This window comes from Benincasa hispida, unplaced genomic scaffold (assembly GCF_009727055.1).
Source record: "Benincasa hispida cultivar B227 unplaced genomic scaffold, ASM972705v1 Contig245, whole genome shotgun sequence".
Taxonomy (NCBI): Eukaryota; Viridiplantae; Streptophyta; class Magnoliopsida; order Cucurbitales; family Cucurbitaceae; genus Benincasa; species Benincasa hispida.
The window spans coordinates 1,356,338-1,417,323 of record NW_024064773.1 but is presented as its reverse complement, the minus strand read 5'-3'; the positions used below and the strand labels follow the sequence as shown (position 1 = coordinate 1,417,323).

At 32.8% G+C, this 60,986-nt stretch overlaps 2 protein-coding genes and 1 pseudogene across 2 annotated transcripts; 2 read left to right on the top strand and 1 right to left on the bottom strand.

Annotated features, from left to right (window-relative positions):
* The first annotated feature begins 9,279 nt into the window (after positions 1–9,279).
* On the top strand, positions 9,280–16,690 carry LOC120069145 (potassium transporter 5-like). Its single transcript, XM_039020827.1, has 8 exons — positions 9,280–9,438; positions 9,518–9,761; positions 9,913–10,161; positions 12,486–12,536; positions 13,883–14,143; positions 14,711–14,878; positions 14,991–15,245; positions 15,480–16,690. The coding sequence occupies exons 1-8, from the start codon at positions 9,280–9,282 to the stop codon at positions 16,364–16,366; spliced, it is 2,274 nt and encodes a 757-aa protein (XP_038876755.1). The 3' UTR covers positions 16,367–16,690.
* A 169-nt stretch (positions 16,691–16,859) lies between these two features.
* On the top strand, positions 16,860–32,015 carry LOC120069140 (annotated as a pseudogene).
* A 27,425-nt stretch (positions 32,016–59,440) lies between these two features.
* LOC120069146 (nuclear transcription factor Y subunit B-1-like) lies at positions 59,441–60,246 on the bottom strand. Its single transcript, XM_039020828.1, has one exon. The coding sequence runs from the start codon at positions 60,244–60,246 to the stop codon at positions 59,776–59,778; it is 471 nt and encodes a 156-aa protein (XP_038876756.1). The 3' UTR covers positions 59,441–59,775.
* Positions 60,247–60,986: the final 740 nt, after the last annotated feature.

Below are 60,986 nucleotides of genomic sequence, written 5' to 3'. Positions count from 1 at the left end.
ATATATATTAAACTACATGTTATATCAAATATAACTTATAACTTATAGTTTTAATTTTGTATCCCATACAATATAACCTATAGTTCGTTTTCTCTCTCATATGACATTTAATATAAATTATATTTATATTAAATTTAACAATTATGAATCCAATTCATATAATTAATATTTAAATCTTATTCAAATATTTATTTCCTCTCTCAAATGCTAAAATGTATCAAATACATTACAATAATTATATCATATATAATTAAAATAACTTAATTATATCATATATAATTAAAATAACTTAATTATATCATATATAATTAAATCCCTCAATTAATTTGAATAATTCAAATTAATCCAAAAATTTATTCTCATTTAATCATATCAAGCTACCAAGGGGACCTTATGGACCTGTAGTTTGAAGCTCCAACGGTACATGAATAATTAATCAAACTCTTTAATTAAATTATTCACCGTCTGTTAACTGTCGAGCACTCAACTAAAGATCGACAACTGCACTCTTCGCACCACATATATATTTCTGTGTCCATTGGATATAACCAATAAACAATACGATGACCCTTCACAAATTGCTCATAAGTACAGCTGGGCCAAAATTATCGTTTTGCCCCTATAGTTACATCTAACTTCTTAATTTCTATTGATCCCTCTAATGAACAATAGATCATAGTCCAACTATGACTAAACCCTTTTCAGGTCAGAAGAGGGTGTGACGCCACATTGTTCAAGCCCCAGAATCAGCCCTAAGGGAGTATTTATCTACTTACCCTGACCTCGGGGAAGGAGTGAATTCCTTCTTGTGTAGTTGTATTCCCAATTCCTCAATCAGACGAATCCCCAATCTGGTAAGCTTATTGAGCTGGCGATCTGGCCACCCTCACCCATACAAATCAAAGGACTGTCCTCATAGGCAGGAGTTCACAACTCATTCAAGATTCAGGTCATATTACTTATTGTCTAGTGAAATGTAAGTCTCTATTATGAACAACGTCATATAATGAGACTAAACATTTCATGGTCCAGTCCTATACAAACTTCTTTGTATAGAATATCCTCACTCACACGTCTATACATGAATGATCAGGATCAGATCATTTGTAATACTTTACTACAAAGCAAGCCATACTCGTAGTGTCACAAGGATAAAGTACCCAGTCTTATCCATCTACTACAGACCATTTAGGTTATCACTTAAACATGACCCACCCATATGTCTCTACATACATGTTTAAGTTACAAGTTAACCTTGGATGTTAGTTTATTGGTTTGTAGTTAATGTAATAAAATATTATATATTTTATTTTAAAAAAACAATGAGTTTGTATAAATCATTTACAAACTATAGGATCTTATGAGATTTAGGGCATCAACCCCAACACATCCATTATACAAATCTAATGCATCCACCTTAAATTCTGATTTTAACATTCGAAAATGAAACTAAGAATGGGAGAGAGTAATCTTTTGAGAAGCAAATTTTTTACTGTAAAAACTTGGGATCCAAGAGAGAGTGAAAAAAAAAAAAAAACACATTTTGAGAGAAGAAGAAGTAGAAACTTCCAATTCCCATCCCATGTCAAAAATCATTAGAGAGATTTGTAGAGGGAGTTACATAACTCCTTGCCTATTTTAATAAAAATATATTTATATAAAAAAATATATATTAACAATTAATATATACATAACTAATCTTATATTATATCAAAATATAACATATATAACCTAAAGATTATATAGTATCACATATAAAATAATCTATAATTTATTGTCTCTCAGTAATTACATTATTTAATATAAATCAAATTTATATAAAAAAATTAATTATATGAATCCAATTCATATAATTAATATTTGAATCATATTCAAATAATTATTTTTTCTCAAATAAACTTTATATTATAATGTATCAAATACAATATATTAATTATATCATATATAATAAAATTTAAATCAATTATATCATATATAATTAATTCCTTTAATTAATTTGAACAATTCAAATTAACCCAAAATTAATTTGATTCTCAATGATCCCAATTGAGCTACCAAAGAGATCTTATGGACCTATAGATTGAAGTTCCAATGGTACTTGATCAATTATTTAAACCCCTTTAATTATATTGATCAACTTCCATTAACTGTCAGTCTTTACTAAAGATGGACAACTGCACCCTTTGAACGATATATTTCTGTGTCCATTGGATATAACCAGTCAATAGTACAATGACCCTTTGCACTAAAATTACCGTTTTGCCAATGTAGTTACATCTAACTCCTTAAGTACCACTGATCCCTCTAATGAACAATAAATCATAGTTCAACTATGACCACACCCTTCTTAGGCCAAGAGAGAGTGTAGCGCTATAATGTTCAAGCTCCAGAATTAACTCTTAAGGGAGCAATTCATCTATCTACCCCGACATTAGAGAATAAGTGAATTCCATCTTGTGTAGCTGTGTTTCCAGCTCCCCAGTCAGACGAATCCCTAAAATGGTAGGCATATTGAGTTGGCGATCTGACAATTCTCACCCATGCAAATCAAAAGGATCGCCTTCATAGGCTCGTTCATAACTTACTCAAGGTTTTAGATCATGTCACCTATGGTTATCTTGGTGAAATGTAAGTCTCTATTATTAAGGGCGTTATATAATGAGACTATTCATTTCGTAGTTCGATCTTATACAAACCCTTTTGTATAGAACACCCACTACAAGAAAATTGAGCTATTTCGACAATCTTTTATCGGAGGATATAAAAACCCTTTGAGAAAGATATACATTTATTGAAGGTATTGGAAAAACCTTTGAGAAATATGTACTTTTTATTGAAGGTTAATAAAAACCTTTGAAAAAGATATATATTTATTGGAGGTTTTGAAAAAACCTTTGAGAAATATGTAGTTTTTATCAAAGGGTAATAAAAACCTTTGAGAAAGACATACATTTATCGGAGGCTTTGATAAGTCCTTTGAAAAATATGCACCTTTTATTGAAAGTTAATAAAAATCTTTGAGAAAGATATACATTTATTGAATAGAAAAACCTTTGAGAAATATGTACTTTTTATTGAAGATTAATAAAAACCGTTGAAAAAAATATATATTTATTGGAGGTTTTGAAAAAACCTTTGAGAAATATGTAGTTTTTATCGAAAAATAATAAAAATCTTTGAGAAAGACATACATTTATCGGAGGCTTTGATAAGTCTTTTGAAAAATGTGCACCTTTTATTGAAGGTTAATAAAAATATACATTTATTGAAGGTATTGGAAAAACCTTTGAGAAATATATGATTTTTATCAAAGGTTAATAAAAACCTTTGAAAAAGATATATATTTATTGAAGGTTTTGAAAAAACCTTTGAGAAATATGTAGTTTTCATCGAAAGGTAATAAAAACCTTTGAGAAAGACATACATTTATCGAAGGCTTTGATAAGTCCTTTGAAAAATATGCATCTTTTATTGAAGGTTAATAAAAACCTTTGAGAAAGATATACATTTATTGAAGGTATTGGAAAAACCTTTGAGAAATATGTACTTTTTATTGAAGGTTAATAAAAACACTTTGAGAAATATAACAATGTTATCAAATTTATCAAAGGATTTCAGAAAACCTTTGAAAAAATTTATTCTTAATAAAATTATTAAAGATGAGATTTATTTTAATAAAAAAAAATATTAACATTTATCAAAGGTCGTTAAAATACTTTTGGAAATACTTACTTTTATCAAAGGTTAGTAGAAACCTTTGAGAAAAATATGCATTTGTAATAAGTAGACGCGCTGCGCTAAACGATGAGCAAACATGCTACACGATAGGTGGAATACTAAGCGATGGGTGTTGGGCGATAGATGCAGACGCTGGGTGATGACATTAAGCGATAGACGGATGCGTTAGACGACCGTGAAGATGCGCATGACGTTAAACGATGAGGAATGACGCGCTAGACAATCGGACTACACGATAGGCAAAGTATTGCACGATTAGTGAAATCGCTAGATGATAAGCGTAGAAGCTGGACGATAGCGCTAGAGGATAGTTGTGCTGCGCTAAAAGATGAGCAGACGCGCTACACGATAGGCGAAATACTAATCCATGGGCGTTGGGCGATAGACGCAGGCGCTGGACGATGACGTAAAGCGATAGGCGGATGCATTAGACGATCGTGAAGATGCGTGCGGCGTTAAAAGATGAGGAGTGACGCACTAGACGATCGGACTATATGATAGGTAAAGTACTGCACAATCAGTGAAAGCGCTGGACGATAAGCGTAGAAGTTGGACGATAGAGCTAGACGATAGCCACGCTGCACTAAACGATAAGTAGACGTGCTACACGATAGGCGAAATACTAAGTGATGGGCGTTGGGCGATAGACGCAGGCATTGGGCGATGACGTTAAAATACCTTTGGAAATACTTACTTTTATCAAAGGTTAGTAGAAGCCTTTGAGAAAAATATGCATTTGTAATAATTTAGAAAAGAAAACAAAACAAAAAAAAAAGCCTCTAGGGTTTTTATTTCATGGTTCTTCTTCATCTTGCTTGTCGCCATTCAGATCCGTACTTCATCTTGCTGTTTTGATTTCGTGGTTCTTCTTCATTTTGTGTTTACAGTTCTGCTTCATTGTGTTTTCTTATTTCGTTTCGTTCATCTTCGCGCTGTTTTGATTTCGTTTTTGTTTCGTTTTGCTCATCTTGTTGTTTTGATTTCGTGGTTCTTCTTCATCTTATGTTTACAGTTATGCTTCATTGTTTTTGTTTCGTTCATCTTCACACTATTTTGATTTCATTTTCGTTTCGTTTCATTCATCTTGCTGTTTTGATTTCGTTTTCGTTTCGTTTCGTTCATCTTTCTGTTTTGATTTCGTGTTTCTTCTTCATCTTCACGCTGTTCATTTCGCTACTAAGCTTCGTTTCGTTTACTCTGTTCCAGCTCCGCCGAGCCATTCCATCATTTTCAGGTTCGCAAGCAGCTCTTACATTATTAACCATTCTTAGTTTTATTCATGTCTAAATCACATCTAGTTTATGAAAGGTTTATATTCTCAAATACAAATGCTTAGACGTTTGAAATCTCATGTTTAGTTTATGAGATTTTTATTTTAGTAGACGTAATGTTGGATGCATGTGTTTTTAAGGTGAGAAGGCAACCATAAGATGTGAAGGCAACTATGCGTTTGTAAGATTGGACGCATGATTGGTCGAAGTATTGGCAAGAGGTGGTTCCAAGAGTTGCTCATGCGTTGGGTATGCGTGAGCAAGAGCAGAGAGAGAAATGTTGAGCGCAAGACGCTAGGCAGACGATCGTGTAAAAATGAGCAGAGCTACACGATGAGGTAGACGATCGTCTAGTAAGTGAACGACGCAACACGATGAGGTAGGCGATCGTGTTGGCGAGCGCTGGATGATTGATAGGCAAAGTACTGCACGATCAGTGAAAGCGCTAGACGATAAGCGTAGAAGTTGGATGATAGTGCTAGACGATAGCCGTGCTGCGCTAAACGATGAGCAGACGCGCTACACGATAGGCGGAATACTAAGCGATGGGCATTGGGCGATAGACGCAGGCGCTGGGCGATGACGTTAAGCGATAGGCGAATGCGTTAGACAATAAGGCGTCAGCGCCAAACGATGCGCGGTAGCTAAAACGATTAAGGCTATCGCGAGATCGTTAAGAGCGAAATCGTTTACTAAAAGATTAAGCTACACGATGGGCCGCTGGAGTTAAGTGATAGATGCAGGAACTAAATGATGGGGCGGGGTGTGACATTTTAGGATTGTGAAACCAATGGCTATCATCTTTTTGTTTCTTGATGGAAGTAAAATCTGAATGAATGCTTTCTCCTTTGACCATTTCTTTTCACAATTTTTTGTCTGAACTCTTATTCTATTTTGCAGGCGGCTTAATGATAACCGATTAAATGGACCAATCTCGAGAGAACTTACTGGAGTTACAAGTCTTAAACTTGTGTAAGTCTTTGTATAATTTCATCGTTGTGTATTAATTCATTTAGGTGATATACATCCTTGATTGAAGTTTTGTTCCATGTCATGTGATTGGTTTATGATGGATTGTGTCTCCTTTGTTTCAAGGATGTCTCAAACAATGACTTGTGTGAAACAATAACCAGTGAACCATTGAGCACATACCTTTAAACAAGTAGATTTCCGATGCAATTTGGATCAATAAAAGGAAAGAAATGAAAATGGAATTCCTAGAGTTTGGTGAATCTGAAAATGGGTTTCAAAGACATGTGTTTATTTGTTGTATAGATTTCAATCTATCAAATATTATGGTTCCAACAAAGACATGTGTTTGTTTGTTGTAAACATTTGAATTTATATGTGTTAGTTTTGAATTATAATATGTGAATTTGTATTTGTAGTCGAAACTTAAATCATATGCTTCTCAAGTGATTGATGGTACACTTGACATGAACGAGGATGAGATTTTCATACGAGTATTTGGATTGGAGAAACACGGACGTGTTCGTGGTTATGGAGTAGGTCTTACTCCTTCTGAGTTGTTTGGATCATCATCTACTATACGTGATCTTGAGTGTCGTCTTAATGAGTTCGAACAATGACTTTAAGAATCTGAATGACAAAGAAAAGAATTTGAACAACAAAGAGAGGTTGAGGTAGAATCACTTAGGCATCAGATAAGCGAATTTGAAAATCGTTTTGAGGATAGATTTCAAAAAATGATGGCCGAGATGCGTAAAAAATTTGTTTCTAGTTGATCAATTGTAGTTTGTTGTTATAGAATTTTGATAGTCTTTTGGTGTACTTTTATGACATATAAGTTTACTTCCATCCATGTCATTGTCTATTTTTTCTATTCTATTCTTATACTTTGTAATTCAGGATACTACATGTAGATGAATTAGTAAAAACAACCTTCCGAGATTTGTCAATAAATGTGCTAAAAGGTTTTGTAAGAGAATTTTCGAAAGATATACAATTGTTGATAAATAAGTTTTTATGAAGGTTTTAAAATTTTTGAAAATAACATGATAAGCCTTTAAAAATAATGAAAACCTTCGAAAAAGACTATTTAATAATAGATAATTATCGATAAATAATTTGACAATTATCGAAGATATATAACATTTGAAAAATAATATTTTTCGAAGGTTAGTAAACATTTGAAAAATTTTTTTCGACGGGATATATTTCGACACTTTTCAAAAGTTGAGATAACCTTTGAAAAAAGATGTATCGAAGGTCTATTAAATGTTTTTTTTCTAAGGTTTTGACCTTCGAAAAAGGTCAATTTTCTTGTAGTGACCTATGCTCACATGTCTCTACATGAATTATCAGGATCATATTATTTGTAGAATTTTACGACAATTGTAACATTTACCAAGCGGGCCGTATTCGTAGTGTCATCAGGGTAATTAAGATACCCAGTTTTTTTCGATATTTTTCGATCGTCTCCGAATACAAATTAATATATTCAATTTTATAAAAAAAAAAAAAACCGATTCAAAGTAGTATATCGGTTTGATTGATCATTTTGACTTTTGATTGCACAAACCCCTAATTAGTCCATAGATGTCTTTTTATATGTCTAAGCTGTTTTTTTCATAAAGCACGCCCACGCGGCTCCAAGAAGTCAGCTAACGGCGGAATTTTAAGTGCTTTCAAGTTTCAATTATTTTCTATTTTCTACGACTCCATATCTTTGGGAGATTCATATTGGCATTACAAATAATTTTTTTTCTAAAAAATGTTTAAATATTATTTTGATCTCTATATTTTTTTTGTTTTAATTTATTTTGGTCTCTTTACTTTTATAAGATTTATTTTAGTCCATATACTTTCAATTTTGGTATTTCAGTTCCTATAGTTTAAAATATTCATTTTGATCTTTGTATTTTCAATTTTGGTTCATTTTGATCTTTAAACTTTCAAAAAGTGATCATTTTTTTCTTTTAAAAACGAAATGAAAACGAAAATAAAAGGAACTTGTCACTTTTTAAACTTACAAGAACCCAAATGAACCAAAGTTGAAAGTATAAGAACCAAAATGAACATTTTGAAAGAACATGGACTATAATAAACAAAAATTGAAATAATAGGGACCAAAATGAACCAAAACCTAAAGTACAAGGGCCAAAGTAGTATTTAAACCTAAAAAAAATCTCTATGTTACCCGAAATGTCATCAAAATCAATGTATTTGCTCTCAAATAAAAACAAACAAATAACAAAGTCAATGCTAAATTCAAGAGAAAATTGCGAGTTTAGTTTATGAACTTTTAATCGGGTGTCATTATCTCGTCTTTAACATTCAATTTCGTTTGATCAGGTCTTTGAATGTTAAAAAAGTGTATAATAAATCTTTAACATTTTTTTAAAATTTTTTATGTCTAATATGTCTTTGATTTTCTTTTTGTCTATAAGAACCTTGAATTATTCTATATCTTTTAAAATTTATGGACTTATTAGACATAAATTTGAACGTTTAAGTTCCATTTAGACATAAGATACAAGTTTATTTTATATGTAATAAATTAATTAAATTTTATTATTGTAGTATATCAAATACCAGCAGAACATTTTAAAGTTCGAAGACATATTAAACATACATACTTGAAAAATCTTAGAGAATTATACACATTTTTAAAAGTTGTAGAATTTTTTTTAGATATACACTTAAAATTTGTATAACTTGTAATTTAATTATTTTACTATTATTTTAATGCAAAATGAATACATCTTTCTACATATTTAAAATGACTTTTTAAAATAATAAATGATTAAAAAAACGTTATTATTTTGAAACATATCATTATAAATTTAAAGGATAAAGATGTTTTAAATCTGGTTAATTATTATAAAAGTTTTATCTAGTAAAATATGTGAAACATCTGAATATACATGAAGGATATATAAATGAATCGAAACTATAAAAATACCGTTAAAAAAGTTTAAACAAAATTGATAGTTCAGAGCGTATCTTCCTATCCGATAGCTATTATATATATATAAAAAAAAACTCTAAAATACAATGTATTTAGCTTTACTTTCATTTTTTATTTTTTCATATATTTACCAAGAAAAAGTGAACTAATTTAAAGAAATTAAGAGGGGGAAAAAAAAAGTGGGGTAGAGTGGGGTCCACCCATCTAAAATATCTTCATCTTCCACTCCAAAATTCCCTATAAATACTCTGTTCCATCTTCCAAACTTTCTCAGGTCAATCCATAAACAAAAACTCTATTTTTTCTCTCTCAAATTCTCTCTTTATTCGAGATTAAACAATGGAACTCGATCGGACGGCCGACAACGATCACTTTCCCGATTTCCAGGAGAGCTCCGACGACTCGAGCCGCAACTTACCGGAAAGGAAGCTCCGAAGAAATGATTCATTGGACGTCGAATCCCGCACCGTCCCCGGCGCCGGCGCCCATGGCCACAAGGTTTATTTTGCTTTTTTCTTTCTACAATATTTTAAAGGCTTTTAGTATGTTTATTGATTTGGGTTTGGTGTCTGGCAAGGCGGCGGGGGCGGCGGCGACGGCGAGCTGGGGAGTGATTTTACATCTGGCTTTTCAGAGCGTGGGAGTTGTGTACGGCGATATCGGAACGTCGCCGTTGTATGTGTATGCAAGCACATTTACGGAGGGAATCAAGCATAACGACGACGTTTTGGGGGTCCTGTCTTTGATTCTCTACACCCTCACTTTGATCCCTTTGCTGAAGTATGTCTTCTTCGTCTTGCAAGCCAATGACAACGGCGAAGGTAAACATAATTATTTCACGATCAATACTGGACTATATTCCCTTCGCAAATTGAATATTTAATTGTGTATAAACAATGATAGTGATAAAATGAAAAAAAGATGTAATAAAATATGTAAAAATGAAAGAACGTGTATTTTCCATGAATGAAGGTGGGACATTTGCATTATACTCATTGCTGTGCCGATACGCAAAAATCGGGCTGATACCAAATGAACAAGTGGAAGATCAAGAAGTATCGAATTTTCAGGTGGAGCTTCCCACTAACCGCCTTAAAATGGCTTCTTCCCTTAAATCTAAACTTGAAAACAGCCGCCCCGCCAAGATTTTCTTGCTCTTCGCCACCATGCTCGGCACTTCCATGGTCATTGGCGACGGCGTTCTCACTCCTTCTATCTCCGGTAACTCTTCTCTTTTCTTCTCTTCCCTTTTTAGGTCAAATATTTTAAAATGTTATGTTCGGTAACGACAAATTTTTTCTTTTGGTATCTACTTTTTATTATTGATTTAAAAAATCAAACTAGATTTTGAAACTAAAATAATATCTTTTAAAAACTTGTTTTTGTTTTTAAAATTTAGCTAAAAATTTAACCATGGTAACTAAGGAAGATGCAAACTGAAATAAGGAGAAAATAAGATTAGTTTTTTTTTTTTTTTAAAAAGCAAAAAACGAAATAGTTACCCGATAGATCCTATACTTTTAGTCTTTTAAGTTTTGAGTTTTATTTCAATTTAATTCATGAATTTCAAATTGTTTCAATTTTACTTTTGATGTCTGAGTTTTGTTTTAATTTAGTCCTTTAGATTTCAAAGTCTATTAATTAATTTAAAAGAACTATAATAAATCAAAATTTTCATCACTATTAAAATTAAAATTTAAAATTTTATTTAATTAATAGACATTAGCATCAAAGATGAAAAATAAGTATTCAGTTAAAAAAAAAAAACGAGGTTTGAAATGCAAATCTTAAACTTAGGAACCCAAATTGAAACAAAAATCAAATCTCAAAAATAAAAATGTAACATTTTAAAATTTGTAGGACTAAATTAAAATTAAATTCAAAACATAAGAACTAAAAGGATAATACTTTAAAATTTAGGGACGACTGTCTAAAAAAAAAAAAAAAAAAAGAAAGAAGGAAAAAGGAGATCCAAAACTAGGGTGCAACCTCATCGAGATTCTTTGATGGTTCAACAAAAATGTATTTTTCTTTTTCTTTTTTCAATCCCACTCCCTATACTTTTCCTTATTTACAACCTTCGTGTCTTTACTTTTTCTTTATTAGCAAATTATCCCACTTGTATATTATTTGTATGTATCTACATTCTTTTAATATATTTTGCGTGTAAGAACAAAATTATGACTTTTTGACTCTTAAGTTTTTAACGGATGGAACAAACATGCGTTTCCTTGGAATGTAGTGCAAGTTGAATGGTACAATAAATAAAAAAATATGGAGGAGTCCTAGAAATTGATGTAGGAAAAATACACCATATTAGTCAATATAAGCGTAGTTCAACTGATATAGTGTTTGTCCTATCGACTTTGAGGTTAGAGATTCGATTCCCTCCACCCACGGTTTAGTTACAATACCTTTGTAAAAGAGAAAAAAATACACTCTATTAGACGTTAGGTTTCACATGTTTTATTTGATAATTAATTGATTTTTAATTTTTGATTTTTGAAAGTTATGTATGAAGAAACGTTTTTTTTTTGTTATCAATTAGTACACTCTATGAAATTAAAAAAAATGTAGCTTTTAAAAAAAAGTGAAAAATTACCGTATGAAGAAACGTAGGAAAAAATAAACATAAATTTCAAAATAGAAAACTAAAAACAAATTTATTATCAATGGGGCTTAAATAAATAGATAGATAAGAATAGTTTTTTTTTTCAATCCGACAACGTGTGGAAGCAAGGTATAAAATGCCGATGTCGACAAAAATATCAAGATCTTAATTTTATAGAAATGTCGATAAAAATATAGATAAAACGTTGATGTTGATGGATATTTTTGAACAAATTATAAAAATAAAAAATTCAAAAAATAAAGTTTAATTAGGAATAAACATTGTTTGATTTTTAAACAAGTTTACGTATCGATGTTAATACATTAGTAACATTTTCTTACTTATTTTTGAAGTTTCGTAGATTTTTATACAATATAATGAAAATATCGATTCATCTTTTATATTGATATCTAATCCATGAAAACATAGAAATATGGATGAAAATATCGACATATTGACAAACATTTAATACTATTAGAAGTAGTTAAGGATCTAGTTGGTGTAAAGGCTGATGTTGACAAGTAAGAATAAATGTACATTCTGAAATTCCCATGTTCATCTTAAAAGAAAAATTTCTATGTTCACATCTTAATTTTTTTTCTCTCTTGAAAATCTAAATTCGACAATTATTTCATTTTGTTTTGGGGAAAGTAAAAAACAAAAATAAAAAAAGTGTTCTAGAGAAAAATAAAGAAAATTTTTACAAATAGAAAAAATATCAAATTATTTATAGAAATAGCAAAGAAAATAGTGATAGTAAGTTTCTATCACGGATATATTGATAGATTTTTTATTAATCTCTATCAATCTTTATAAAAAAAAGATTAAAATTTTATTGTTCTTCGTAAATAATTCTTTTTTTATTTTTCTATTTTTGAAAATATGCCAAAAAAAAAAAAATGAAGTGATAAAAGAAATTCAATTTTGGTGGCAGTTTTGTCGGCTGTTGGAGGAATTAAGAATGCTACCTCGACTATGACACAAGGTAATTTTATTTTCCATAATGTTTTGTAATATAAAAAATAAAATTTTTAATTATTTTTGTCGAGATTAATGATGTGTATTACAACTTTGTGATAAAGTTTAATGTTTTTTGTGATAAAGTTTAGTTGGTTTATTGTACAATCCTGGTAAATTATTCTCTCACAATTAATATATTGATGTATAACTTGTTTTTGTTGATAATTGTTGTCCTTTTCTCTTTAATTTTGAATTTAGTCATTCTTTATTTCTTTGTTTTATAATTTTTATTATACTAACTATTTCATTTCTTTTTCCCAATTTTTTTAATAATAATTTGCATCTTTTTTTAAATACAATAATTGAATTCTTAGCTAAATTTTAAAAACAAAAAACTACTTTTTTTTAGTTTTCAAAATTTGGCTTAGTTTTTAAACCATGAGTAAAAAATAGATAACAAATGAACAAATTTGAAGGTGGAAGTAGTGTTTATAGGCTTAATTTTTTTTTTTAAAAAAAATAAAAAATCAAATGGTTACCAAACATGCCATAAAAGAGTGGTTTAAAAAAAGTTTTGAAATTTAGCTTATTTTTCAAAGGAAAAAATGAACATGGTTTCAATGCTTGTTATGCCCTCAACCAACAAATTCTTCCATACCACTTAATATTGAACTCAATAAATGATAAACAAATAAATGACACTATTTTTATAAGTAAAAATTCTAGAAGAAAATATAAGAAGACTAAGAATCACTTTTAGTCTCTAAACTTTCATAGAAGTAGAACTGATCCTCTTCTGGTACCCTTCATAGTTTGTAATAATTTAGACTTTAAACCTTAGCATGTAATAATTTAATCTCTATACATTTAAATTTGTATAATTTAGTCCATATTGTGAAAAATCTCGCCACATCTTTATTTTTCACTATAACAAATAAGTTGTTATAAATTAATTGTAAAGTACAAGAACTTAATTAAATTGATACTTATTAAAGTTTAAAGATTAAATACTTATAAATTAGGCGAAGTACGAAAACTAAATTATTACAAACTAAAGTTAATAAATTACTCCATGAAAATTTAGGGATAAAATTGATTTAACGAAATAAGAAATATTAAACTTTGAGATGTTTCACATCTTCTTTTTCTCGAAAGAAATGTCATTGATGGTGATTTTTAGGTAGAATTCCTTTGAATGTTTCTAGCCATCTAGATTAAGAAAGAAGAACAAATACATTATTTTTGAAAAAAAAAAGATATTTTTTACAAATAATAATAATATTATTTTTTTTGGTTGAAGAACAATTCCTTAATTTGTTATTCATAGTCCTTTTTCTAATGTTTGTTTATTTGTTTTGTTTTATTTGACAGACAAAATAGTTTGGATATCAGCAGCAATATTGGTTTGCCTATTCATTGTACAAAGATTTGGAACCCATAAAGTTGGATATTCCTTTGCTCCAATTATTTGCATTTGGTTTGCACTTATTGGTGGCATTGGCTTCTACAACTTTTTGAAATTTGACCCTGCTGTTATCAAAGCTGTTAATCCAAAATACATTTTTGACTATTTCAAAAGAAACAAAAAGGATGCTTGGATCTCTCTTGGCGGTGTCGTTCTTGCCATTACAGGTCAATTTTCAATACTACGATAGTATAGATATAATAATTTTAAACACTTTGCTATTTAACTATTATTATTATTATTTTGTAATGTTCGGATGCCTTGAATTCTTTATTTGGCTCTTCAAGTGATTAGGTAGGGGTCTTACTGAACAGTCAATGAGTCAAGGTCTAGGGCGATACCCCTGGTGAGGACTCGGGGCCAATGCCTCTGAAATCTAAATCCTATATGCATTATATGTTACTTACAATTTTGAGGTTAGGATTTTAAAGGAGTGCTACATATATAAACCCTCTAATCCTATTGGTGCCTCTTCATCTGTATTATTTGATATTCTCCTATAATAATAAAACTGCTTTCTCCCTCAATATGTGGACATAGCACACTGTTAATGAACCACGTCAATCTCTGTGTCGATTTCTTCTTGTTCTTACTTTTTGCTTTTTGATTTTGTTTCGGTCATAACATGTAATCTAGCTAAAAATTGAATTATTTTTATCAACATTTTGAAAATGAGAACGTGTTTTTTGAAAGTTGTTAATTCTTTGAAGTTTCTAATGTTTATAAAAAAACAGGGACTGAAGCTCTATTTGCGGACGTGGGGCACTTCACTGTGATGTCCATAAGACTAAGCATGTGTTGCGTGGCCTACCCTGCCCTTGTCTCTGCCTACGTCGGCCAAGCCGCCTTTCTTCGTAAGCACATAGATCTCGTCTCCGACACCTTCTTTAGCTCCATTCCAGGTATTCAAAAGCTTAATTTAATAAGTCGTTATAGTTTATTAATTTTAATCATTTATTCATATTCTCAACCTACGCTCTGGTTATAATTGAGACTTGTAATTTGGTTGTATAGGTCCCCTCTACTGGCCAACGTTCGTGGTGGCGGTGCTCGCCTCCATCGTTGCCAGCCAAGCCATGATCTCTGGCACCTTCTCCATCATCCAACAGTCCCTCTCCTATGGCTGTTTCCCTAGAGTTAAAGTTGTTCATACTTCTTCCAAGTATGAGGGCCAAGTTTACATCCCTGAAGTTAACTATCTTCTTATGTTGGCTTGTCTTGGAGTAACTCTTGGGTTTAAAGATACAACGCGAATTGGGAACGCTTACGGTAATGGTTATAAGTTTGGTCTTTAAACTTTTATGTTTGTGTCTAATAGGTTCATAAACTTTCAATTTTGTTCCTAATAGATCATTAAAGTTAAAACTACATTTTTTTTAAGTGCTTTTTGAATCTAATAGTATTCAAAGATGGAATTAGAACCTTTGGAAGAATTCAATCTTTTTTCATGTACATTACTTCATTCTAATAAATCCACAACACTTGTTTTTGTTTTGAACACAGGCATTGCAGTGGTATTTGTAATGGCACTCACATCAAGTTTCCTAGTGCTCATCATGATTATGATATGGAAATCTCACGTACTTGTCATAATCTCCTATGTTCTCACCATTGGTTTATTAGAGCTTTTCTATCTAAGTTCAGTCCTTTACAAGTTTGATCAAGGTGGCTATCTTCCTTTAGCTTTTTCTGCCTTTTTAATGACAATAATGTACATTTGGAATGATGTTCATAGAAGAAAATACTACTATGAACTTGAACATAAGATTTCTCCTCAAAAACTCAAGGACATTGCTTCTCTCACAACTCTCAATCGTGTCCCTGGCCTTGCCTTGTTCTACTCTGAGCTTGTCCAAGGCATTCCACCAATCTTCAAACATTATCTAGCCAATATTCCCACTCTTCAAAGGGTCCTCATTTTCGTCTCGTTCAAGTCCCTCCCGATAAGTAAAGTCCCGATGGAAGAGCGGTTCCTGTTTCGACGAGTCGAGCCTAATGACCTTAACGTGTTTCGATGCGTGGTGAGATACGGTTACAGAGATATCATCCATGAACAAGAGTCGTTCGAGAGAGTGCTAGTGGAGAGATTGAAAATGTTAATAGAAGAGGAGTCGTGGAAGCTACAAAACGACGATGACGACGATAGAGCTGAGGAGAGAAGGAAGAGAATAGGAGAGGAGATAGAGGTGGTTGATAGAGCTTGGAGAGATGGAATAGTTCACTTGATTGGACAAAATGAAGTTGTGGCAAGTAAAGGGTCAGGGTTAGCAAAAAGGGTTTTGATCAATTATGCTTATAATGCATTGAGGAGAAATTTGAGACAAAGTGAAGAGGTCTTTTACATCCCTAGAAAACGTATGCTCAAAGTGGGAATGACTTATGAGCTTTAGGGGTTTTGTTTATTGGAGACCAAAAATCTATCAATGACTCCCTAGTTTGCTTACTAGAGCTTTTCTCATTCGTATAGAAATGATCAGGTGAAGTTCTAAAAGATAATGAAGTCGACCTATTAATTGAACCTCTACGCTAGCAAATCGTCTGAGTTTAGAAACATCTTTTCAAATTCTTCTTTGCAAGAGACATCCCATTGAGGTTTAATGATGTCTATGGAAAGCTTTATATAAAAAGTTTGTATGTATTTGTGTGTTTTTGAGATGTATATTTCTCAAATATCATTGTAATGAAATTAGTGCAAAATGTGTTTCCCTTCCTAATTGTGAGTGAACTTTGTAGTGATATTTGAGTCTACGAATGGAATATATATATAAATTGTAAGTGAAATTTGAAGGATGAGATTAATTTAAATTCCATTCATAACAAAAGAAAAAGTTGTTAAAATGTACTCTTATGATAGGAACAAGATTAACTATAAACTTTAATTTAATAAAGGTTAATATATCATATTATTTCTTAATACTTTGGGTCTCAATCCATGCGAATGTCCAAATTTAGTTTATATATTTTTAATAAAATCTTAAAATTAAACTCCTTTGGTAGTTTATTCTTATCATTTTTTTAAAGAAAGTTGTTATGGGTAGATTTGGATTAGGTCATAGCATAATTCACTTTACAAAGGTTGCAAACTATACAATAATAAACAGGCGAAACAGAGCCAAAAAACCACCCCTTAAGATCTAATTTAGCATGGGATGAGAAGAGTTTGAGCTAAACCTAAATTGACCTGCTTAGTCTTGACCTCATCCAAAGATGAGGTCGAGGCCAATCCTTCCTATTTGATAAATAAGACATGCTTTGTCCCATTTGGGCCTCATGAAGAGGAGAGATTGGGTCAAAAGCCTAAATTAATCTCTTCAGCCTTAGTCTAGTTGAGCCTTTCCATTTAATGAATGGGCCATGCAAAATGCTTGTCCTGATCCATTTGACTTGAAAATTAATCTAATATGACTTGGAAACTCAAATCTACACATTCTAGGTTATAGTTTTTCTATAAATACATTGTGAGTTCAGAAGAAAGTGAGTTCATTCTCATCCCTAAATGCTACAAAACAAAAATCCAAATGGTGAATATATATATATATATTAAGGATCATACGTGATATCTCAAAGTATATATATACAAGTTGGACCAGCAAATGGATGTAAATTAGAAAAGAAAAAAAAAAAAAGAAAAAAAACATTCACACTATTTTTTTTCTAAAATAAGAGTTGAATTTAAAAAAATATAAACATATTAATTTCTATTTAATTTTAAGTTTACCAATTCCCCCCTCTTCTTTGGTTCTTCACCTTCTCCTCACTTCACTCCCTTATTTTCTCACACTCATTATAACATTTGATCTAAATATAGACCAATCCATTACCATAATTATGGACACCAGGGATGGAGATTAGATTAGAAAGATGAAGTGAAAGCTTAGATTACACACACACCAAAAAAAAGAAAAATAAATAAATAAATAAATAAAATAAAAAAGAAAATAAAGGGAAAAAAAAAGGAAAAATGAAAAGAAAAGAGAAAATATTTTAGTAAATTTTCAGACCCACGGCCGGCGACGATCTACACCACGGTGACGCTACCAGTCCGGCGAACCCACAGTCGGTGATACCTGCAAAATTATATATAAAAAAAAAAAATGGTAAAGAGGAAGAGGTTGAAGAAGAAGAAAAAGGAAGGAAAAATCGTGGAGAAGATAAACTAGTGTTCCCATTATTTCGAATAAGAACTATTTTTATTAAAATGAATTGAATAACAAAAATAGAATGTTTTTCATACCTAAGCCACCTCCGAACTTAACTTTAATAAAGGACTGACTCTAAATCTTTCTCCCCGAAAGAGACCTTCGTTACGACAACTTTGTTCAATCACCCAAACTATCTCGAGTTAACCGAAAAACTTATTTTCTTCTCTCTTTCTTCCCAAATAAAACCATGGAAGCCGATCGGACGGACGACAATGATCACTTTGTTGATCTTCAAAAGAGCTCAGACAACTCAAACTCCAACTTGCCGGAAAGGAAACTCCAACGATTCGATTCATTGGATGTCGAATCAAACACCGTTCCTGGCGGCCACACCCATGGCCACAAGGTTTATTTTACTTTCTTTCTCCTTATATTTTTTTAATCTCTTATTATATATTTTAACAACAGATAAAGCCGTCGCTTAGGATGGCCACAAGGTTGATTCGGGTTTGGTGTCCGGCAAGGCGACGGAAACAGCGAGCTGGAGAGTGATTTTACATCTAGCGTTTCAAAGCATGGGAATTGTGTACGGCGATATCGGAACGTCGCCGTTGTATGTGTATGCAAGCACATTTACGGAGGGAATCAAGCATAACGACGACGTTTTGGGGGTTCTGTCTTTGATTCTCTACACCCTCACTTCGATCCCTTTGCTGAAGTATGTCTTCTTCGTCTTGCAAGCCGACGACAATGGCGAAGGTATATACAAAATGATTTTATAGTACACGATCTAAATTGTAATTAGACAACTCAATGGGACCGTAAAAAAAACGAAGTGTTGTCCAAATTGTATTTTTCTTATTTTACCATCAATATTTTTAAAGAGTCATTACTCAATGGATAGTTTTAAATATGGACGAATAATAATAATGAAGGTGGGACACTTGCTTTATACTCATTACTATGCCGATACCCAAAAATTGGGCTAATACCAAGCCAGCAAGCAGAAGATCAAGAGGTATCAGATTTTCAGGTGGAACTTCCTTCCAGCCGCCTTAAAATGGCGTATAGTTTTGGAAGGGGACACACGTATCCGTATTAGGGAAAAAAAGCCAAAATTAAATATTAGATACATATCTAAGAAGTATACGAGAGTATTGATATTCTTGAAATATATGTGTTTCATAGCTTTTTATTATTTACGATCTACAACACTTTTCTTTATTTATTTCTAGTTTTTCCTCTTTGTTTGTATTATAAACAAACTTTTTTTTTCATTAATTATTATCTATTTTCAACAATATTTTTAGAAATCAACCAAAAATTTAAATTTTGTTGATTTGTTTTAAAAAATTGACTATTTGATTAAGAATTCAAGTATCTTTTCAAAAATCGTGAACTCCCAACAGTGGTCTTTATTAGATAAATGATATGCATAAGTGTTAGTGGTAGATCGATATACAATGATATTTTATTATATTTAAAAATATTTCTAAGAATGGACAACTATTTTTTTTTTGGTGAAAATTTAAAAAAAGAAAAAAGAAAAAACGGTTGAAGAGAAAAATAAAGTTATGAAAGAAACACAATTTTGGTGGCAGTTTTGTCGGCTGTTGGAGGAATCAAGAATGCTACCTCGACTATGACACAAGGTAATTTTTCCTTTTGCATAATGTTTTGTAATATATATAAAAATTTAATTAATTTTATCGAGATTAATGATATATTATATTACGTATTTAGTTTCTAAACTTGCACTTTCATAATTTATAATAAGTTAGTTTTGATATTTTCAAATTTATAATAATTTAGTCTATATTTTAATTCCGACTCTTTTTAATGGATATTTTTTTATTTGCAGATAAAATAGTTTGGATATCAGCAGTAATTTTGGTTCTTCTATTTATGGTGCAAAGATTTGGAACCCATAAAGTTGGATATTCCTTTGCTCCTATTATTTGCATTTGGTTTGTACTTATTGGTGGAATTGGGTTCTACAATTTTTTGAAATTTGATCCTGCTGTCATCAAAGCTGTTAATCCAAAATACATTTTTGACTATTTCAAGAGAAACAAAAAGGATGCTTCGATCTCTCTCGGTGGTATCGTTTTTTCCATTACAGGTAAATTCAGTACTACGATACTATATTAACCACATCGCTATTTAATTATTACTAGGTCAGGTCTATAACACGTGTGATGCACGTAAAATTTATAATTTAAATATATTGTTTACATTATTTGACTCGAATAGCTATTATTTGACAATAAAAGAAATAAAAAATAGGAATTTAGTAAAATTTTAAAAGGTCCACACGGTTGGATCATAATTTTTTCTCCACCATTAGATCATGATTTTCCATATCTATGGTCTACATCACACCTATATATGAATAAATATCACTTCAACACGAATAATTATGATTGGAAAAAGTCATGACTACTGTTCGTTCATATATATTTTGAACTATTAGATAATGATGTTTTATATTGACGGTTAGAACCGTGACATGAATACATAAAAAGAACACATCAATTTGCATGTAACCACCTCGTTTTGAATAGTTGTGACGAAAGACGAAATAGAAATTATGGAAAGCCATCATCCGTCAGGGCAAAATGGAGATGTAAGGATTCTCCTCTCATAGTCACTTATATATATATATATATATAGTACAGTATAGTATAGATTATTTTGTAATCTATGCTAAAAGTTAAATTATTTAGGTCTCATTTGGCATTTTATTTTTGTTTTTGAAAATTCTACTTCTACCTCTAAATTTCTTCATTTGTTATCTACTTTTCACCAATGGTTTAAAAAACCAAGTCAAATTATGAGAACTAAAAAAAGTAGCTTTCAAAAAGTTGTTTTTGTTTTTGAAATTTGGTTAAGAATTCAACTATTATACTTAAGAAAAATGCAAATCATTGTAGAAAATGTGGATGAAATAGGCTTAGTTTCAAAAAACGAAAAAAAAAAAATCAAATGCTTACCAAAAGGGGCCTTAATCTTTAGCAAAATTTCGAGAAACAAAACATGAATTTTTTGGAAGTTAATTCTTTGAAGTTTTTGTTAGTAAATCAAAAGTGCAAATTAGTTTTTGAGATGGTATAGTCAATTCCTAGTTTCTAGGAAATAGTTGAAGTTATTTTTAGTTGTAGTCAAGTCTAAGTTCCTATTCTTGTGGAGTTAGTGGGATTAGTTGCTAACATTGTGGAATCTATTTTTAGATTCACGATATGTATTTATATGGAGTTTTCTAGAATGAAATACACACTTTCCATTTTTCTCGTTTCCCTCTCATTAGTTAGAACAACAGTCGTATAAGAGCCCTCAATTCTTAAGGGATCTGTGAGTAAGAATCAGTGAAATATCTCTGAGAGAAACTGAGTGATACACCTATGAGAGTTGTTAGAGATGGAATTAGGATCAAACAGTCTTTCTTCATTGGCTCCACCTGTGTTTGATGGTGAAAACTACCAGGCATAGGCTATCAGAATGCAAGCCTACATGGAGGGTTGTGATTATTGGGAAGCAGTTGAGCAAGACTATGAGATTGATCCACTTCCTGATAACCCAACAATACATCAGATCAAGACTCACAAGAAGAGGGTCACTAGGAAGGTAAAAGCTCGAGCTTGCCTATATGCAGTTGTGTCTCCCGCCATATTCAACAAAATTATGGCCTTGAAGTCGACAAAGGAGATCTGGGAGTTCCTCAAAAGTGAGTATGAAGGTGATAAGAGGATTAAAGGCATGAAAGTGTTGAACTTGGTGCGAGAATTCAAGAGAATGCAAATGAAGGATTCTTAGTCCATTAAAGAGTACTCAGATAAGTTGATTGGGATTGCTAACAAGGCAAGAGCATTAGGAACCAATTTATTTGACAATAGATTGGTTCAAAAGATTCTAGTTTCAGTACCTGAGAGATATGAAACAACCATTGCTTCCTTAGAAAATACTAAAGACCTCTCAAAACTCAAGGTGATAGAAGTGGTTAGTGCTTTGCAAGCATAAAAGCAGAGGAGGTTGATAAGACAAGAAGGAAGCATTGAGGGGGCATTGAAAGCTAGAGTGCAGCAGTGAAAAGGTGGAAGAGAGAAGAAGAGAAGTGGCAGCAGTAGCTCAGAGTCTGCTGCAAAGGATGCTGGTAGTACATGCAAGCATTATAGGAAGTAGAATCAACCACATTTCAGATGCTGGAGAAGGCCAGATGTGAAGTGTAGAAGATATCATTTATTGGGGCACATTGAACGATTCTGTAAGGAAGCAAAAACTCAACAGCAAGGAGGAACACATGTTGTAGTACAACAAGAAGAAGATAAACTCTTTGTGGCTACTTGTTTCTCATCAGTCACTCAATGTGATGATTGATTGGTTGATATTGGGTGTACCAATCACATGACAAGTGACAAAGAGTTGTTCAAGGACCTTGACAAGTCATTCAAGTCAAGGGTGAAGATAGGAAACGGTGAGTATCTAGAAGTAAAGGGGAAAGGCATAATGTCAATAGAGGGCTGTGCTGGAACCGGTGATTACTGAAGTGTTGTTTGTCCCTAAAATTGATCAAAACTTGTTAAACGTTGGTCAATTAGTAGAGAAGGGATTCAAAGTATTGTTTGAAGAATGAAAGTGCCTCATTTTTTATTCCAATGGGAATGAGTTGTTCAAAATAAAGATGCACCACAAGAGCTTATCATTGGATCCAATCGAGAAGGAGCAGATAGCTTTCAAGTGTCAAGTAAATGACACTGAGTTATGACACAAGAGGTTGGGGCATTTTCATCAAAAAGGGTATGTACAAGTCTGGGGAATTTATTTTTTTGAGATTTTTATACCAGTTGCAAGAATGGACACAATCAGGTTGCTACTGACTGTGTCAGCCCTGTTAGGGTTGATGTCCTAAAGTCTCGTGTCCTGTAGTTTGTAAACAGTTTGTACGAACGCTTGTATTGTATAATATATGATATTTTGCTTCACATCTTGATTTTGCTCAGTTGTATGTTTTATTTGCTTTACCACAAACCAATAAACATAAAATTTTTGGTTATCTTATATAACTGATGACTAAAATTAGAGGGACGCAATTATGTGATGCATGTATTAAGGTATGCGTTGATACTCATGCGTTGGAATGAAACTATGCGTTAACGAATGTATGCGATGACCTTGCGTTCCTGTCACAAGTTTTCTTGCGCTCACGCCAAGTATAACGCGAATGCAAGTTTCTCGGGTGATCCGAGGTTGAACTCAAGGACTTGTAACTAAATGCTATGCGGTAATGTGTTTGCAGCGGTTGAATAAAAGAACGATGGAGGTTTTAAGCTACAACCTACTCCTACTCCTAACTAACAGAAAAAGCAATTAGAATATGAATGAGAGGTAGAGACACGACAACCGTTGACGCGTAGTAAATGCATGGAAAATAGATAAATTGTGAGGATATCTTCATCGCAATTCTAAGCTTGACCGCAAGGGCAACCTCAGCCAACGCAAGCTATGCGATCATGCTACACACACTTGAGCCTAATTCTAGGACGCATGCGATGTATATGCTATAGTGCCGAGAAACCAATACCTAAACTTCCATACCCCGCTCAGTGCTCTTGTTGCATGAGCGTGATAGCGGTATACCATTGTATCCTACTTTTAGACGTATGAAATATCCTATCCATAGGGTGCATACCCTGTGTAATAGCAAACGGAGCTTATCTCTAAGTTCCCCATTCTTGCTTATGCGTTCCAATCCGCTCTCTTGAGTCTTAGATTTGGTTTTTAGACTACTCTCTCAAGTATGCCTAAATGATGAATGATGCACTCAAGGTAACCGTATAAACTTGGCTGACGTAAGATTATTCCTATCTCTAGTGAATACTTGCTTACATTGCTTAATGCGACCAACCACTTACCCTTCGGGACAGTTAGTTGTTGCTGACTTTACTCATAAACAAAGCATTGCGTCCGCCTATAGACAGGCGTTGCTACAACTTCACACTAAGCAAATAAGATTTTCTCACAATACTCTCGCAACGTACACCTCCCGGTGGTTTGTTACATGCTTCATATTCCTATGTCGCATGATTAAGTATGCGATACTCTAACAGTCTCACTAAGTGATGCAATGAATGTTAAAGGTGCTAAGCAAAGAAAGATGGAGATGGAATCGAAGGAAACATAGAAATGCATTGAACACACAATGTATTAATTTCTTAATCCAAAATGTAATACAATACAATACAAGAAAAGAAGACAAAATGAAATGACCAGCTGGAAGCAATGTCTTGCTTCCAGCAGATGTGTGTCAAGGCTGCCGGTGGTGCCATGGAAGGGCGGTGGAGCTAACTTTCTCGAGATCTAACTCCAGCGAAGGCTCCGGTCGTCACTCTGAATGGTCTGTCTCTTATACACATCTAGATGTGTATAAGAGACAGCCGCAATCGTGCAGTGGCCGTATTCGCTTAATACCGCAACTTCTACACGATGACCGCAATTGCTTAACGATCGCAACTCCTATGCGATGGACGCATGCGGTTGATTACCACAACACCCATGCATCTGTCTCTTATACACATCTAGATGTGTATAAGAGACAGTGTTATCATGTAGCCACAATCGTGCAATGACCGCATTCGCTTGATACCACAACTTCTACACGATGACCGCAATTGCTTAACGATCGCAACTCCTAGGCGATGGACGCATGCGGTTGATTACCACAACAACCATGCATTGAACGTATGCGTTCATGTTTGCGATGGAGAATTTCTCCGCATGCGGTCGTCAATGCGATAGCTCGGCTTCTGTGTCTGCGTCTGATTCCTACGTTAGCTACAAAGATAGACAATTGAACGCATAATAACACATAATAGTGGGTTAGCTGAGATTCTTGATGTTGAACGACACAAACTCATTTTCTCATGAATTCCTAACATAATTGCCGCATATTATGCTTAACAGCCCTCTTAATTCTAAATAAAAGGCCTAAGATGACGTGCATTTCTGCATGTCATCAGTAACTTAAGCATGTATGTGGTGACATACAAATGGATCATGTCTTAAGTGATAACCAAAATGGTCTGTAGAATATGGAAGTAGGAGGGAAACCTTATCCTGGTAATGCTACGGATGCGACCCGTTTTGTGGAATGATCACAAGAGTTATGACTTATCACAGATGGCCTGTTCCTGATCATTCGTGTAGGGGACATGCGAGCAGGGGCGTCCTATACAAAGAGTTTGTATAATACCTGACCACGAAGTGTTAACGTCTCAATATATAACACTGTTCATGACAGAGAATTCGCTTCACTAGGATGACCATAGGTAACATGACCTTAGTCCTTAGTGAGTTATGAACTCCTTCCATTGAGGGCGGTGCTTTGATTTGTATGGGTGCGAGTGGCCAGGTCGCCTATTCAAACCTATCATTTTGGAGATTCGTCTGATTTTGGAGCTGGGAACTTAACTACACAAGATGGAATTTACTCCTTTTCCGAGGTAGGGGTAAGTAGATAGATGGCTCCCTTAAGGGCTGGTTCCGAGGCTTGAACGAGGTGGCACCACACACTTTCTCTTGGGCAAAAGGTGTTCACACATAGTTGGACTATGTTGTATTGTTCATTAGAGGAATCAGTGGTACTTAAGGAGTGAGATGTAACTACAGGGACAAAATGGTGGCCCAATTGTACTTACGAGCATCTGTGAAGGGTCATCGTACTCATGATTGGTTATATCTGATGGACACAGAAATATATATGTGGTAAGAAGAGTTCAGCTGTTGGTTTTTAGTGTAATGCCGGCAGTTAATAGATGGTGGATCTCGTGGCTAAAGAGTTTAGTCAGCTATTCACGTACCGTTGGAGCTTCAAGCCACAGGTCCATTAGGTCCCCTAGGTAGCTTGGATAAAGTCGAGAATCAGTGTTTGGGTCAGTTTGAAATGTTCAAATTGACAAGAGAGAGTTCGATTATATATGATATAATTGAACTAGTTAATTATGTCACACCCCGTCCCAGACCACCTTCTGATCCTGAAGAAGGGCATGACTGCAGCAGTTATCAACCCTTTCGTTGACACTTACTACCAAATAACTCTTGTGGAAATAACTCTGATACCAATGTACAAATTGAATAATCAATTGATTAAGTAGGCCCATTTTATTTTACAACAATGTAACGTTTATACAAATTCAAGACTTAACTACAAATTTATAACATCAACTGTAAAACCCTCCGGAAGTGTAACTGTGGCTTGTGGCAGACCTTGACCTTAGCAGCACCCTAGAACTCCTCACCTTTCGCTACCTGGGGGGAGGGTGTAAAACATAAAGCATGGAAAACATGAGCTATAAAGCCCAGTGAGTGGTGCCTTTAGATAAACAAATAACTTCGTCAACAGAAATATACTTTTGGGAAAGCAATACATAGTCAACAAGAACATTACCATAAGTTCATTATTATTTTTCAGCCAATCTGCTGGACAATCCCCAGCTTGACTGCTGGTTAAAACAATCAACCCCAGCTTGACCGCTGGTTATCATATAATAAAACATCCCAGTACTTTCACACGTATACTAAGACAACAACATTTCCTGTGGAAACTTTCCCTGTACCCTAATATACACATCGATTATTTTCCCGCTAGCTATGCTTAGGTAACTTGACTTATTTCCCGCTAGTCGTCACTGACTATCATTTCCTGCCGACCGAAGCCGACTATATTTTCCCACCAAGTACCCTTTTCATGCATGCTAACTATGTATCCCGGGTACAATTTCAGTTTCCAAAACAAACATACAAGCAATATCTTAACAAACATATATCCTTGATCATGCCAATTTAATATTATCTCCTATATATATTTACCTATATATAGAAATTATATCAACAATACAACACACAATAACCACTCACCTTGGCTGGTTAGGAACTTTCCTTTCCGAAGTTCCTTAGGTTTCCTTGGTTTCCCTTTTTGAACCCTAAATTCCAGATTCAAATATCAGCCTAGATTACTCATAGTTCCAGATCTTATTTTAAGACACTTCCTTCTGTAAACATGTTCTAAAATGTCTCAAGAAGCTTACCATAAAATCTTAGCTTATAAATCTTTGTGGTTTGACCGGAATCATCAAAACATCAATACTGGCCCAGCTTACCCGACAGCCTGACCCTTCTGCATTTTTCTCAGCTTCTAGCCCGATTCCTTGGAGCTTCTTCTCCGGAAACCCCACCATGAAAAATAGACTCTTTTATCTTTCAGATGGCTTTAGAATTACTCTAAATTCACGAGTATTTTGAGAGAACGTCTCGTGCTAAATTGATGCTACTTCCTGTCTTTTCGTCCCGATAGCATCTCCCCTCTTGGAACTTCTTGACCAACGCATGGTCTTGCTACCAATGCATGATCTTCTCCCACTTAGTCCTCAAACACTCTTCTTTATATCCTTTGAAGATAATTTGAGTTCTCATCTGAAGTCCTTGGCCTTATTTATAGGCGTCCAAGATTGCTCCATGGCCTACTTGGCCGCATGACCAAGTGTCTCTTCCTTACACCATCAACGCAATCTTGCATCAGCATAAGCCAATGTGTCCTCTTCTCCTTTCACCAACGCATAGCCCTCATCCTTTACATGTCTTCTTATGCCTCCACCAAATTTGCTTAAGGTTCAAGAATTCCTCCTAACAAGCCACATGTCCGGATGACATCCTCCATGAGTTCATCCTTCTTATGCGTCCATCAACCCTTGGATGTTCAACACATATTAGGCCATCAACGCATAGTCCATACTCAATGCATATCCTATAGTCAACGCATAGCAAGCCAATTCACTACCATTGCAAGAGCTAGCCATCTACAACGCATAGGATGGTCGCTCATCCTCGACGCATGGTTCACTAGGTAGCATCGCACGACTTGCTTGGCACGTACAAAGCCTGTCTCTTATACACATCTAGATGTGTATAAGAGACAGGCATCCATCATCCAACGCATCCAACGCATCCAACACATCCATCATCCAATGCATCCAACGCATCCATCATCCAACGCATCCAATGCATCCAACGCATCCAACCAGCCTAATGCGTTGGTCTAACCTCCAAGGCATTCACCATTCCCACTTTAAATTCTCCCTTTTCCCAAGTAATCTTTCCAAGATCTTATGACCAATGCATAGTACTGCCTAGTCCAACATTTAGTCAATTTTTCATCAATTAAAACTTAACTCAAACTACTCAAGGAAAATCTATTCAACACCTAGAAATTTTCTTCACTTCAACATAGGATTTAACTCTTACTTAGTTAATTTCCTTAACCACCTGCTTAAGTAGGAATAATGAAAATTCGGGTTTCATAAATTATATATGATATAATTGGCTAAATGTATGAGATACATTATTTTTGATGAAATTAGATATAAATATAACTTATATTAAGTGGAGGAGAAATTACTATACTAGATATGTGATATCAAACTATAAGATAAGAACATTATATGATTATATTCATTTATTATTAAATTGGTTAATTATGAGAAAATTGGCCGAATTACTCTCCTCAATCGTTCGTTAGTGGGAGAATCTCATTCGGTTATTGTAACCGAAGAATAAAATGAAAATTTGTTTCATTTTGCAAATGTTCGAAGATAACACAATTAGTGTGAAAACGTAAACGATCGCTTAATTAAGAGCCTATATGATAGTGTCTCATTGTCTAAACGATCACACACTCGGGTCTAAACGATCACACGCCTTTCTCTAAATGATCGCTTAGCTTTCCTAAACGACTGCCTAGCGTGCCATGTTTTCTAAACGATCGTATACCTTTTACTAGGTGATCGCTTAGTAAAACCTACACGATCGTGTAGCTTTGTCTAAATGATAAGCACTCTGCTATACGATAGCTTTCTCTGCCACTTGCTTATCGTCTATACAATCAGCCTTTCCTTCTACCTTTACCAAATTCACCAAAGACCACACTTTGGATTGTCATTGCGAGAATACCAAGGGCTCTAATTTGTGGTGTCGCCCCCGCTTCTTACTTGTTCGTGCTTTTTCGTATTGCTGCCGTTCGTGTAGACGATCGTGCTGCCGTAGCCGACTAATTTGCTGGGCGATAGAGTTCGTAGATGTTCTTCTGCTGCATTTGAGTTCGAGTTTGAAGAGAGTTTTTAACTGGTATGAGAACTCATTCCCTTGTATTTTATTATCAAAGCATGCCGTTAATTAGTGTTTATTAGCATAACTATCTGTTAGAATGTATGTGTTGTATTTCGGTCATAATGAAATCGGAAAGATCCGAATGCGCTCATGGATGCTTTTCGTTAAGACTTCCTTCAAGCCCAGCATGGATGGAAGGTGTATCAGCTAGATGTGAAGTCAGCATTCCTAAATGGAGTGTTAGAAGAAGAGATCTATATTGAGCAACCAGATGGATTCATCATACCAAGACAAGAGCAGAAGGTTTATTTGTTGAAGAAAGCTCTCTATGGGTTGAAGCAAGCTCTTAGGGCATGGTACAACAAGATGGATGATCACTTGCTGAACTTGGGTTTTGTTTGAGTCGTTTTCAAGCTCTTAGGAGCAAGTTAGGCGTTTGTAGTATTTGAGTTACGAGGATAATGTTCAAAACTGCAAATTAGTTTTTGAGTTGGTCTAGTCAATTCCTAGTTTCTAGGAAATAGTTGAAGTTATTTTTAGTTGTAGTCAAGTATAAGTTCCTATTCTTGTAGAGTTAGTGGGATTAGTTGCTAAAATTGTGGAATCTATTTTTAGATTCAAGATATGTATTTATATGGAATTTTCTAGAATGAAATACACACCTCCCATTTTTTTTCATTTCCTTCTCATTCTTTAGAACAACAGTTTTTAATGTCATGGAATTAAACAGGGACTGAAGCTCTCTTTGCGAACGTGGGGCATTTCACTGTGATGTCCATAAGACTGAGCATGTGTTGCATGGCCTACCCCACCCTCGTCTGCACCTACGTCGGCCAAGCCTCCTTCCTTCGTAAGCATGTTGATCTCGTCTCCAACACCTTCTATAGCTCTATTCCAGGTATCCTAAAGTTGAAGTTAATGAGTCGTTATAGTATATTAATTAATTAACCATCTATTTATATTCTCAACGTTTGACCTCCTATGTTTAAGCTCTTGTTATAATGACTTGTAATTGTAGGTCCTCTCTACTGACCGACGTTTGTGGTAGCCGTGCTCACGTCCATTGTTGCCAGCCAAGCCATGATTTCTGGCACCTTCTCCATCATCCAACAGTCCCTCTCCTATGGCTGTTTCCCTAGAGTGAAAGTTGTTCATACTTCTTCCAAGTATGAGGGCCAAGTTTACATCCCTGAAGTTAACTATTTTCTTATGTTGGCTTGTCTTGGAGTCACTCTAGGGTTCAAAGATACAGTGAAAATCGGGAACGCTTATGGTAATTTTTTCTTTTGATTCTTATATTTTTTTTTCTTTTTAGTTATAAGTTTGATCTCTAAAATTTTCATGTTCGTGTCTTATAAGTTCACAAACTTTCAATTTTGTTCCTAATAGATCATTACGTTTTCAATTTTGTGTCAAATCTAAATTTGTGTGATTTAAAAAAAAAAAAACAGTAATGACCAACTAATAATATTTAACCAGAAATTAAAGTTCAAAAACTTATTAGATATTAAGGAATTCAACACTCAGGTTTTAAACATAAAGTATCTATCAGACACAAAATTGAAAGTTTAAGACATTATTTTGACATTTTTTAAGATTCGTGGACCCGTTTGATGGTAAACTTGTAATTTAACATCTTTTCCCTATATATCAATATATACTAAGAGGAAATGAAATGAAACGACAAGAAATCAAATCAAGTTAAAACAACATACTTTTGGAAGGGCTTTGAATCTAACAGTAATCCTTATGAAGAATTCAATATATATTTTTTTTATATTGTCATTGCTAATGAATTCATATTCATTAGTTCATTCATTCTAATAAATTCATAACACTTATTTTTGTTTTGAACACAGGCATTGCAGTGGTTTTTGTAATGACACTCACATCAAGTTTCCTAGTGCTGATCATGATCATGATATAGAAATATCACATACTTCTCATAATCTCCTATGTTCTCACCATTGTCTTATTAGAATTTTTCTACCTAAGTTCAGTCCTTTACAAGTTTGAAAAATGTGGCTATCTTCCTTTAGCTTTTGCTGCCTTTTTAATGATAATCATGTACATTTGGAATGACGTTCATAGAAGAAAATATTACTATGAACTTCAACATAAGATTTCTCCACAAAAGCTCAAGGACATTGCTTCTCTCACAACTATTAATCGTATCCTTGGCCGTGCCTTATTCTACTCCAAGCTTGTTCATGGCATTCCTCCAATCTTCAAGCATTATGTAACCAACATTCCCTCTCTCCAAAGGGTCCTTGTTTTCGTCTTGTTCAAGTCTCTCCCGATAAGTAAAGTCTTGATGAAAGAGCGGTTCCTGTTTCGACGAGTCGATCCTGATGACCTTAACGTGTTTCAGTGCGTGGTGAGATACAGTTACAGAGATATCATCCACGAGCACGATTTATTCGAGAAAGTGTTGGTAGAGAGATTGAAAATGTTTATAAAGGAGGAATCATGGACGCTGCAAAAAGACAACGACAATAAAGCTGAGGAGAGAATGAGGAGAATAGAAGAACAGATAGAGGTAGTTGATAAAGTTTGCAGAGATGGAATTGTTCACTTGATTGGACAAGATGAGGTTGTGGCAAGTAAAGGGTCAGGGTTAGCTAAAAGGGTTTTGATTAATTATGCTTATGATGCATTGAGGAGAAATTTGAGACAAAATGAAGAGGTCTTTTACATCCCAAGAGAATATATGCTCAAAGTGGGAATGACTTATGAGCTTTAGGGGTTTTGTTTATTGGAAACCAAAAATCTATCAATGACTTTGTGGTTTTCTTATTAAAGCTTTTCTCATTAGTCTAAAAATGAGACAAAGTTATAAAAGAGAATAAAAGGCTATATGTTTTGTAGAATAAGAAGTTGATTGAAGCAAATATGTTGTAGAATCTTATAAGTCTAGCTAGAAAAATCTTCACAAATTCTTCTTTGCAAGGAGACAACTCTGAATAGAATACATATAGAAGGTTATATGTTATTGTACTATTGTGTGTTGAGATGTATATTATCTCAAATATTTTTGTAATGAAATTAGTGGAAAATGTTTTTCCCTTCTTAATTGTGATCAAACTTTGTGAATTATATTGATTTCAGTCTACAAATGGAAAATATAAATAAATAGGTAATTTAAATGATTAAATTTCTCAAACTAATAACACCTAGTTTAATTACCACGACCACGAGAAAGGATGAAGAATTTGAACGGTGAAATTAATTTAATTGCATTCTTAAGAAAAATAAGTTGTTAAAATGTGGAAACAACAAGATTAACTATAAAATATAATTTAATAAAGGTAAAATACCATTTTATTTTATAATACTTTGGGTTGCAGTCCCTAACCCTAATACACTTCACATGTAGAAATTTAGTTTATGTATTTTTAATATAAAATTAAGGTTATCTGCCACACACAATATAATGTTGTCACATACAACACATCAACAATTTTAGAAACAAATAGAAAAATAAAGAGATAAACTTTGAAATATAAGAGAAAAAATTCAGTAACCCAATTCGACGATATACCACCTATACGTTTGAGGGGAAGTATGCCTAGGAAAGATACTTTTACCAATATAAAATCAATCAATTAAAATGTTGCACTTATTTATAAATAGATTGCAAATACAGTGACATTTCATCTTCTCTAAACACCACATCTATGCTTGTAACACATTTCTTTTTAGTAAGATGCCATAAGAGAAATCACTTAACACCTTCCGTGAAGTCTAAAAACATGCATTTGATTACTCTTGGTTTTAACAACTTCCTTTGATTCCGATGTATATATGTTGTGCACTCAAACACCTTCAGTAAGATGCCATAAGAGAAATCCCTTAACACCTTCCGTGAATATTTTCTTTATCTGGAAATATCCGATTGCAATTTTCTGTCCAATATTTTTCTTTATTGAGATGCGACTTATCTTTTCCAAATGAGAATTTGTTTATTTTCTTGGATTTGTTTATTTAAGGAGATTTATGTTGAACATTTAGGATTGTCACTTTTGTTAATCAAGCAAGACGTGTTCTATTCTACGACCATTAATGTGCAACGTTGTGTTTTTGCTTGTTGCTTACTATTCCGTTGTGCAAGTTCTTCATCTGTTGAAGTGCAACACTTTATAGTAAATCACGGTCTTAGGAGGAGCCTAAGCATTGCTGCCAGGAAAGAGATTCTCAGTCTTAGGAGGAGCTTAAGACTCAGCTTCGAAGAAGGAGTTCTCTATCTTAGGGGCATCCTGAGATTCATTAGTGAAGGGAGTTCATTGACTAAGGGGAAGATATCTCAGTGATAGAAGTCCCACACACTGTCAAAAGCCAAAGTGTCTAACATTAATATATTATCAATCTTAGGAGGAGCCTAAGTATACTTAAGAGGAAGTCTCAAATCTAAGGAAAAGCCTAGGAGGTTAGTGAGTTACGCTCTACGTGAGTTATTGTAGTGATCGTGTATTACAGATATGTACTATGTTATCAATAGTTTAACTCTTTAATATTAGTGGATTACCTTTCCTAGGCACACTCTCCTTCAGATGTAGGCGAATTATCACCAAACTAGGTTTCCAACTTTTGTGTGCCTTTACGTGTTTACTTGCTGTTAGTATTTTTTTGTTATAGCGCTTGTCAGTGCTTTTCGTTTAACATTCATGTTTCGAGTGGAGAGTCATTCTATTTCTTTTTCAATTGGTATTAGAGCGGGTCACCTTCACCTCAGATACTTCAATCATGGATGAGATTAAAGAAGGTGGCTCTACCACTCATCCTCCAGTTCTAGATGGAACAAGTTATTCATACTAGAAAGCTCAAATGAAAAACTTTTTGAAGTTGATAGATAGTAAAACTTGGAAGGCTGTGGTCTTTGTGTGGTCACATCCTACCACCAAAATTGATGATGGAAAGGAAATCTTGAAGCCAGAGTCTTAATGGTCTAGAAAAGAAGATAAAATTTCATTCGAGAATTCTCGTGCCTTGAACGTCATATTTAATGGTATAAACCACAACATATTCAGACTAATTAATACTTGCATCTCTGCTAAGGAAGCATGGGATATCTTATCTGTTGCTCATGAAGGAACTTCTAAAATCAAGATGTAAAGCTGCAACTACTGACGTTGATGTTTGAGAATCTTAGAATAAATGATGAAAAATCCATTGCTGAATTCAATGTTTGGCTGTTAGACATCAAATGAGCCATTTGTCTTTAGAGAGAAAATTTCTGAGGAAAAACTTGTGCGGAAGGTTCTTAGGTCTTTATCTGAGATATTTGACATGAAAGTCACTGCCATTGAGGAAGCTTAAAACATAAAAAATCAGATAGTGGATGAATTATTTGGTTCCTTGCTTACGTTTGAGATGAATTTAGATAGAAAGTTTGAGAAGAAGAATAAGGGAATTCCTTTTCAATCCTCAGTTAAAGAGGAACTTGTTGAACCAGATAAAGAATCAGAGAATTTCCTTACTGAATTTATATCACTTTTTTCAAAGCAACTTAATCGTGTTTTTAAACATTTCGAATAGGTGTCTAGCACCTCTAACATCAACAAGCCTGATGCTTCTCCTCCTCCAAACAATTCAGATCTCATAATAGTAAGAAAGATGTTGACAAGTCAGGTAGTTTCATTTTCTTTTTTAAAAAAGTACTTCAAATGCAGAGAGTGTGGCGGCTATGATCACATGTAGGCTGAATGTCCTAATTTTTTGAAGTAACAGAGTAAAGACTATGTTTCAACTCTGTCTGAAGCTGAATCTGAAGACAACAGTGAATTAGAGGAAGATGTCAAAGCATTTGTTAGTAACATCTCTTCTGACACCTCATCATGTGAGAATATTGAGTACGATGTATTTACTAAAAATGTTCATAATGTTGTGGGTCAAGGGTCTGTAGATCCTTCTTATCATGCACTTTTTCTAAAATGGTAAGACTGATAAAAAATCCCTTGATGTTCAAAAAGTGAAATTGAGATGTTGATTATTGGCAATCATAGATTTATGTCTATTATTGCAGATTTGAAACGTTAACTTTCTCAAGTTAAAGCCGAGAAGGTTTCGGTGCACAAAAACTTCAACAGGTGGTAGTTAGCATAATAATCAGTCAAATTCCAAAAGAAAGCAAAAGATTGAGTATGTTAGAGCTCAAGATCCAGAGTCCTATAGTTTTACAGGTACTTCCTCCAACAATTCTTTATGGAATGACAACCGTTCGTTCAGACCAAGATGAAATTGTCACTATTGTGGCAAAGTGGTCCTAAACGTCCTTTTAGCTACTAGTTATTGAAAACTCTTCGAAGACTCATTTATCCCATAGGGGCTCTCTACTTCTCTCAGAATTACTGTCAAAGACGGATAAAAATAAAATAGGTTTCGAAAGAGAATAATCTTAAGAATAAATGTAATGTTGTATTGACATTCCTCAGATATTTTGCTAAAGAAGATTGATACTTTGATAGTGGAAGCTCTCGACATACGACTGGCGAAAAGAGCTACTTTTCTGATCTCAAATCTATCAGCTCAGGAAAGATCACTTTTAGAGATGGTGCTTGTGGTAAGATCATTGGGAAAGGGAAACTAAATTACCCGGGTCTTCCACCATTGAATGATGTAATGTTGGTTGAAGGGCTCATTACCAATCTTATTAGAGTCAGTTATGTGATCAAGGTCTGAACGTGAGTTTTTACTAAGGACAAATGTATTGTCACAGATGATATAAAATCTTTTGTCATGATAGGTACACATTCTTTTGATAATTGTTATATGTGGAGTTCTCACAATACTTCACCGGTTTATCATCTTTCTAGAAAAGATGAAGCTAGCCTATGGCATAAACACCTTGGGCATGAGAGCATGAAATCTATACAAAAGGCACCTGCCAAAAATGCTATATCCGGACTCCTCTAATTACTTACCTCCACTGGAATTATTTGTGGAGATTGTTAGTTAGGAAAAGAAACTCATACTCTGCACAAGTAGGTAGGTCACTCAGGTTCAACCCATATATTAGAACTTCTTCATTTGAACCTTATGGGTCCCATGCAATTAGAGAGTCTGGGAGGCAAATGATATTATTTAGTTGTTATTGATGACTTCTCCAGATAGACGTGGGTTCATTTTCTTCGTGAAAAATCAGATACATTTACTACTTTTCAAGTTTTTTGATTTCAATTACAACGAGCGGAAGATCTGAATGTGATATGAATTAGAAGTGAAGATGGTAGAGAGTTTAAAAACTCTCAATTTATTGAGTTCTGCCAGTTAGCTGGAATTCACCATGAATTCTTAGCCTTATTAGTCCCTAGCAGAACGAAGTTGTGGAGAGGAAAAATCGGATACTTCAGGAAATGGCTCGAGCAATGTTACATGCAAAACATTTGCCATTCCAGTTTTGGGTAGAAACACTAAATACAACATGTCATATGCACAACAAAATTGTTTTATGATCAGGTACCTCGAGCAAAATTTATGAAATATGGAAAGAGAGAAAATCGACTGTGAAATACTTCCACATCTTTAAAAGTACTTGCTACATCCTTATTGACAAAGAGGCTAGATGGAAATGGGATTCCAACTCAGATGAAATGATTTTTCTTGGATATTCCACATAGTCGAGCTTACCGTGTCTTGATAACACCAAAACTGTGCTATTTTCCTCTTCTTAATTCTAGGTTGTTACTATGTTTAATGTGTTTTTTAATACTTTTATAGGCATCGAGCATCTTGGAGGTAGAATCAGTCGTTACGAGCTGTTTGGGGTTAATTTGGAGCAATTAGGAGCTAATTTGAGCTACTAGGCTTCAAAAGGATGTGAAATGAAGAAAATTCCTTTGGATGGAGCATTGCAACACTACAAGACAGTACCTTCCAAAAATGCAGGATACGAAGTACAGTCTTCATAGTACTGGAAAGTAGGGTAGCGTTGCAACGCTCCAAATTGTGACAAAGGCATCGCACGCATTGTCTATCGCAGGGTTGCAGCGCTGCAACACTTGCTATATAATGTTTCTTCTCCATTTTAGGCAGAAATGATGAAAAAATCAACCTCCCAATCGGTTTCGATTCCAATTTTCTCTTCTTCTCACTTTTCCACTTGTATTTTTCTCCATTTTTCTCCCCACCTCATGTAATTAGTGAAGACACTGTGGCTTCTCTTCTTCATATCCATGGGAAGGTAAAACCTAGCTCTCTAGTTTAGGGATTTGGAATAGTGTAATATTTGGGAGTTTTGTTTGAATGTAATTTCTATATTCTTGTCTATGGATTTCAATCTGAATTTGGTGTTTATGAATTGCTTAATTTTATTATTCATTGACAACCAATAATTTGTTATGTAATTTGAATGCTTAAAGATAGCTTATATATGTGACATATAATTATAAGTTAATCTCAAAGGAAGCAATAGGTTATTTAGGCTTGCAATTCATTGTCTAAAATAAACAGTATTACTCCCATCAACCTAGAAAAAAACCAAATTGAATGTTTGATTAGACGATGGAAGTCGAACATGATAGATTAGACATGCATAAAACGGAAGCTAACAGAATCATTAAGCACTCTAATTACTTTTAATTTAAGTAAAAGCATGCTAAAAGAAACTTCAAGCAGAAAAGGTTTCAACATGAATACCTTTGAAGAATTCCACTTAATCCTTGCAAGTTCTACAAAATTGACCTTCAATTTCTTTAGAAGACTACCAAGAGAATCTTCTCTACTAGTCTCAGCTTTGGATTTGAGTGGTGGAACTTGAAATTGAGAGGGATTGAAATGAGTTTTAGAGAGCTTGAGCGCAAAAATAGTTTTTGCTAAATTTCTGTCAAATTCAGATTGCATGAAACTTCAAACTTAGAATATTGAAGCTTTTATTAAACTAAAACATGCAAGCACTCACTAATTCAACTGATTGACACTTCAATTAGCACTTAGTAAGTGGGATAGTTGTTAAAATGTGGATTAATTCACTAACATTTAGTGAGTTTGGGGTAAACCCACTTTCACATTTTAAAAAACAATTTTAATTTGATTTTTTAATCTAATTAATTTTACTTTAAAATTAAATTAGACAAAATCTAAAATTAAATTATGAAATTAAATTTTATAAATTAAAAAATGATTTATTTAAATAAATAATTAATGAAAAATATTTAATTAATCAAATAATAACTTAATATCAAATATTAAGTTAATAAAATATCTAATTCAAACATGAATCCTATTCATGTAATCAATATTTATATCATTATTTAAATATTTTAAACTCTCCAATTACATTTAATTACGACAAAATCAAACGTTTAATTATATCAAATATAAATATCCAAACCATAAATTGAAATTGAACATTTCAATTTCACTCAATATTCTATCCAAGGTTTAATCTTTTACAAGCTAGTAGAGGGACCTTATGGACCTACAGATCATGAACTCCAACGATTTGAGATTAACAGTTAAACTTTTTAATCCAAAATAATCAATATACATTAACTACTGAGACATATCACTATAACTGGATAGTTGCACTCTTCTCACTGTAGATATATTTCTGTCTACTTGATTTAACCATAATCAGTAAGTCGATCCTTCACAAGTCATTCACATTTACAGTTAGGTCAAAATTACCGTTCTGCCCCTGTAAATACATCTTGCTCCTTAAGTCTTTACTGATCCTCTATTGAATAATTGGTTTATAGTCAAGCTAATAAACCATATGCCTCTCGACCATGAGAGGGCTGGACCCTTTTGCTTAAGATTAGGAATCAGTACTTAAGAGAACAACCTATCTACTAACCCTAAATTAGGTAGGAGTGAGTTCCATCTTGCAGGACTATGTCCCTAGCTATCTATTTGGTCTTATCCCCAAAATGAGAGGCTTATTGAGCAGTGCTATTGAACTACTCTCACCTATGAAGATCAAAGGGAAATCCCAAATAAACAAGAGTTCATAGTTAGCTCAGGATTAAGATCGAGTTACCGAAGGTCATCAAATTGAAATAGACAGTTTTAACAGTAAACGGTCGTTAGAAAGAAAAGTGACTATTTTGTGGTCCGATCTTTTGCAAACGTCTTTTGCATAAGATGCCCCCACTCGCATATCTATACATGAACGATTTCGGGATCATATTGTTTGTATCAGTATACAAAGCGGGCCATATCCATAGTGTCCCGATGAGGTACCCAATTTCATCCATATACTTATAGACCTTTTAGGCTATATACTATAATTTGAATCTCTTTTATATCTCTACATAAAGTTAAAGTATTCATGCTATAGCCATGAGTTCGTTTATTGGATTTTATAATAGAATGCAATTTCAATAATACTTTTATTGATAAATAACATATGTTTCAAAAATTACGAATTGCGATTTTTAAGACATTCTCAACAATCTTCCACTTGGACTAAAACTCTAGTGGGTTATAAATATATATAAATATACAATTTGAGAAAAGAGAAAATACAATAAACTAGGACATCTATATACCCTTGAAATTCTCCCACTTGCCCTAGATTTATGAAGCTCGTAGTCCTAGTCCGACCAGGTGACCCTCAAACACTTTAGCTGTGGGGCTTTCGTAAATGGATCAATAAAATTATCTTCAGAGGCTATTTTCGTTACTATCACGTCTCTTTTATGTACTATCTCCCTTATGAGATGGTTCGCTCGATAAGTCATCTAACTCCTTAAGTACCACTAATTTCTCTAATGAACAATAAGTCATAGTCCCATTGAGACTGAGTCCTCTCTTGCCAAGAGAGGGTGTGGCCACTATGTTCAAGACTCGGAATCAGCCCTTAAGGAAACAATTCATCTACTTACCCCTGCATCGAGGAAGAAGTGAATTCCGTCTTGTGAAGCTGAGTTCCCAGCTCCTTAATCAGACGAATCCCCAAAATGGTAGGCTTGTTGAGTTGGCAATCTGGACCACCTTCATGAGCAGGAGTTTACAACTTACTCATGATTCAGGTCATGTCACCTATGGTCATCCTAGTGAAATGTAAGTCTCTATTATCAATGGTGTTATATAAAGAGACTAATCATTTTGTGATCTGGTCTTATACAAACTCTTTATATATGATACCCTCACTCGCATGTCTCCACATAAATAATCAGGATCAGATCATTTGCAACAGTTCACAACATTCGTAACACCTACAAAACGGGTCGTATCCATAGTCTCACTAGAATAAGGTACCCAACAACATCCTTCTACTACAGACCATTTAGGTTTTTATTTAAACAAGATCTACCTATATGTCTCTACATGCTTGTTTAAATTTACATAAAATAACCTCGGATCTTAGTTTATTGGATTGAGTATATGCTTATAAAATAACACTTATTTTATTAATAACAATATGTTTATACAAAGTTTACAAACTACGAGATTACAAGAAAATTTAGGGCACCATTCCCAACATCAACATGAATAATCAGGATCAGATCATTTGTATCACTTGATATCTATTGTAGCAATTATACAGTAGATTGTATCTGTAGTGTCATCAAGATAAGGTTCCCAACTTTATCCATATACTACTGACCATTTAGGTTATTAATTAAACATAATCCACTTATATGTCAACTACATGCATGTTTAAGTTACATTAAATAACCCTGGATCTTAGTTTATTGGATTAGGTTAATGCATACTAAATTTCGAATAAAATAACACTTTATTTTTTTTAAAAATAATTTGTATACAAACAGTTTACAAACTACGAAACCCACGAGATTTAGGGCACTTTACTAACAGTTTCATCTTTCAAGTGTAACATTCTTTCTTAAGATAGTCTTCTTTATGACAAAATGCACATTTTTTTTTACCTTAGATTTTTCTACATTCTGATTCTTGGAGTCTTTACCATTCTCCTGGTTTTTCCCATTTGCAAAGAGTCCCTGAGAGTTTGATGGTTCTTTCTTTTGTGCCAATAGCTCCAATTCTATATATCATATGGCAGAGATGATAACATCAGTTGTTAATGATTCTTTCCCATACTTTGCAGCTCTTTTTACCTCTTTATAGGCTTTGAGAAGAGAGTTTAAAAGAATGAAGGCTACATTTCCTTCTCCAATTTTATCTCACGGGTTCTTGAATTCTATGGACAGCTTTTTTAAATCATCTAAATTATCAATAAGAGACTTTCTTGAATCCATCTTATATGTAAAGGAACTTTCTCTCAAATAAGTTTTGCTTGGTAAATTCTTCATTAAGTTTAGTGAATCTAGCTTGATTCATACCTTTTATGTTGAATCTTCGCAGTACCATACGTAGTTTGTAAACTGTTTGTATTCAAGTGAGTTTCATGGGATTTAGAATGGCTTTTAAGGCTTTTTGCAATCCCAAAACAACTTTGATCTTGGTTTTTCATAGATCAAAATCATTTTTCGCATCAAGCTTCTCAATATTATATTTAGCAACTACCATTATGTTACTTCTTGTAGTGCCAAGAATATGCATCTTGATTTTCTTGAATGCTTGTAAATCTGATACCAATTTTTTAGGAAAAGTTAAGTCGATTTTAGCACTAGTTGGCAGGTGTTATTTGGGTACAATGCCACAAACACTATTACATGCAACAAAAGTGAAGAAATCACTCATGTGAACAAACTAAGGAGAAAGCCAAGATTTGTGATGAAGATGAGAAAATTTGTGAAAAAGGAAGAAGATGAATGGTGAACAAAAAATCTATCGAGACTTTCAATTCGATCAAATAATTATTCCATTTCCTACTCTAATTTTGCTTAACGAGTCGATCCCCAAAGGACCGGTTGATTTGTCTATTAAATTACTTATTGTAAGTAACCACGGGGTTTGATAAGTTGGTTTCGATTGCAACAAATTTTATTAAAAACAATAACGATTAGACATATATTTGATGTTGAGTAAATTGAAACTATCAATGAAGCGAATCTTAGCTCGGGGTAAATTGAATTTATTCCTAATTTGCTATTCAATCATTGATTAACAGAAAGCGCCTTGCAATTTAATTGGTTTTTAAATTAGTCAATCACTTCTAGAAAATCTAAAAGGAAGTTCAATTGATCAAATTAATTCTTACGCCTGGGGGAAAATCCTCCTAAACATGCAAACTAATTAGTATTAAGGTCTAGGGTAATTAATAGGATGAAAAATAATTATGAACAACCCAATAAAGTATTTGATGCGAATTTATCCTAAGCTAGATAAAAGAATGCTATTCGATTAGAAAAGCCAAATCAAAATGCAACTCTAATTTAACTTTCGTTACTTAGCGACCTAAAAACCAAACAATTACGAATTAGGTGTAAACTTATAACTATGAATTAAACATACTTGATTAATTTGTTAGATTATCTCAAACACATTCAATCAATTAAATAAGAGCAAGGACAAGATTCAATAAATAATTAAAATTTCAAGATAACAAATCTTTATAATCTCATGAGAGAACAAATCAAGTTATAAATCCTAAATCCCGAGCTAGACAATAGTATCTTAGCCTTTATACATGCTAGAATCAATAAAATAATGATCTAGAAATGGCTCAATTGAGTAGGAAAGAAGAAATTTGGAGAGGATGTCAGAAAGGTAGGGAGAATTATGCTCAAAATCGTGTATGTTAAGTGTGGGCGGCTAGGTTAATTTAAATAATTCTTATCGCAGAGTTGCAATGCTAGGTTCGAGCTTTGCAACGCTAGCCTCAATTCACTCAATCAGCAGGCGCGTGTGTCTTCTCTATCAAGGTATGTAGTGTATCTACGCTTGATTTAACATTGTATAGCTCTGAGAGGTCCTCTCGGGTCTTCAGGGTAAGCTACCAGTGTAATGCAAGTGCGTTACATTACGGGTAATGTTGATGTTTGCAACACTCCCACAACACCACGCTACTGCCTTCCAATGTAACTCTATGATGGATGGAGGGTTAAAACGCTTTCCCAGGGGCATTTGGTAATTTTGAACACTTTTCCTCGGTTGATGCTATGAAACTCCAATTTGTTCATTTTGATTCGTGTTTTAGCTCCAAATATCTGTTGTACCTCTTAGTTGTTCAATATCTATAAAATAGCAAAATAAATATATAAAATTCCACGGACAAGCCCAAATTGAGCTAAGGACGATAGCACTTTTATGGTGCTATCAAACACCCCCAACTTAATTTTTTACCATGCTAAGGAAGGTAGAGATGCACAATCGTACACAAAATATGTTTGCTTAGTTGCGGGGCTCATTACTCTCGTTTTAACTGTCTAATAAGATCATTCACACTATCAACAATGTACTCCAAAAGCAATCAATCAAATTAGATAATTTTAAGAAAATTTCTTCAAATCAATTCATGCATAAGCAAGTTCAAAGCCTTCCTACCTAAACCTAGGCAAAATCTGGAATAGATTTATAAGGCCCTCAATTCATTTTCCTCCTATTCTGACTCAAAAGATCAAGAATTAAACTTCCTAGATTCCAAAGTGATAATATATGCAAATGGGGAAAACAACCTTATTTCTTGTTATCCATTTTTTTAATCTAATGGAGAGGAAACATTTTCTATAGAAACTTTTTTCATTTTGATTTGTCCACACGGGTTACGTGAAAAACATCCAACTACGGGCTGAGTTCTTTTGAATGTGCCTAAGTTACTCATTTCTTGGGAACACTTTAGCTCAAAGGGAAGCTACGGGTGTCATAACCGCCCCAAGTTAATCAAGTTCCTAAGAAAGTAGAGTAAACCTCTCTTTATTAACTATACATATATACTTGTGAGAAAAATAGTTGGTTTTTCCCTTAGCACTCATATTGCTAAATTGAAATTTAAGGGAGTCTAGTTCTATCACTAAGGTCTTTCAAGGTGACAAAAAAAAATGTAGGCTCTAGAATGTTATCTAATCATGCACGAAGTAGGATAATCAAGTAAAGAACTCAAATTTGCATTCAAGAATGAAGAAAAAGTTTTTTTTAAAAAAAAAAAAAACATAAAAATCATAATTACTTTCTTCGTAGATTGTCTCAAACATGCATGTTCTCAAGGAGTGCATCATCAACGGTTATAATAATGAGCGCAACAACAATGTAAACAAACAATCAAAAGCACAGAAGTTGGAGCTTAGATGCTCAAGGACTGTCAGACATGCATATGAAGGAACTTTTATATAAGAGTACCTCTGAGCGGAAGTGGATTTTTCTAAAGACATTGTGACAAAATTACCACATTTACATTCAAACAAATAGATATACATCATACTGTAAAATTACCGGCATGCTTAAAGAGTAACAAACAAGAGAACAAGGAAGCTTACCAGTTGAAGAACCTTTCTTCAGCAAAGCTCGTTCTCTCCAAGTGAATAGGCTTCTCTCGCTCTCATTGGAACGTTCGTTCAGCAACACCCGATCGTCTACCACGAACGGTCTTCACACGAACAGAAGGAAGATGGGGACGACATCACCACTTGGAACCCTTAATATTCTCGATGTGAGAATCTAAAAAGTCGGCTCTGTTCGGATTTGGTAGAGGGAAGGAGGAATGAAGATCGTATACAACGATCAAGCAAGTGGGAGAAGACTACATCTATCGCATAGACTAAATGCTTGATCGTTTAGACGAAGTACACGATCGTGTAGGAAATAGGCAGCGATCGTCTATACAATCATTTCATAATTGCTCGGGCACTAAGCGATCATTTAAGAAAAGGTAGGCAATCATTTAGAAGATGGCGCGCACGTGTAAACGATCGTGTAGTAAACTCGAGCTATCATATAGTCTCTGATTTTACTAAGCGATGGGCAACAAACACTTTGTGAGCAATTAACCGTGATCATTTGCAAAATGAAAACAATTTTTATTTTATTCTTCAGTTATGAAAACCGAATGGAACTTCGCACTAACGCACAATTAGGTAGAAAACGGCGTGCACAATTATCCCATAATTTCTAAAATATAATCATATTATATTCATTAACCTATAGTTTAATCTCACATATCAACTATAGTGTTTTCTCCTCTATTAGATATAAATCATATTTATATCCAATTTTCCTCAAATTAATGTATCTCATAAAGTCAATCATATCAAATATAATTAACCATTTCAATCATATCATATATAATTGAACTCCCTCTTATCAATTTGAATATTTCAAACTGACCAAAAAACTAATTCTCAACTTGAATCTATTGAGCTACCAAGGGGACCTTATGGACCTATGGCTCAAAGCTCCAATGGTACGTGAATAGCTGACTAAACTCTTTAGCCACAAGATCCACCATCTGTTAACTGCCAGGCATTCCACTAAAGACCGACAGTTGATACTCTCGTTACCACAAATATATCTTGCTGTATCCATTGGATATAACCAATCAACAGATCTAAATAACCCTTCACAGTTGCGTAAGTTACAACACTGGGCCAATTTACTGTTTTGCCCTGTAGTTACAGTCTACAACCCTTGAATGTACCGATCAATCATCTAATAACCAATACAGACATAAGTCCCTACTATGTGTGACACCTCTTGGCCAATGAGAAGGTGATATGGTGTCACATCGTTCACGCTCATCGGGAATTCTGCCATAAAGGATGCAATCTATTCTATTTATCCTACTTCAGGGGGAAGGATGATTCATCTGTGGTACTTGAGTTCCCGCTCCAAGATTACAAATCCCCAAAAGTGATAGATTGAATCGAGACCTGACCATTGCAATCGTGCAATCAAAGGACCTACTCTTAAATGGCAGAGTTCCAACTCGAACTCAAGATGGAGGTCATGTTTATCTATGGTCATCCATATGAAAAAGTTTTTTTTGGGAAAAAAGTTCTCCTTTGTTCCCCCTCATGAAACGCCTGTATATAACGAACGTTAACAACTTTGTGTAGGTGTCTTAATACAAAACTCTTGTAATATAGGAGCCCCCACTCCAGCGATGTCCACACTAATGATCAGGATCAGACCATCTGTAGCAAGTCACAACACTTGTAACTATTCCATAAAGTGGGTCGCATCCGTAGCATTACCAGGATAAGGTTTCCCTCCTATATCCATATACTACAGACCCTTTTGGTTATCACATAAGACGTGATCTATTTATATGTCACCACATACATGCTTAAGTTACATAATGACAACCGGGGATTTTAGTTTATTAGTTTGTGGTAAAACAAATAAAACATCCAATGTGCAAAGTCAAGCAGTGAAGAAGATATCATATATTATACATCACAAGCATTCGTACAAACTGTGTTTACAAACTACAAGACACAAGACTTTAGGGCATCATCCCCAACAGCATCAACAAAAGTACCAAAATACTAAACACCTTATCCCCAATTCTAAAAATACACACTGTCATCAATTTGAGAAATTATGAGTAGAAGGAAACAGAAAACTTCCCTAGAGGGTGGATAAGGGAATATGGCTCCTCTCAAACAAGCATCCCCAACTCAAAAGCCTAACAAAACAAGAAGCTTGGAGATATTAAGATAAAAAACAGAGAAAAATTATAAAAAAATAAAATTTAACTATGAAAGCAATAAAAATCTAAAGTTTTGCTGCCTCCAGGAAGTGCAAATTTTTAACGACGGTTGCTCGACCATATTTGGCTCTATTCAAATGTAAATTGGTGAATCCAGCCGATAAGCGGGATCAAAACAATCCAGAGAATCCCCTTCATGAAAAACTTTCGATCGATGTCCATTAACTATGAATGATTTGCCAGTCTCGAAACTTTGAATTTTCACTACACCATTAGAATAAACATCAATAATAGAAAAAGAACCTAACCATTTGGAACGAAGTTTACCTGCCATAAGCTTTAATTTAGAATTATAGAGGAGCACTTTATAGTCAAATGGAATTATTTTGTTCATTCCTTGTAGATATGAGAATTCTTGAATGATTCCAACCTCATCTCCTCAAGTTCCTGAATCTGTAAAAGTCTAGTCTCACCCAATGCCTTAGGGTCCCAGTTACACGGGCAGGCATGATGATTTATCTCCACAGGGAGGTGGCAAACCTTACCATAGATAATCTTATAAGGAGATATCCCTATAGGTGTCTTGAAGGTTATAGGGTAGGCCCATAATGGATCATCTAGCCTCAGGCTCCAACCCTTCCTGCAAGGATTCACAACTTTCTCTAAGATAGATTTTACCTCTCTATTTGAAACTTTCGTCTGACCGTTCGTTTAAGGATGGTAAGGGGTGACAACGTAGTGCTGCATGCCATATTTCTTTAAGAGAGTTGCTATAACCTTGTTATAGAAATGTGTTCCCCGGTCATTGATCATTGCGCATGGAAAACTAAACTTGCTAAGTATGTGAGATCTTAAAAATCTTGCAACCACCTTAGAATCATCATTAATAGTGACATTTGCTTCCACCCATTTGGAAACATAGTCCACAAAAAGAAGAATATATATCTTACAAATAACTATAGGGACTTGGGATATTTCATTTCTATAGGATAAGCCTCCAGACTTCTGATATCTCTCACATGTTTTACAATAGAAATATGCATCCCTAAAAAGTGCACTCCAATACAATCTTGAATCTAACACCTTTTTATCTGTGCACTTAGAACTAAAGTGCCCCCCACATGCATGTTCATGACAAAAAGCTAAATAGAGAGAAACTCGTCATTAGGAACACACCTCTTAACTATCTGGTCAGCACAAAATTTCCAAAGATATGGATCCTCCCAAACATAATATTTAACCTCACTTTTCAGTTTTGTGTCATGATGTTTGTTGAGGTCAAAAGGAACTTCACATGTGACAAGATAATTAACAAGATCAACATACCATGGAGTCATGGAGATGCCATCAACCTGGAGCAAAGCCTGATTAGGGAAATCTCCATCAGATGGTAAGCATTCCTCTCCTTCCACTACCAAAAAGCTGTCGAGACTTTCAATTCGATCAAATAGTTATTCTGTTTCCTACTTTAATTGCGTAGTATTAAGGTAGTAATGGTTTGATCCTTAGAGAGCTGGTCAATTTTCCTACTAAATTATTTGTTGTAAGTAACCAGGGGGTTTGATGAGTTGGTTTTGATTGCGAGAAATTTTATTAAAAACAGTAACGGTTGGACACAAATTTGATGCAGAGTAAATTGAAACTATCATTGAAACAAAGCCTAGCTTGGGGTAAATTAAATTTAATCCTAATTTGCTACTTGATCATTGATTAATCAGAAAGCACCTTGAAATTTATTTGATTTTTAACTTAGCCGATCACTTCTAGAAAATCTAGAAGGAAGTCCAATTGATCAAATTAATTCTTACACCTTAGGGAAAAGCCTCCTAAACATGCAAACTAATTAGCATTAAGGTCTAGGACAATTGATAAGACGAACAAGATAATTAGGAACAATCCAATTATCCTAAGCTAGATAGAAGAATGTTGTTTGATTGGAAAAGCCAAATCAAAATGCAACTCTAACTTAATTTTCGTTACTTGGCGATCTAAGAACTTAACAATTACGGATTAGGTGTAAACTTATAACTGTGAATTAAACACGCTTGACTAATTTGTCAGATTATCTCAAACACATTTAATCAATTAAATAAAAGCAAGGACAAGATTCAATAAACAATCAAAATTTTAAGACGACAAATCTTCACAATCTCATGAGATAACAAATCAAGATATAAATCCTAGTACTTTAGCCTTGATACCTGTTAGAACCAATAAAATAATGATCTAGAGAGATCTCAATTTAGTAGGAAAGAAGAAATTTGGAGAGGATGCCAAAAGGTAGGGAGAATTTTGCTCAAAATCATGCGTGTCAAGTGTGGGTGGCTAGGTTAATTTAAATGATTTTTGTCGCAACATTATTGCAACGCTAGGGTCAAGTATTGCAACGCTACCCTCAACTCATTTGATCCCCAAGCACACTTGTCTTCTCCGTCAAAGTACGTAGCGTAACTACGATTGATGTAGCATTGCAACGCTCTGAGAATAAGTGCTTTTATGTCTTCATCATAAGGCACCAACGCAATTCAAGCGCGTTACGTTATGGGCGATGCTGATGCTTCTACTTTTCAGCATAAAGGGGCAGCGTAATGGGAACGTTGCAGTGCTCCCACAACACCACACTACTGCCTTCCAACACAGCTTTTTGCTGGAATGGAAGGTTACAACACTCTCATAGGGGTATTTTGGTAATTTTGAACACTTTTCTTCAGTTGATGCTACAAAACTCCAATTTTGTTCGTTTAAGTCTCGTTTTAGCTCCAAATGTCCGTTGTACATCTTAGTTGCTGAATATCTACAAAATAGCAAAATAAACATATAAAATTTCACAAATGAGCCCAAATTAAGCTAAGGGCGATAGTACTTTTATGGTGCTATAAATGAACAACAAGTTTAGAGTGGTTCGGTAATATTTGACCTATCAAATTGATTGAATCGCATGTGGAAGCGTATGATGTTGGTGCCATTGAATTATTTCAAATTTATAGAATAATAGGTAAGACATGCATCAAAACATGCCTGAAATTAACACAAATAGTTGAGAAACTTAACCTTGAAGGCTTTCTTCTAATAGTTTCTTCACTTCACGAATTCCCACGAACACCACGAATTTCAAATAAACACAAATTCTACCAACAGAATTGACACAACCACTTGGCTACCTTGCTATTCTCAGGTAAGAATTCGGATTGTGGGATTCAAGATCTTTTTGGAAAAAGAGATTTTTCTTCTTTTGTTCTTGAGAAAATTAGAGATGATTCATATCCTCTTTTCTTAAAACAACTCATCTCATAATTTAAGAGAAAAGAGAGAGGAGGTGAAGGGTTCCAATAACCCATTCACATTCTAAAATGTAACTTCCATTTGAGAGTTATTTAATTAATTATTATATTAAATCATATTTAATATCTACAATATAATTAAATAATTAATCAATCAACTATTAATTAATTAATTAAATTAAATTTAAATATAATATATTTAATTTAATTAATATATCAAATCATATTTAATATATAATTAATTAATTATTATATATTTAATTAACTATGCCTTTGAATTATATTAAAATGCATATCTCTCTCTAACCTATAGTTTTTATATGAATCTCATTCATATAATTAATATTTGAATCTTATTCATATTTATATATATAGTTTAATTTTGAATCTCATTCAAAATTAATATTTTATTTTATAATGTATCCACATACATTATATTTGTTGGAGTTAGCATGCAATTAGCAGAAGAAATTAGAATTATTAAGCACCCAAATTCAACAATTTTAGCAATAAAGAAAGCATGTTCATAAGATAAAAAATGGGTTTCAACCACATACCTTTGAAGAACTCTCTTCAACTTTAAATTCAGCTTAAATTTCCACAGCAACTCCTTGTAGACCACCCATTGATCTTCCCTAATATTCCCTTGGACCTTAAATTTAATTGTGGGATTCAAAATGAGCTTGAATTTAGGGAATTTTGGAGAGAGAAAGGCGAAATTTTCTGGTTGAGTTGAAGAGCTCTTCTTCCTAAAAAACCAACAACAAAATCCACTTGCATGGCCACGATTCTCAGCCTTTGAACTAAGCATTTGTTCACCTTCAGCATGATATTGATCTTTACAAGAGAATGACACCTCAATTGAAGAAGATAGTGGAATTTCATGGTGTTTAATGTGGGATGAATCTACTAAGTGGAATTTGTCACATTTTTAATTGAATTCATAATTCAATTTAAATAAATTTTGAAATAAAAAATTTCAATATATATATAGTATATATATATATGAATAATACTCAAATAATTAATTTTTAAATAAAATTAACCTTTTAGTAACAATTAAATTAATTAATAAATTAAATTAATAAAATACCAATTGTTTAATCATGAATCTCTATTCATGTAATTAATATTTAAATCATATCTAAATATTATCCAATTCTCCAATTTTGTTTAATTCATCAATTAAACGTGTAATTATATCGTATATAATTATTTATTCTCTCACTTTGAATTTGAACTTTTCAAATTCTCTCATTATGTTATTCTAAGGTTTAATCCGTTTGTGAGCTAGTAGGGGGATTTAATGGACCTACAGATCATGGGCTGCAACGATCCGAGATTAACTGGCTAAACTCTTTAATCTAATTAACTAACATTATTAACTACCAGGTCGCTCCACTAAGACTCAGTAGTTTCACTCCCTCGCTGTAGATATATTTCTATCCACTTGATTTAACGGTAATCGGTAAGTCACTCTTCATAGGTTGTTTGTAATGACGGTTGGGTCAAATGCTATTCTACCCCCGAGATTACATCTTGTTCCTTTAGTCCCACTAATCCTCTAATGAACAATTGGTTCCTGATCCAATCATTAAATCGAGTCCCTCTCGAGCCAATGAGAGGGTAGGGCCCCTTGTTCAAGACTTGAAATCAGTACTTAAGAGAACAACCTCTCTACTAACCCTTAAAAGTGGGTAGAAGTGAATTTCATCATGCACCCTATGTCCCCAACTATCTACTCAGTCTTATCCCTGAAATGGGAGGCTTATTGAGCCGGCGTTGTTGAGTCAATCCTAACCTATGCAAATCTAAGGATAATCTTGAATAAATAGGAGTTCATAGTTAGCTCATGATTAAAGTCGAGTTACCTAGGTCATCGTTTTGAAATAGTCAGTCTTAAACAATAAATGACGTTATAAAGTAAGAGTGACTTGTTTCTTGGTCTGGTCTTATACAAACTCTTTGCATATGATGCCCCCACTCACATGTCTCCACATGAATGATTCAGGATCACATTACTTGTACTAGATACAAAGTGGGCTGCATCAGGTAATGTTATTAGAATAAGGTACCCAACCTTATTCGTATACTATAGACCGTTTTGGCTATTTACTCGAACTTGATCCATCGTCATGTCTCCACATAAAGTCCAAGTACTCATGTAATGGTCATGGATCTTAATTTATTAGATTTAGGTTTTTACAAGTGCAACTTACATATTCAATAACATATTTATTGAAAAACCTCAATAACATCTTTATTTCAAATAGAATATATTTAAATTTACAAACTGTGAATTTTAGGATAATATTAATGGTATCTTATACAATTTCCTTATTCAATTTAAACAATTCAATTTGTTCTAAAACTAATTGATTCTTGTTTTACCCTTAATGAGCTAGCAATGCGACCTAATAAACCTATAGATTAAAAGCTCTAATGATACGAGATTAAATTAATTAAATTAATCAAGATTCATTAACTGTAGGTTACTCCACTAAAAACCCACGACCGTACTCTTCGCACTTTAGAATATTTATGTGTTCATGGATAAAACTATTTCCAGTAAGTCAACCCTTCACGAATTGCTCGTAAATACAATTGAGTCAAATTACTGTTTTACCCCTATAATTACCTCTTGCTGCTCAAGTCCCATTATTCTACATAAACAAAACCTTCTCGAGCCAGTGAGAGGGAAAGACCCCATTGTTCAAGATTTAGAGTTAGCACATAAGGGGGCAATTCATCAACTTACCCTAAACACGGAAAGGAGTGAACTCCAATCTTGTTGAGCTATGTTTCTAACTCCCTATTCAGACAAATCCCCAAAATGGTAGGCATATTAAGTCGGCAACACATGCTACTTCACCCATACAAATCAAAGGACTGCCCTCATAGATCGGAGTTCATAACTCAGTCAGGAGTGAGGTAAAGTTACTTATGGTCATCTTATGAAATGTAACTTTTCTGTCAATGATGTTATAAAGAGAGATTAATCATTTCATGGTCCGGTCTTATATAAACTCTTTATATAGTATACCCTCACTCACATGTCTGCACATGAACCATTTATATCACATTATTTGTAACACTTATAACATTTGTAACATTTACAAAGTGGGTCGTACTTATAGTGTCACTAGGATAAGACACTAAATCTTATCCATTTACTACAGGTCATTTAGGTTATTACTTGAACATGATTCACCTAAATGTCTACCACATACTATTCAAGTTACATAAAATAACTTTAGATCATAGTTTATTTGGTTTAGTTAATGAAATCTAAATGTCAAATAAAATAATTCCTATTAAATAAATAATTCATATTTATAATTTATAAACTATGAGAACTACAAGGTTTAGGACATTATTCCCACACCTATATCCACTATGAAGGTAGCGATGAATTCTTATTAATTCTTATTAATTAAGGAGAAGATAAAGCTAAGTATAATTTCACTCTCTCTAATTTTCTATAACACCGAATGCATGAAAATTCATTTGGAATCTTCGATAAAATTTTTACATATTTTCCCCCCATAGTTTTCAAATATTTTTTTTCATTACAAAATATCTTTAAAAGATCAAAAACTAAAAATAAATAAATAATTTCTTTAAAAAACAAAGTAATTTTGGAAACTAATTCATCCATGCAAATATAAATATAATAAATAGCTAGTTGCTCAAACATTTTTTTCTTGAACTTTTATTTGGAAAATATAATTAAGAACACTATTCTAAAAGGTAGCTAGCTCTAAAAAAAAAACCCTTTTCTTTCACAAGAAATAAGAGTTAAAAAACAATTACTTCTTCATTTTAAATTTCTAGATATATACTCTAATAACATATATACCTATACATATTTGGATTTTTGGCATAATAACTTTATATATAGCCCTAAAATGAGAGATTTTGAAGTTTTAACCACAAATAAGATCTCATTTTGTAACTATTTAATTTTTATTTTTTAAAAAAATTAAACCTATAAACATTCCTTCGATCTCTGTATTTTTTATTTTGTTATCTACTTTTTTTTATCAGTGTTTTAAAAAGTCCAGTCAAGTTATGAAAACTAAAAAATAATAGTTTTTAATTCTAAAATTTGACGTATATTTAACTCTTTTACTTAACAAAATGATTATCAAACAAGGCTTATTGTGTGTTTAGAATACATTTTCAAGTGTTTAATTTAAAAAATAAGTCATTTTAAAAGAAATTAAAGTATTTGACAACTATACAAAATAAGTTTTCAAATGTATTTTAATCTATTTTGAATTTTTTATAAAACACTTTTTTTTCTAATCAGTCCGAACCCGCTCTTAAGATGTCAGCTCAACCCATAAACTCATAAAGACCAAACAAAAATTTAAAAAACCAATAAAGATTCAATTAATCTTAGATGAACATTATTTAACAATAAAATGGAGACAACAAACAAACAATATGGTTAATTATGTCAGCCAAGGAAGTGGGTTTTCATCACTCATTAGTCTAAAAGCAGCAAGGGCAGGTGCTAGGTGTCACATGGAGAACTCAAAAGGAAGCACATGGCTTTCTCTTAATTTCTCTATAAACTATGCAATTGGGATTAAGAGCCATATTACAAAATTAATTGCCTTCCCATTGATGAAGCCATGCCAAAGTTAGAACAAAAATTAAAACTTTACCTATAAATTTGAACCAAAAAGTCTCCCATAAAGCCAACATAGTGTGTATAGAACATGATGCAATATGGGTTTTTTAATTGATATGTATATAAATATATATATTTTCTATTTCTGTTAGATTGGTATACATGTGTGTGAAAAAAGCATCTATATATTTATGTATTCTATAATCTTTCAAAGTCTTATTTATTGTCTTCCTTCTTGTTGGATTTGGGATGATGATTTGTAATTTTATAATCTCAAGGATTTGGACATGGAATGTGTTACTATTTAATACATCTTATTATTAATATATTTATATTTATATTCTTGTATAATCAATGTTTTAATACATCTTATTATTAGTATATTTATATTTATAGTGTTGTATAATCAATATTTTTCTTAAAAAAAAAAAAAATATGAGTATTCATGAGATATTGAAAATATCCATTAAACGTGTATTAATGGATATTTAAACCCATTCGACGAGGGATTTGATCTTTAAAATTTTAGGATTTAATATGCTCATGAATTATCAATATGAAATTGAGAAAGAAAAAAAATAAAATAATGGTTTTTAAGTTAGGGTTATTTTGATCTTCAGTTATTTCAGTTCAATTTATTCTCAAATTTGGATAAGAATGAGAGGGGATAAAGTTTTGAGAAGACCATAAACTCTTTTCAAAATGAACAAATTTTCTCCAAATGTTGGTTCCAAGGAAATAATGAGAGAAAATTACTTGAGAGGGAAGGAGTTTATCCACCATAGATATAATCTCTATCACTACCCATTTTTTTAGCTGAACTTGAAAAGAAAATCCTGTCCCAAAATCGGTAAATAAAAAATTAAGGTATTGTTTGATAATCATTTACGATCTATTTGGTAATTATTTAGGTTCTGTTTAGTAATTATTTGGTTTTTTGTTTTTGCTTTTAAAAATTAAGCCTATTTCATCAACATTTCTTACAACGATTTACATTTTTCTTAAGTATAATGATTGAATTATTAACCAAATTCTCAAAACAAAAACAACTTTTTGAAAGCTACTTTTTTATTCTCAAAATTTGGCTTGGTTTTTTAATCATTGATGAAAAGTAGATAACAAAGGAAGAAAATGGGAGGTAAAACTAGTGTCCATTGGTTTAATTTTCAAAAACAAAATGATTACCAAACGGAGTCTTAATTTTTGAATTTTAATTTTTTAAAATTGTGCTTACTTTATCATCTTGTTACTATTATTTTCATCTTTACTCAAAAAAAAAAAAAAAAAAAATTGAATTCATAACAAATTTTAGGGAAAAGAAAACAAGTTCTTAAATTTTTATCAAAACTTGGCTTGGATTTTGAAAACATTCCTAAAAAATATAAATAAGTAAATAAATAAATAAGAAATTCATAGATAGAGGTATTGTTTATAAATATTAATCTTAATTTTCAAAAACCAAAAACGAAAATTCAAATGGTAATTATTAAACAAAAACTTGATAATTATTTGGTTTTTAGTTTTTTAAAATTAAAGTGTATAAACATCCATTTCATGTTTATATTTTTTTGTTTGGTATATACTTTTTACCAACATTTTCAAAAACCATGTTAAGTTTTGAAAACTAAACAATAATTTTTAAAAAACTTGATTTTTTTTTGGAATTTGACAAAGAATTTAACTTTTTAAATTAAGAAATGGACAAAAATAAAATTAATATTGAAAACTCAAAAACCAAAACCAAATGGTTATCAAACGGGGTTTTAGTTTTTAGTTTTGATTTTTAAATTTAAAACTTATAAACACTGTTTCCACTTTCACTTGCATTTTCATTTCTTTAGGCCCCATTTTGTAACCATTTAGTTTTTTTGTTTCTGTTTTTGAAAATTAAGTCTATTTCATCCATATTTCTTACCATGATTTGCATATTTTTAAGTACAATAATTGAATTCTTAGCCTAATTCCAAAAACAAAAACAACATTTTGAAAGATACTTTCTTTAGTTCTCAAAATTTTGGCTCGATATTTTAAACCATTGGTGAAAAACAGATAACAAAGGAAGAAATATAGAGATTGAAGTAGTGTTTGTAGGCTTAATTTTCAACAATAAAAAACAAAAAAATAAAATGGTTACCAAACGGGGCCTTAGTTAGTTATCAACTTTCTACCTACATTTTCAATGAACTAAGTCAAGTTTTGAAAACTAAAGTCCCATTTAATAACTATTTTTTTATTTTTGAAATCACGCCTATATACACTCATTTCACCTTTAAGTTTCTTAATTTGTTATCTCTTTTTTTATCAATGTTTTTAAAAACCAAGCCAAATTTTGAAAACTAAAAAAAGTAGTTTTTAAATACTTGTTTTTGTTTAGGAATTTGGATAATAATATCAACTCTTGTAATTAAGGAAATTGAGAGTAAATATACTTAATTTTCAAAGAACAAAAACCAAAAATTTAAAAACCAAAAACGAAATAGCTACCAAACGAGATTTAAAAGTTTTAATTTATTTATTAAATAAATGTGACTAAGAATTCAAATGTTTAGAAGCAGGGAGAAACTGTAATATAAGAAAATCAGATGAAAATAAGCCTAAATTAAAAATTATTAAAAAAAAAAAAAAGGTGGTTTTATCAAATGGGGCTTAGGGAACAAAAGGTCAAAATTTTGTTGACCCTAAAAATTGTAAAGTTCCTTTGAACATATCAATTTCATTTTTGAAATTATGCTCTTCTTCTCATCATTGCTTTGGCATTTTTTTTCTTTCTTTTTAAGAAATTAATTATTATCCAAATTAATAGAAAAATAAAATAAAATTAGTTTTAAAACCCATTTCTAATTATATTATCTAAAAGTACACGATTTAATCTAATGATTAATGAAAGTAGTCTTCATAAATTGAATTTTGAGTCGTTATTCATTCAATGTGTTTGTAGAGAGTATTACATTTAACTCTATATATATATAACATAAAAAACCAACTTTTATATCGTAAGCAAGCAAATTAATGATTGCATATGAATATCAATATGTTTGTAGAGAGTATTATATTTAACCAAATATATATATATATATATATATATATATATAACATAACACTACCCACTTTTATATTGTAAGTAAACAACTTGATATTTATGTAATCATGCAATACAAGAAAATGGATGATGATGGACAAAAATAAAAACTTATGAAGGTTAATTAATGAGAAATAGAATCTTATAAAGTTTAAGAATCAAAATAAAATAAGAAAATGTGAGAAGTTTGATGGAAAAGATCTTGAAATCTCATCAAAATCTATTATATTTGCAATCAAACTAAATGGAATGGTTGGTTGGGTAATTGTGTATTAAACAATTGTGATGAACCAACTAAAATCCAAAACACCTTCCACCATATATATTAATCTAGGTCATTAAACCATCACCACAATATTCAATTTCATTTGACATGTTTAGAATTGATTTTGAAATGATAAAACATAGTCCGAAATAATTTAAATTTGTTTTATAGTTATTTGATTTTTGAAAATTAAGCTTTATAAACATTATTGTTTACCTACATGTTTCATTGTTTTGTTGTTTACTTGTTCGAGGATATTTTCGAAATTCTAAAGTTTTAAAAACTAAATAAAGTAGGTTACATTTTTTAAAAACATATTATTATTTTTGGAATATAGCTATAAATAATTCAAATATTTATGGAAGAAAATGTATTTCTTTTGTAAAAAAAATAGCAAATAATGAAAATTTATTATTAATCTTGAAGTCAGAGATTCGATCCCCCTTCCACATGTTTGTAAACAAATATATTTTTCAAAAATCAAAAACTAAGACTCAGTTTGGTAACCATTTGGATTTTGGATTTTAGTTTGATAATCTTTTACTTAAGAAATATGCAAACTGTTGTAAGAAATTAAGATAAATTTTACTTAAATTTTCAAAAAGAAAATTATTACCAAACGAGATCTAAACAATTATAAAATAATAGAGCCCAATAATGTTTCGTTTAACACTTCTAAACGTGATTTTCATACCACAAGAATCAATCGTGAATAACTAAAAGCAAGTTTTAGAGGGATTTTGAATATGACAAAAGTAGTTTTAACTATTTTGAATCACTCTCAAACATACCTTAAATATATAGTAAAATATAATACTAAACCACAATTAGTTAATGGATGAAGGAAAATTTAATATCATATCATCTAACATTCCTCTCCTTACTTGTGGGCTTAAAATATGAAGAAGACCCAACAAGTAGAAATCAATATTAATTGGGAATGAAATAACATTATAGAGGTTTAAATATACGACCTCCTTAAACCACCTGGTCTGATATCGTATTAAATCCTTGATAGACTCAAAACCTTAAATTGATAGATGAAGGTAAATTTAATATCATATCATCTAATAGTACATATCATATTGAACATAAAATTTTAATCTTCATTCTTTCACACACAAGAAGTAAAAAGTTCTTAAATTTAAGGTCATAAATATAACTTGGGAAAGTTTCTTAGGGAACATAAACAGAGAAAAGTAGTATAAGGGAAAGAGAGATCAATTCAAATATTGATATAGAATTAAGAGGAATGATTTTTACTACTTTATTACCATCTACTCCATGGAGAAAAATGCTCCCCATCTAATTTTTATTCAAAAAAGAAAGCCTTCATACCTTAAAAATCCCATGCAAATCAAGAAAAAAACAAATTAAACAAAGAGAGAGAGAGAGAGATCATTAGTGGTAGCATCCAAATTATACATCTCAAACCAAACCCTAAATGTGTCCAAAAGTTTTTGGTTTTACACATTCCCCAACAGTTAATTCAACAAAAACCCTTATCTCTAAAGAACAAGAAAAAAAAAAATACAAACAAAACCCACAAAACATATTTATATTTTTTTCAAGTCAGAAAATTAAATTGAAAAAACAAAACCCCTTCTCCAAATCCCATTTCTCCATTTCCCCATTTGAGCTTTATCTTGTTTGTCATCTCAAAATCCCATTTCAACAAACTAAAAAAAGAAACATAATTGAAAAAAGAGAGAAAGAAAAGAGGAAAGTTCAATTTTTTTTCTTTTTCCTTTCCAAATCCTTGAGACATATTTCTTCAATTATTCCTCTCATGGATCATGATTATTATTATTGCAACATCCCTTATTTTGTTGAGCTCTCTCCCCTTCCATTTCTCTATACCTAACCAAATACCTTCTCAAAGGCTCAGCATAATCATCAAATCCAAGTGTGGCCAAAGCACAGCAAATATCATCACCATTAACAGTCTTCCTCTTCTCCTTATGACACTTATCCGACGCCTCGCCCGTCACGAAACTGATGAACTCTGACACGCATTCTTGCATAGTTTCTTTGGCTTCTTTGGAGATTTTGGCATTTGGAGGTAGAATTTGCTTCATGATCCTCCCCACATTTGCTATTGGAAGTAACCGATCTTGCTCTTTTACGACTCCGCCAACGCCGTTACCAGCTTCCTCACTTGAACCACCGGTGCTGCCACCAACTCCGCTACCGCCGCCGCCGGTGAAATCATACTTAAATTCTACTAATCTCTCTGGCATGCCTGTGTTTTCATCCATCTAAAAAGGAAAGGGAAAGGGAGAAAAAGGGAAAAAGAAAGAAGCTTTTTTTATCCTCTAAAACATAGACACGTTGCTCCTTATAAGTGCTCAACTTGTTTCTCCCACTTATATATATATATATATATATATATTGATGATGTCTCTATGTATGACTGATCTATCTAAATACTCTTTTTAGGTTTTCTTTTTAAACAAAGATATGGGTAAGAGAGAGACAGAGAACGGTTTTAAACCCTAGAGGGAAATCTTTGTTTGGTGTGATTTTAGGTTAAATTATATAAAATAGGTTAGCATTTTTTGAGATAATAATTAAGTGTATACCAACATTTTTAAAGAATTGTAAATATAGCAAAAATTATTCATAATAAACTCTATCGTTGATAGACTCTTATCAACGTCTATCATTAATAGACTCCCGAGTTGAATCTAAATTTTGTTATATCTACAAATTCTTTTGCATTGTGTTATATCTGCTAATATTTAGGATCTGATAGTTATATTTGTAATTACCCCAAAAAATTCCTTAAACTATGATGTAGATTTTAATTATACCTCTGAAATAGTTTGAAAGATTTCACTTTTATATTTGAACTTTAAAATTTTTTCTAAAAAAATATATCTTCAAAGAGTTTTTTCATTAAATAAGTAAAATAAAAAGTGATGTGTAAGATTTCTGGATCTGGGATATGATAAGGTTCTATGGATGTGTCAATCTAGTTAAGATATCTTGGTATACC

Bases quoted from the DNA above. Each gene is read 5' to 3' on its own strand.
- LOC120069145 (XM_039020827.1), top strand. From the start codon at position 9,280: ATGGAACTCGATCGGACGGCCGACAACGATCACTTTCCCGATTTCCAG. The intron at 9,439-9,517 runs GTTTATTTTGCT...GTGTCTGGCAAG, and splicing joins CCGGCGCCCATGGCCACAAG to GCGGCGGGGGCGGCGGCGAC. The intron at 14,144-14,710 runs GTCAATTTTCAA...ATAAAAAAACAG, and splicing joins TGTCGTTCTTGCCATTACAG to GGACTGAAGCTCTATTTGCG.
- LOC120069146 (XM_039020828.1), bottom strand. From the start codon at position 60,246: ATGGATGAAAACACAGGCATGCCAGAGAGATTAGTAGAATTTAAGTAT.